Source organism: Arachis ipaensis, chromosome B4 (assembly GCF_059453495.1).
Source record: "Arachis ipaensis isolate K30076 ecotype BB chromosome B4, ASM5945349v1, whole genome shotgun sequence".
Taxonomy (NCBI): Eukaryota; Viridiplantae; Streptophyta; class Magnoliopsida; order Fabales; family Fabaceae; genus Arachis; species Arachis ipaensis.
In genome coordinates, this window is record NC_142439.1 from 121,070,677 (window position 1) to 121,131,624 (window position 60,948).

Consider the following 60,948-nt stretch of genomic DNA (forward strand, 5'->3'; position numbering starts at 1 on the left):
AACCCGTATCAGAGACATCTTGTCCAGTTACCAAACATTTTCGTTTAGCAATTTATCCTTTTTGAAAAATAAAAAATCCTTATTTTTCCTTGTGAAGTGTTTTGACTACCTCCTCATGCAATCATGCCAACCGCTGACCTTCTCCTCTTAGTCCTGAGGTGGTCCTCAAGAGTGACAGTTAGAGCCACTATGAATGCATAATCTATGTTCGCAGATACTGTGATCATGAACTTCTCACTACTAATTATCCTTCCAGGCTTGCGCGTTATCTATATAATCATGAATTCATCACTCATGGATTAGCCATAAAAAAGTACATATATATAAACACAGACGTACCTGGGCAACAACAGTGTTGGATTCAGCAATGGTAACAACCCAAGATCGTCCAAAGGAACTTGCTTTGACGAGTTTGAAGTCACACACTTGCGTGCTATTATTTGCTAAGAACACTTTCATTTTGGTCTCTCGCTGAAATAGCTTTGCTGGCTCCCGAATAAAGGTTAGATCCCTTTGTTCTGTACTTTCACCTCTGAATGCTTCCCACCCACTTCTTAAAACCTGCATTAATATCAAACAAATTAAATACACAATCACTTTGGAGTTGATTCCTTTCAAGAAATGTATAAAAATATGAGACGATTAATTATCATATCATTTTTATAACTACCATCTAATCATGTACTTATTATAAATGTGACTTTTTTAATAATAATAATAATAATAATAATAATAATAATAATAATAATAATAATAGATGGGTAAAAATATTCTTTTAAAAAAAAGTTTAATTTTTTAGGTCCATCTAATTTACTCAAAATGTTCTACCGTGCAAAAGTTCTAATCATATATAAAATAAGAGAAATGATAACAACTATCATAATTTATTATTTTTGGCTATCATAAATCAACATGTGTGGGTCTTCTTTCTTTCTTTTTTTTTTTCCTTTTTTTTTCTGCAATGAATACATTACGTATTCTATCACTACCAGAAATGTGGTGATTAGCCATGGAAAAAACCGTGGCTAAAATCAAGAAATTCCGTAGCGATTGAGCTTTAGCAACGAATACATTTCCGTGGCTAATAAGGACGACGCCTTTTCAGTTAGCCACGGTTTTCGTCTGGTTAGCCACAGTTTTATGATCCGTGGAGACATCTAAATAGCCACGGTTTTTACGTTATTGGCCACACTCTAAACCGTGGCTAAATGACAACAGTGTAACCAACAAGTATAGCTTTGCCACAATTTTTCCGTGGCTAATATTGGTAAGATGGGCTTTTTTGCCACATTTTTTCCGTGGCTAATATTGGTAAGCTGGGCTTTTTTGCCACATTTTTTCTGTGGCTAAACATTGTTGGGTTATTTAGCCACGGTTTTTCCGTGGCTAATCATAAAAGATAAATTAAAAAAAATATATATATAAAATAAAGATGTTACTTAGAACAAAATTATATTATACAAAATTAAAAAGATTAGCCATATCCATATAAGTAATATTTTTAGTAATAAAAATATGAAATTTAAGTAACAGTGTTGAAAAGCAAATATCCTGAACTAAATGAGTTTAAACTATTACAAAATCAAGTATCAGAATGTATCATTATTAGATCTCTAACGTCTTCATTGGAATACCTGCAAAAACATTCAAATAAGATTGTGTTATCTCTTAATTCATGAAAAAAAAGTCCCAAGACATTATTTAAAATAATATTTTAATGTAGTTAAAAAAAAGTAGGAATGCATACCCAATAATGCTGAGTTTTCATTTTCACAACATAAAACATCTTATTGAACTCGTCATCAATCAATATATATATTGCTAGACTTGATATCCTGGTGAACAACTTTCAATTCAATTGCTTCATGCAAGTAAATAAGCAAGCCTGTCAAAAATAAAGATAAAATAGAGAGTGATATTAATGATATTTTCTCATATTAAAACTTAATTATAGTATTATTTAACGAGACAAACGAATACTATTAGCGAGATATTGGATTGCAATCAAAACCATTTAGAGAAAAAGAACTTAAAGTAAAAATAAAAATGTGTTAGAAATTACTAAGGTCAATATTTTAAAGTAGAAAGTTGAGCTTACCAGATAACTATCGAATAAAACTTTCATGCGGACCTCCCACGTAAGTGTCCCTTGTTCCATGGCAACATGCATCCATTACTCTAAGTTACCATTATTGACATATTCATCCATTAGCAGCTTAAATATTGAAACAAACACTAAAGCAAAAATGCTATTGATAATACAAAGAAATAGATAATTAGATACTATGTACTCAGGAATTATGAGAGCACTTGCAACTTTATTCAACGTTGGTATCAGGACCTTTAACACTGTCTTCTACTTAGTTCAAATTTATCCATATTCATATAAGTTTCAATAATTACAAAGCTACAAAGCTAAATTAAAAGTTGAACAATTTAAAAGAAAACACAAACTTGCATGGAGATCCCAGCATCGACAAGAGACAAAGTTGCAGCATTGATACACGCAGATCTAGTTCCTACACAGGAATATTGGGGAAGAATTAGTGAATGGTAAAAAAAAAATAGTCTTTTAAATACAAAAAAAAAAAGTAAAGATCCAAGAGAATATTAGATAAACATAAAAAATGGCTGCATAGGGTTCCTTCCATTCTTCTTTGTAATTCAGGATTGCCTGCAAAATCTTGATTTCCGCTATTTTGGGACCTTCTTTGGTGACTTAACGCTGAATTTACTAAGGATACAGAAAAACTGAACAATAGTGTGAACCTGTGAGGGAGTTCTTCCAATTTTTCTAGTGAGTGAGTTTTACTTTGGTGCTGAGTGAAAATTACTTTTAAGTTTTCCGCCCACAATTTCACTTGTAAAAGTTCATTTGAATTTATTTCAGTCAAGTAATTGAGATTTTTAATTTAAATTAATAGTTAACTATAAAAAATATGTAAATTATAATATATACCATATTTCAAAGACGGTACATACTAATTACTGTTTCAAAAATAAACTTATGTTCATTTATGTTGGATTTTTTTTACTAAATTGATAAAAAGATAATAAAAAAATAAAAAAATAAAATTTAGGAAAACTAATGCATATTGTAAATTAGAGACAAAAAAAATGTACTCTTTTTTATCATGAATTTTATATATACTTTTAACATTCATTCTCAATTAATTAAAGCAATAAGTATGTACTCTTTTTATACTATTTCAACTAATGCATCTTTTAGTCACCAAAAAAATTAATGCATGTTCGGTTACTCAATGCTGAATTTACTAAGGATACGGAGAAACTGAACAATAGTCTGAACATGTGAGAGAGTTCTTTCGATTTTCTACTGAGTGGGCTTTACTTTGGTGCTAAGTGAAAGTTATTTTTTTCCGCCCAAAATTTTACTTGTGTATTGTAAACGTTCATTTGAATTTATTTCAATCAAGTAATTAAGATTTTTAATTTAAATTAATAGTTTTTTTTTTTTTTACTAAAGATAGAAGACTCGAACCCGCAACCTCTTAATTGAGTATGGAGAAACTATGCCATTTGAGCTATTACTCATTGGCAATTTAAATTAATAGTTAACTATAATAAAAAAATATAAAATTATAATTATATATCATATTTCAAAGACGGTACATACTAATTAGGATTATGGATTTTGACTCGAATTTAAAAAATAAACGAAAAAAAATATTAAAATTTTGTAACTATTTCAAAAATAAACTTACTTAACTTATGTCGGATATTTTTTTATTAAATTAATAAAAAAATAAAAAATAGAAAAATAAAATTTAGGAAAATTAATACATATTGTGAAGTAGGGACAAAAAAAATATACTCTTTTTATTATGAATTTTATATTTTTATCATTCATTCTCAATTAATTAGAGTTATAAGTATGTACTCTTTTTATATTATTCCAACTAATGCATATCTTATCAATTGAAAATGGCTGAGAAGGAGAGAGAAAAAATCATCGACAAACTAGATAAGTCTGCACCCTTAAAAATTAAAATTTATTATTAAAGTTTAAATTTGGAAAAAATAGGAACTGCCTATAAAATTTTTGAAAGGAATGGAAGGAAACACTAGAAGCGCATAATTTAAAAGTAGACATGTTTGATTTCGGCTACGGTGAGCATTGGGTCTGTGGTAATTGAGAGAATCCGATTCAAATTGGCCACAGACAAACAAGAACGTGGGAAACTTTCGCACAATTTAACTACGGAAAAGCAAAACGTTGCAGGTGATTACGACGATCATGAAAATTTGTCACTGCTTCTTATTCGTGAGTATTTTTCCGTGGTAAACTACCGTGTTTAGGGTAATGTATGCACAAGCTGAATATATATGTAAAGAAATCAAAGAAAACGGAGATGGAGGATGGTGTTGCCATTGGCGTCATGCAGAAAGCGGTGGCCACGAGGTGTGACGATGGGTACAAGAGGACCCTTAACACAGAAAACGACGTCGTCGTTGACGCCTGTCATTACAAGATCAACTGAATGTGGAACACAATACTCAGCGTTGATTATAGCGCTCGCAAAATTTGGTGTTGGATTTGCCATCATATCATATATAATTCAATGCTTCAAATGAAGATATATATGAATATCGATAAGTAATAATGTTGTAAAATTTAATTCATTCGTGTATGTATATATAGGGTTCGGCATTGAAGATTTTGTATGCGGATGTTTTGAACGTTCGTTAGTGACTTAAAAGAAAATCAAATAATGATAATGATGGTTAACTTTTTTAATTTGGTGGAAGTATATAGTTTGATTTTGATGATTTCAGAGCTAAAAGCCAAATGTGCCAATGAAGTGGTCAACCTTGTCGGAGGAATCTTACTTTGTGGGTAAGTAAGTATCAACTTCCCTAGGTGTCCAAGAAAATTTCGGATAGAAATAATTTTTTAATTCAATTATTTATCCTTTAAATTATTTTTTTAGTCAGTCTTTTATTCTATTAATTAAAAAAAAAACAAACATATTTAAATAAATTTAGTTTTTTATTTAAAATATAAATTTAAAAAACAGTTTAAATCAAATTAAAATCCAAAAATTCAATTTTAAATATTCAAAAAACAAGAGCTAACGAAAGGGTCGACCAGCTCACGTAAATTTTGGTTCATAAAATTTGTTAGTATCTCTGTGATTTCTTTTTTTAATGTGTTTGTGATGATAAATTTTTTTTTGTATTTATCTATTTGATTTGGGATTTATAATGTTAATGTAATTTGGATGTGTCAATACTTAATTTTAAATATCTTTATGTTATTTATTTAATTTTGGACGTATTTATGTTGTTCATTATGTTTTAGGTCTGTATATAAATTTTTTGACATAAATTTTAAATGTGTTGATAAAATATTTAGCATACATTCTTATCATTTTAGATATATTTATTTTGTTCATTTAATTTTAAATGTGTTTATGTTGTTTATTATGTTTTCAAGTTTGTATATAAACTTTTTTACATAAATTTTAGATGTGTTGCTAAAATACTTAGCATGCTTTTTTATAATTTATTTTAAAAACTTATGTGATTTTTGAAAAATCAATGCAAGAAAAGTAGTTATAAATTTTATGATCTGGTTTATGAAATTCAGTGCATTACAAATGATTATAAATTTTACGGTGATAAATAAAATAATAAATTAAATAAAATATATGATAGTGATTTCTTAAAAAAAAATAATTAATTAAAAAATTAAAATAATAAAATATTAAATTTAAAGATTGAATAAAAAATAATATTTAAAAAATGAATATAATTTTTCATAATTTTTTTTACTATGCGAATTTTTAGGAATTATTTATCAGATAATTATTTCGTGAAAAATGCAAACACTAAAAGAAATATGTTCTATTGCTACCTTTTCTTTAGTCATGCTTTAAAAATGTGGTCTTCTAAGACCATCAACTACATGCGACGATAGCATTTGTTCAAGATTTTGGTAAGTACGCCTTTTATGTTAGGAGGATGTTTTCGTAAAGATGCGTAAAATATTTTTTTTGTAAAAATATTTATGTATCGCATTATTATTGGACGCATTAATGAATCAATTATTTTTAAATTTTTTAATAAATTAGAATAAAATCGATTTTTTATAACAATAACCATAAATTTAATTGTTATTTGATCCGGTCGAATCGACCAATTTACATAACCCATTGAATCATGATTTTTTTTTGTTTTTTTAAATAAAAATCAGGGATATATTTGTCTTTTTATCAAAAAATTTAAACATGATTCGATTTAGATTGTGTAAATTGATCAGATCAAATCGGATCTAATAATTATGGTGCGGACAATTAGATTTATTATTATTGCTATAATAAATTGATTTTATTCTAGTTTATTAAAAATAAATTATTAATCAATTTAATAAAGATATCCAATAATATTATGACACATATAAATATTTTAAAAAAAAATATTTTTAATGTCTTTATCGAAATAATCTGCTTCATGTTATGCTTAAAAAGCCTGACAACCAAAAGCAATTGATATGTTTTTAAGGTTTAGCCAATTCTTTCAGGTTTAGATCATATTTTAAAAATAAACATGGTCTGATCTATTCCTTTTTTATTTTTTTTGATTTCCTAGATAAGCCTGACCTATTATTCCTTTTCAAATTCCTACTTACACCTTTACCTTTCTGAATTTATGACCAATTTTCAGAATTTATTATAGTAGTGCTTTCCTATGAAAACCATAACATGTTTGACTATTTTATGACCAAATTCTTAAATGTGTTTTATATTATTATTATTTAATTATATACTATTTACCTAATAATTTGACTTGACTCTCAATAAGAAATTTAACTATAACAATTTATACATCTCTTCTTCTTCTACTTCTCTAGATACAAATGTAAGAGTAGTATCGCACCCGGTTGTATCTAGCTTAACAAGAAATCCAGCCCGGTCAGGCGGTCACACTATATTCTTGATGACAACTTCACCAAACATTTGGCTAATATCCTCACGAAAAATGTGACTGAAATTCCTTTTTAATTTCAAATTGGTGATTAAATTAAACACTTTCAGAGAAATTTTTTTTTGGATAAAATATATATTTTTTTGACGTTTTCGAAATTTTTTAAAATTATTTTTAATATTTAATTTAATTTAATTTTGTCCTTAACGTTTAAAATTGTTTTAATTTTACACTTATGTCAAATTTTTTAAGTCAATGGTTAGTCAATTTTTTTTTTAATTTTATCTATTTTTTTTATCTAATGCTAATCTCTCTAACCTATCTTAAGAAAACGGATCCTCTCCAATGAAAAAAAAATTAATATTCTCCAATGTTTAATCTCAACCCTTAATTAAATCAACGGTCCTAATTATAATTATTATTATTTTCACTTCTATCAAATTTTACAAACCTTTAATTATTCTTCTCTTAGATTTCACATTCCACTTGCCCCATTCTCTTCTGCACCAATAACAACAATAAGAAGCTATCTCTTCTCAAATTCTTCAAAACCCCTTCTTCTTCTCTTTGATTCCACACTCCACTCGCTCCATTCTCTTCCGCAGCAGTAACAACAAGAAGAAGAAGCTTCCTTTCTCGTGTTTTTTCTCCTGCTTTAGTAGCTCTGTGGGATACTCAATCGTTGAAGGCGAATAGGAATCTTGTATCGAAATCGGAGAGTTATAATCTGAACGCTCCATCTCCTGAGGTGTGCTTGCACAACACGACGAACAAGAAGAGAGAGCTTTTGAGACCTAAAGTGGAATCCAGGGTTGGAATGTACGTATGCGGTGTAACCGCTTATGATCTCAGCCATATTGGCCATGCTCGCGTCTACGTCAACTTTGACCTTCTTTTCAGATTCTCTCTTTCTCTCTCTCTCAATCATTAAATCCCTAAATTAATAATCCTTGTTGATAATAATTGGTTTGAATTTGTGTGGTTGGTTTTGCAATTATGCAGGTACCTTAAGTATTTGGGATATGAAGTGTAATTTTACTGATGTGGATGACAAGGTGAGAAAAATTAGTTCCTTTTTCCTTTTTATTTGAATTGCCATAGTTTGGTTGTGTAAGTTTTGCATAGTAATGTGTGGTATATATAATAGTTTTCTTTGGTTGTGATTAGATACTAAAAAAGGAACACAACAGTAGATAAAAAAAATTTATTTAGTTGTGTTTGCTATCTTACAATACTTTATTCAATTCTTTTGAATTTTTTTTTACTAGTGTTTTCTTCTGAAAATGCTGTCTTTTTCTCCCAAACAAAATTATTTTTAAGATTCTATTTTTTGAATTAGGCTTTTGGTGTCACTTTAAAATAAGTAGAGGAGAAAAATGAGGTTCTGGAAAATATGTGCCGTAAGTTCTGCCTATGTGAGCAATTTTATTGTTCCTATAATATTTTATGGTTTAATATTCTAATTTATAATAAATTTCGATGACTTTACTTATTTGTAATGTTGGCCATTCAAGTAGTATCCTATTTTCATCATTTAGACCTTAATAATATTTAGTGGTGATTGAATTTTGATTATATTCTTTTGTTATGCAAAGTAGCCATTGCTTTTAATTGGTATAACAAGATTTGAGTCTGCAATTTTCAAATTCTATAGATCATTGTCAATTCTGTAGATTATTGCCAGAGAAAACGAGTTAGGCGAAGATCCAATTGGTTTGAGCGAACGCTTTTATGAAGAGTTTTGGCAAGACATGATAACACTTAATTCTCTTACTCTTTTTGTGAAAATTCTTTTGTTGAAGATGAGAAGCATGTGAAGAAATTACATCTATTTAAAATCGTAATAGGAGATTGAGTACGAATTAGTATGAGAATAAGTTTATTGTGCAAGAATTTATTGTTCAAAGTAATTATTTATTTGTATGTTCTGTACTTTGTGATATGGTATTATAAACATAGCAATTGAATTTATTGTCTTCTTAAGGGTCAAAATTGTTGTTGAGACTTTAAAATTCAACATGGTCATTATTGTATGTACAAAAGGAAGAGAAAAGAATAAGTAATCTTATGAAATAAAGAGAAAAGATTCTACACAAGTTCTAATTAATTAAAATAGTAAAATTATAATAAGAAATTCTAAGACAAATATCCCAAAAAAAAAAAAAAAAAAACAGATTCTTCTTTTCTTTTATACCATTTTATTTTGTTGTGAGATCTATTACAACTTTATTCGAATAGATCATTCAAATATTTTCTAAAATCAATAACAATCCAAGCATATCGGGCATCAAAAAGTTTTTAATAACTTGTTTAGTCTTCCGGTATGCATCCAAAATTCTAAAAAAAAAATTAATATGAAATTGTTATTAAGACAAGGAAGTAAATATATACAGTATTATTATGCTAATTTGTTTACAATAATGTAATTAATTATTTATTAAGATATTTTATAACTAAAAATTACCTTAAATTTTATGAACTTGCTTGATTGTTCACAAATGTATTTGGTTGAAGAAATACATCTAATAATTCCTATTAGATATAAATAATCATAGTAATGTTAAACACCAACAAAAAAATTTATCATGTTAAATAATATATAACTATCACTTTACAAACAATTAAAAAAACTTACCATTAATAACCTATTAAAATCATGATCATCTTCTTAAGATATTGAATCATACAACTTGACCTGTATAACAAGAAAAGGAGAACAATTTAATTATAAGAGTTAAAATAATATAAAATAAAACAGAAATAAATATTAAAAAATACAGATATTTAAAATAATTAATATTGTACTCTTATCACCTACTCTATATTTTACTACTTAATTTATAATTCTACAACTTTTGTGCCATTTTTTTTTCCAACTCACACATAGTATTATTTAATAAATTGCTAAACTACCTTGTCTTATTGTTGTTGTTGTAAAGTGTTGCTAATTTGACTCTTATTTTTATTTTTGGGCGCCTTCTAAAATTCTTCACACCATTTTTTCATTTCAAACTTTTGACTTGTAAGAGTTGAAGGTTTGTACATAGAATTGGGAGAGAAGAATTAGCATTATTGATTTCTAATCCCAAAATAGTTTGCAGATATCATCAACTTTTTTACTTAACTCCTCCACAGATTTTTTTCATAAAGATACGTGCTTTTTAGAGGCTCCTGTGACTATTCTTACTAACTTAGGACAAATTTGCTTAAACTATTGTGTGCTAGTAAGACAAGTATCTTCTTCAACGATTCTTGCATGCATATCTTTTACTAATTCACCTATTGCTCCTCTTGTCCACCTTTTCAAAATATACTGATCAGGCAGTAATTTAATGTCTTTAACATTTAAAACCTTGATTGCATGACAACACAAAATATCGAAAGTCTCAAACTATCTACAATTACATGAAATTGAACTCAAGGAAGGATCAAATATTACTTTAAACTCTTTATTCTCATTGCACAATGTAACCAGATATTCATAAACAAAGTCTTTTCATTTATTTCTCTTATGCAAGCTGCAGAATATTTGTCATACTTATCTTGAAAAAGATCAAATAATGGTAAGGTATATACTTCTAAAATCTGTTGCAATAATGGTGAACTTACCATCTTCAACCTGGGTAATTTTTGTCTGAATTGAAATTCACCTTGTAGCTATTGTATCTCTTATCATTGACAACCCTTCCAAAGTGATTGAAAAATTGAATTATGTTCAGGTTTGGTTTCATACAATTTTTAAGGTTTGTCACTACAAAAAATATGGTAAAAATGACCGTTTTTTTTTGTATTTACGGCGGTTTGAACCGCCATTATTACCAAAAATTGCAGTTTTAAAAAACGACATAATTCTGGGTGCTATTCTGGTTATTACGATGATTTTTTAAAAATCGCTACAATTTTCTAGGTTAAAACGGTGGTTTTCGGATAGGTTAAAACGACGGTTCAAACCGCCATTATTTTCAAATAAAACGGCATTTTTTGATTAGTTAAAACGACAGTTTGAACCGCCGTTATTTTCAGGATAAAAACAGCATTTTCGGTTGGTTCAAACGGCATTTTTGAACCGCCATTTTTCTCTGACAGAGTAGCATTTTAGTTGTTTAAAACGACATTTTTGAACCACCATTTTTACCGGGTCAAAACAACATTTTTTGTGGTTAAAATAGCGGTTCCTAACAATAACATTTTTATTGGTTAAAATGGCGTTTGAAACTGTCGTTTTTACCGGGTTAAAATAGCGTTTCATGTTATTTAAAATGGCAGTTATAAAGCGCTCTTTTTACCGGGTAAAAATAACATTTTTTATTGTTTAGAAATGTATTTTTACCATCGTTTTTATCGCGTTAAACAAATAATTTTTTAATTAAAATTTCACAATAACAAAAAATTATAATCCACAAACAAAATATTATATAACTCATAAACAAAATATTAAACGTAATATATGATTTTTTAGTATTAAAAATCAAAAGTAATAACTCCTATATAAATAAAGTATCAAACATAACATGTGGAATAATAATTAACATTGTTATTAAATCTACTTCTTAACTCTTTTGACAATGAAATCTCACTTTCTTGATCACCCTCAATTAACAATGTTGTTAAATCTGTGGCTGCTTCATCTAATAAACCCTTATCCTGCACAAAATTGTATCCTGTTCCAACTAGATTATCCTATACAAAAAAATAATAATTAATTTGTTGTCATAATTTGACAAAAGAAAATAAAAAAAAATATTTGATTATTATTGCTTAATTAGTTATTCACCACTTATCACAAATAATAGATTTGCTCTTTTGAGCCATGTTGAGTTTCTTGGCTTTCAGTATTCAATTGACCAATCTCTTCAAAGTTTCCAATTTCAACTCCTGAAGCACCCTATTCATTAAAATGTTTTTAACAATTATTATATGTTACTATTCACAATATTAAAGTGCACACTGGCACAAACTAATTTTTTTTTATATTTAAGTAATTAAACTTCACTTTAAAATAACTAATAATCTCACTAACATTTATAACGACACACTTAAAATTAAACTCTAGCAAATACAATGCAATATGATGTCAATTTTATATTTTGCTAATGAAAAAATTTATGTGAATTGACACGTTACACATGCATCATAGGCAAATAAAAAATCGTAATAATTCAAGAATAATATATAGTAGGGTGCTTACTAATTAATAGTCCATGCTGTATTATCACTGGCTACTTCTTCTAATTATTCCCATTGACACTTCTACCTTCTGGAATTATTCTTTGGATGCTAAAAATGTACCCATCTGCATTTGTAACCTGAGGGAAAAAAATACAATTAAATTCGTGTGTAGTTGTCTTTTACATAATTTTGAATAGTTTTAAGTATATATAATAGTATTAGTTTATTTAATCTTATCATTGACACCAAGATAGACTTTCATTGGGAATCTTTTCCTAAAAATTAAAAGTAGAAAAGATGAGAAAAAAATGGAACAAGAAACAGAAAAGCTCTACCTATAATCAAGTAGAAGAAGATTGCGAGCCTTGTCCAAAAACTAATGGCATGTGTCTGATAAATGATGTTTTATGAGTATCTGCATGTGCACACACACAAGTGGCATAATTGTCATGAACATAGATAAAATGTCTATGTTAACACACTTGAAAAATAGTTTCATTCATTTAAAATATGGGACTAGTGAACAACTCTATCGCAGTTAACACACTTGAATCATGAACGTGTTGTTGCATGAGAATGAATCTAAAACATATGCATGTGTGCCTCTCTATTATTATCCTTGACATGCGTCTTGTGTTAGGTATATATTGGACTAATGTGATCTAAATCAGTGTGTAAAAATTAAAAAACCTGTAACATACTGTTAGGATTTGGTTGAATTAGTCCCACATTGCTTAGGATAGCAAATGGAGTGGGTGACCTAGGCTATAAATATGAGGCTAAGTTCTCCATATTTTTTGCACCAGTCGGAAACACTTAAAGCTTGTATCTGACTTTTCTTTTCCTCTATATTCTTTGATTAGAGAGTGTTGTGAGGTGTAGTTAAATATTTGCTTTGAGAGTGTGGGTGTACTGGGGTGCCGGTGTTAGAGAGAAAGAAGTCTATGTGTTGTAACAATTTTCACATAGTGATATTCTCTGGTTGTCATTTGACAACGGCCGTAGTTTTTTCTCCAGTAATTGGAGTTTCCACGTTAAATTCTTGTGTTGTGATTGTGTCTATTTTATTTCTCTGTGAAAGGTATTTTCTCAAGGGGAAATGGTATATTATTCCCAACATGTGGTATCAGAGCTTCGGTTCGGTGGAATTTATTCTTAGTATGCTCTGTGGTTGCAGCCTAGTCTGAACTTCCACATCAGAAAAGAATTTTGTCCTGTGGCTTGAGGTTGATCTTTGGTTGCTGTTGTTGTTGCTGGAAGGCAGTGTGACACTGTGAGAGTGCAGTTTGGAAAGGTTCTGGCTAAGGAAAGACTTGGTATTTAAGTGTGTCCATTGTGACCCACCTCTCTTTCCTGGGACCCTTCCTAGTGCACAGTCTACAGTTGAGTTATACTATTCCAGTATACGGTTGCAACAATGTCAGGATATTCAAGTGCTGTGAAGCTTGAAATAGAGAAATTTGATGGAAGAATCAATTTTGGCTTGTGGCAAATACAAGTCAAGGATGTCTTGATACAATCAGGTTTGCACAAGGCGTTGAAGGATAAGATCTCTGGTATGAAGGATGAAGAATGGGAGGAACTAGATTTGAGAGCTGCAAGTGCTATTCGCCTGTGTTTGGCTAAGAATGTTCTTGCAAATGTGCAAGGAATGAAAACAGCCAAGGAACTTTGGGATAAACTCGAAGGGTTGTATCAGGCAAAGGGCATCTCAAATCGGTTGTTATTGAAGGAGCAGTTCCATAATCTACGCATGGATCACAATGTGAAAATCTCCGACCATCTTAGTGCTATCAATGGTATTGTCTCTGAATTAGAGGCAATTGGAGTGAAAATTGATGATGAAGATAAGGCACTGAGGCTCATATTGTCTCTTCCTTCTTCCTATGAGTATATCAAACCTATTTTAATGTATGGGAAGGAAACCCTGAATTTTGAAGAAGTTGCCAGTAAGCTCATTGCTGAAGAAAGAATAATGAAAAATGAGGGTAGCACTTCATCAGATTTGGCGCTTGTAGCTAGAAGTGACAATTATGGAAAAGGAAATCGTGGAAGGAGTGTAATATGATGGAAATGTGGAAAGCCTGGGCATGTAAAGAGAAATTGTCCAGGTAATGCGGTTTCAGAAAAAAGGCACTCAATCTGATGCTTGCAATATTGCTCTCTCTATGAGAGAAGATGATGTTCTCTAGAAGATAAGAAGTATCCTCATGGTATTGCCGCACTGCCATGGATAAGGATAAGTTGTGGCAATCGGGTCCACAATTGCACACGGGAATTGGTTGGCGTTGAGATGCAAGGTGTGTGGCGGAGTTATGTCGATGGCTGAAGAACTTCCAGGAAAAGCCAATTTGGAAGTTGCACCATGAATTTTCAGCAAGGTTTCGATCTGTACCAAGGCGAAATGCTTAGAGTGGTCTAATTCCAAGTGAGTATACTTTCATGGTGGAGTATGATAGTTCTCTGAACTATGATTGTCGGTATAGACAATGGCAGCAAAGAATTGTCGGTGTTGACTATGGAAGCTGAAGATGTGTGACTATTTCAATCAAAGTGGAGATTGTTAGGATTTGGTTGAATTAGTCCCACATTGCTTAGGATAGAAAATGGAGTGGGTGGCCTAGGCTATAAATATGAGGCTAAGTTCTCCATATTTTTTGCACCAGTCGGAAACACTTAAAGCTTATATCTGACTTTTCTTTTCCTCTATATTCTTTGATTAGAGAGTGTTGTGAGGTGTAGTTAAATATTTGCTTTGAGAGTGTGGGTGTACTGGGGTGCCGGTGTTAGAGAGAAAGAAGTCTATGTGTTGTAACAATTTTCACATAGTGATATTCTCTGGTTGTCATTTGACAACGGCTGTGGTTTTTTCTCCAGTAATTGGAGTTTCCACGTTAAATTCTTGTGTTGTGATTGTGTCTATTTTATTTCTCTGTGAAAGGTATTTTCTCAAGGGGGAATGGTGTATTATTCCCAACACATACAAGGTTACAAGATACTCTGACACAAAAAAAAAGACCAGAAAAAGTTGAAGCCCGTGTTAAAAAAAATAATTAATTATAAGGGTAGTGTGATTTTAAGTAATGAATTAAATAAGACTTATATATATAGGGGTGGGTGACCTAGTTGAAAATATGGTTAGGTAATGCTCTATGATCAACCTTTAATAGAATGATATGATATGAATGATGCAAGATGTGATGATTTATATCTAAGCACATAGTACATATGCATATACATATCAATATATAAATGGCAAGTGAATGAGAAAGACAAGATAATAATGGAGTGAATACTTTACTAAATAGAGAGAGGGTTGGATCTTCTTAGTGGAATTAGAATCTAAATTTCCAACAAGTGTTTTAAGTTCCTCAGTGAATCCAATGAATAAATTAGAGAAACAGAAGAAGTGGCAGTTGCTAAGGAGAAAATAATATAAAGTATATGCATGCATCAACACATAAGAAAAATGTATATCCTATAACATTTTTATAAAGCAAGGTTTTAAAGATAGTGGAATTCCAACGTGTCAATGCTCTCAGCTATGGAAGTACTGTTCATGATATGTAAATCATCCACCGCATGCCATGCAATGATTTATACATACATTTTCAGTGGCTTATTGGCTTATACCATCCATTACATGACATGTTTCAATTCATTCATACACCTTTCTTTTATCTGTATTCATTTATTTTTTTTCTCTTGCTTTTTTTATTCCTACCATATCTACAAATTTGTGTGTTTCAAAATTCAAATTTTGAATTGAAAAATACCATGAATTGTTTCCTCTCAATCTCACTCTCTTCCCAATTGTTTCCTCTCTTGAAGCAGCGTTGGCCAATGATGATCCCTCCACCCGGTCGATGAAGCGGTCACGCATCGTGTGGACCTCGGTTGCACCGAGGACTTCATTACCGTGATGGACGTGACTATGGCGGTGGTAGGGTTTTGCTAGTTGACAAGGCAACGACGATTATAATTTTCTTCTGCATCTCAGTGATAAACTCTATTTTTAGGGTTTATCTTGTGCTTAATTTAGTGGATTTTATCCATTATTCTCACACTTATTCATTGAATCCGCATGTTTTACATTTTTCTTCCTAATTTTGTGCTATGATTGAAAACATGCTTCTTTGACCCTAAACTTGCTAATTTTAATCCTCTCTTATTACCATTCGATGCCTTGATATGTGTGTTAAGTGATTTCAGGGTTTATAGGATAGGAATGGCTTAGAGGATGGAAAGGAAGCATGCAAAAGTGGAAGGAATACAAGAAATTGAAGGAACTGCTAAGCTGTCAAGCCTGACCTCTTCGTACTAAATCGATCATAACTTGAGCTACAGAGGTTCGAATGAGGCGGTTTTAGTTGCGTTGGAAAGCTAACATCCGGAGCTTCAAAATGATATGCAATTTACCATAGTTTCCATGCAGTTAGGCGACGCGCATGCATGGATCACGCGTAAGCGTGACATTGCGAAAGTTCAGCGACGCATATGCGTGGGCGACGCGTACGCGTGACAGAGCCACGTACTGTACGTGTCAGAAAATGCTAGGGGCGATTTCTGGGCTGTTTTTGGCCCAGTTTCAAGCCCGAAAACACTGATTAGAGACTATAGAGTGAAGGGAATCAGACAAAATAATTCATTCACATAATTTTAGGTTTTAGGTCTTAAGTTTATTTCTTCTCTAATTCAGATTTCCATGTTGTTTTAATTTAGTTTATCTTCTACGTTCTATTATTCTAATACTTTAGTTATCTATTTCCCTTTGTGATTTCCTTATTTTGCCAATTTAGTTTATGAATTCTTCATGTTAGATTCAATTTTTCTTTTAATGCAATTTGAGATATTTTATGTTTATTGCTTCTCCTTTCATTTGTTGTTATTGATTCCTTGCAATTAGTTATTTAGATTTAATATTCTCTTATTACTTTTCTATGCTTTTATTTTATGCCTTCCAAGTGTTTGATAAAATGCTTGGAAGGATGCTAGAGTAAATTTTTCTCCTCTTGACTTTGGTTGAGTAATTGGAGACTCTTGACACTACAAGAAAAAGCGTATTTATCGACGTAAAAAATCGACGGCTATCTCTCCCGTCGATAATTTTCGACGGCTTGTTGTCGATATTTTAAAAAAAAAATTAAAAATAAAATAATAAAATCGATAGTTTGGTCGTCGATTTTTTAATGATACATTAAATCTATCTTTACTATCGTCATATTGTCGACAAACTGGGGGTTGAATATACTTTGTTTCTTCTCTCTTCTATGCAAATTCTCATCATCAATCATTTATTGTTTGCTACACTTTTTAGAAAGTTTGCATACTTATTTCTACATTTGTTATAATGTATTTCTTCTTATCATTTTAATCTATTCTTTTGGATTTGAATCCTCTAAATTTTGAAATTTACTTTAGAAAGTAAAGTATAATCTATCACCATTTATTTCATAAGTGGGATCAAGAGAAAATATGAAAGAGTGGTGAGATATCTCACTTTATTTTCTAAAGTGAAAATATAAAATTTAAATGATCCAAATTCTACTCTTTTTATGAGAAATTTATTACAATTTAGGTATTGTGAGTTTTTGGTGTTGGGGATTTATGTATTACATTTTATTTAAATAGTAATTTTTATCTAATGTTTTTGCTTTTGGTGAGTGTTTAGGGACTGCAGCAAGTTATTGTGCTAAAGTGACGGTGGAAAATAGAGAGCAAGTATTTCTTAAAGAATTGAAAAGATGATAATTTTTTGCATTTTTGGTAATTCAAAGTTTTCTGTAATGATGTGATGAAGAGTATTACTTGAAAATGACAAAATGTAGGAAAAGGATAAGTGAATGAATCTCAATTAATTGTGAGATAATGAAAAGGATGTCATTAAGATAATATTTATTTTTCTATTGTATTATTTGTGATAGAATGTTGCTATACTAGATGAGAATTTTTTCTATATTAACATATAGAGGGATGTTTATATAGTAGTTTCTTTTGTACTCATTTGAGATTGATTACTTTATAAATAAAATTTAAATTTTATTTTATCTGCAAATCAAAGTAGTCAAAATCGCGTTTCAACTCGTAGAAACGCACGATTTCACGTTTCTGCATCCTCCCCCAGTCTCGGTTTTGCTTCTCGTCCAAGACCAAGCTTCTTCGTGTGGAATCGCCGTGCAAAAACGCAAAGCCACTGGAATCGCGTTTCTGCCCCGATGTTGCATTCAAGATTGAAGAGGCTCTTTTCTTGATCCTGATTAAAGCCCAGTCCAACCCAATGGTCCAATCTGAATAGAGACCATGGAAGATGGAGGAGCCCTAGCAGACAGTAAATTCCCTAATCTCTTTACCTTCCTCACTTTACAGTTTATCTCCATGGCCAAAATTTCAAAATTTTACCTTTCTCAAGTCTTTCAATCTCTGACTCTCTGCTCTGACTCTATCTCTCTATCTCTCTGAAGTTTGAATTTCGCGCGACCAAAATCCCCAATCTGGTTCTCTGGCTCTCCCTCTCTATTTTTGGAATCTGGATTGCTGCTGCTCTTCTCCTCCCTTTACTGGTAGTTCAGGTATGTTAAAACTTTTTTAATTTTTATCCTCTTCAATGTCAGTTCAATCTGTTGTTGTACTTGTTTATTATGGATTATATTGCAGGTTGAATTGTTATTGTCTATCTTTATTGGTTTCCTGATTATATTGCAGATTAATTATATTGTTCAATTTAGATTATAATTTTATACGAATTATAGCAGGTTTTCAAATTGAGGTTAATTTATCTGTTCATGTTTATTGGAAACATGTATTTCATATTACCGTACAAAAGACCTTTCATTCTTTACTTGAATTTTTTGTAAGGCATGACATATGTGAATTAAGAATTGGTTAATTTTATGTCACCGTATTGATGAAGTGTTGTTCTTGACCAAATTGGTGATGGCGAAATTTTAAAGATAAACTTCTTTCAGTTTCTATGAAAACAATTTAGTTAACAAGGGAACCATATTATTCTTCACAGCCTCTTATATATATGTTAGTAACTATCCAATTCTGAGTTAAAGTATCCTAAATTCCTAATCTTAACAGAGCCATATATGAAAGATTCAACAAAAATCCATGAGATCAGAATTTTTTAGATCCACTAAATACAGGGTCCTTTACTTCCATTTCAATAACCTAGAACTAGAATCCCCTTTTTTAAAATTAAATTAAATTAATCCTTAGATTCAAAAACTAGAAGTGTCCCTAAACAAGTAACATGGCATCATGTGAAGTGGGACTTAGCTAGTACAGCAAAATCTTTATGTTATTGTTAATTATCAATAATTCACATATTACTTGTTGAATGATGAAGGTGAAGCACTGTATATGAAGATGCTATATATGTTGAAGTTGTACTGTTGAACAATTCAAATTACTTGACAAGAAGCTTTTGACTTTAGCTTTGATTTTGATCAATGAAAACAGGACTAATAATAAGACATCATGTTAATTCAAAGCCAAGTTCTTCGAGGAAACTAGACAATAATTTCTAGAAACCATTAATCTTCTTTAGCAAACCTTATAAGCTGCAATTAGCTAGTACAACATGGACTTCTCTGTTCATAGAAAAAGAAGCTGCAATTGGCAGCGTGTACACTAATATATTATCCCTTTATCTGAAACCATTAATTTTCTTTAGCAAACTTTATAAGCTTTTTTAAAAGGTAGATATAACAAATATGATATATAAAAGAAGCAAACCTTATAAGTTATAAGTTATTAGTGCATATTCACGTGAATCTCAGTTTAAGATAATTAAAATAAATAAAATGTTCCTTATTCACTTAAAGAAAAGAAAAAGCTCAAGAAACAGAAGGAAACTTGCCTTCAGTGGAAAACAAAAAATTACATCACCATAGACTATTAACTAATATTAACCAAGCTTTCTAAAAAGTAAACACTGAAGACTTCAGGTACTAAAATACCACTCTAACAGTATAATTCTGTCTTGTTCTCTAATGTTCCTCAATGGTAGGAATATGCAATATACCACATGAAACAATGTATATTTCATCCATTTTAAATTGCCTTAAAAGAACTAGTCCGGATTTTTTTGAAGTTAAATTTAGAAAATAGTAGGAATGATTTTGAATGTGAAGTGATTACTCAATATCATTATTATGAATGTTATTACTCAATATCACTAATGTGTTCGATCTTTAATTCTTCACCATAAGCAACTATGACGGTACTAATAGTTGTGCAGCAATAAGCACTACTACACTAATGTCTTCATTATTTCACCTATATCCCAATAATTTTATAACTATCTATATCTCTGAAATATTGTGGCATTGAATATAATTCTTGAATTTTTGTTATGTTGGTATTTTTTGTTCAAATTGGATTGTTAAATTTTTGTTATTGAACTTGGATGGTTGTACTTGAAATTGAACACAATTCTGTAATTTTTGTTAAATTGTTGAATTTTTGCTATGATATTGAATTGATTCATTGAATATTTACTGTTTTCATTTTTTTCTGAACAGGAATGGCATCGACTCAAGCTAATGCAAGTGAAAATCCGACTAACATTCCAACTTCTCAGTCAGGAAGTACAGCTGGAATCGCTTGTAAAAGAAAAGTTGCTAAGAATGCTCTTGGAAGTAGAACTGATGTAGGATGGGAGCACGGGATATCTGTTGGAGAAGATGGAAAGAAGATACAATGTAAATACTGTCATAAAATTTTTTCAGGAGGAGTTTATAGATTGAAACACCACCTAGCAGGAACTCAAAAAGATGTTGGGGCTTGTACAACTGTTAGTGATGAAGTTAAGAAGCAAATGTGGGATGTTGTGAGTGGGTTGCAAGTAAATTTGATGAAGAAAACAAACATGGGTGGGGCAAGCCCAGGAGAAGCTACTAAAGAAGTTGACACTACCGGTGAAAAAAGAAAGGGAAAAGAACTAGATGACAACATATTCAAGAAAACACGCATTAGTACTCAAACAACAATCAACAATATATTTAAGAAGAATTTGAGAGAGGAAGTATGTTTAGAGATTAGTGCTTTTTTCTACAACAATGGCATCCCCTTTAATGTTTCAAGGAGCGAGGAATACAGTAGAATGTTTGAGAAAGCTATAAGATACGGACAAGGATTCAAGCCACCATCCTACCATGAATTAAGGGTGCCTCTTTTGAAGAAACACGTGGAGCTTGTTCAACAATCATTAGAGGAACATAGAGAATATTGGAAGCAGGTTGGTTGCACAATAATGACTGATGGTTGGACAGATAAAAGAAGACGGACCATCCTAAATTTTTTGGTTAATAGTCCTAAAGGGACTGCTTTTTTGAAATCCATTGATGCCTCTCACATTACTAAGACAGCTGATAAAATCTTTAAAATGATAGATGATGTGGTTGAAGAGGTTGGTGAAGAAAATGTCATCCAAGTTGTCACGACAATGCGGCTAACTACAAAGCTGCAGGAGAAATGCTAATGAAAAAGAGGAAAAAGTTATTTTGGACGCCTTGTGCAGCACATTGCATTGATTTAATGTTAGAAGACTTGGAAAAAAAAGTAACACTTCACAAGGACACAATTTATAAAGGTAGAAAGATTACTACTTACATATATGCTAGAACTGCTCTTATTGCACTACTACACATCCACACTAAGGGGAAAGATTTGGTGAGGCCGGGTATGACCCGTTTTGCAACTTCTTACCTTACTTTGGGATGTCTCAATGACAACAAAGGTTCCTTAATAAGAATGTTTCTTTCTGATCAATGGACTTCTAGTAAATTTGCAAAGACAAAAGATGGAAAGATAATTGCAAGTGTAGTGTTAGATAAGGTGTTTTGGAAGGAAGTCGTAATTTGCTTGAGGGCTGCCTACCCTCTTCTTCATGTGCTTCGTATGGTGGATTCAGAAGAAAAGCCGGCAATGGGATTTATTTATGAAGAAATGACAAGTGCAAAGAAAAAAATACGAGATGCATTTCAAGGAGTTGAGACAAGGTAAAGTGTCTAATTATTTTATTTTTTAATTAATGCATAAGAGTTGTACATAATGTTGAATGATACGTGTAAAGTGTAATTGTAAAATGTAATAACGGCAGAAGTAGAAAAGTAAAAGCCAGAGAGAGTTGAAAAATTTGAATTCTGAAAATATTGTTTATTTTGTAATTAATTTATTAATTTTTTTTATGTTTTAGTTATATACCTATTTGGGACATTATTGATGCAAGATGGGGCAACCAACTTCATAGGCCATTGCATGCTGCAGGCTATTATTTGAATCCTCAAATTCATTATAGCTCTGGTTTTAAAATTGCTTATGAGCTTAAGAAGCAGTTTTATGCTTGTATGGAAAGGATGACAGGAAATCCAGATTTAATCACTAAGATGGATGTTCAACTTGAAGATTTTAAGACTCGAAAAGAGTTTTTTGGTAGTAAAGTAGCTCAAAATGCAATTTATACTCAAACTCCAGCTCAATGGTGGGATTCTTATAGAGATCAGCATCCAGAACTCCAACAATTTGCAATTCGTGTCTTGAATTTGACATGTAGTTCATCTGGATGTGAACGTAATTGGAGCGCTTTTGAGATGGTTAGTAATTAAATATAAGTTGCATTTTAATTTTATAAATTTGGTTGTTAATTCTTCAATTCTATCTTGTTGTTTGACTAATGTCTAATATTTTTTATCTACTTTTGAAAGGTTCACACGAAAAGGAGAAACCGTTTGAAAGCTAAAACCATGAATGATGTTGTGTTTGTGATGACAAACTCAAGATTAGCAAAGAAAAAACAAACTAGAAGAAGTCTTGATTATGACTATAGTCTTGATGAGTTGGACTCTGATGAAGAGTGGATTGTTGCTGACGAAGATGGAGAAGAAGAAGATTTAGATGCTCTAATTTCAGATCCTGATTTAAATGATGGAGCAAGTGGTAATAGAGTTGTTGGTGCCTCTAAGGATCCTTTGGCAATTCCTTATCTCGATGATGATGAGTTTGAAGAACTTCTCCAAGGACCTCTTCCTCCTGCTCCTGATAATGATGAAGATGGTAATGCAGAAGTTTGTGAAACTCGTGAAGATTTTATGACTGATGAAGAATAGAATGATTATTAAATAACTTATTTAGATTTTAGTTAATTAGTTGTTAATTCTAATAGTTTGGTTGGTTTATTTGCTACTTGAATTTATTTTAGTGTCGTATGAACTTGTGAGTTGTGAATTTGTGTTTTGATTTGTGAATTTGTGTTGAATTGTGACTTTTAACTTGTTATGGTATATATATTAGTTATAATTCTATGGGTAATTTAGTTTATTTGAGATTTATTTTATTCTCTATAAAATTAATTTTTGCTATTAAATTTTTCTAAATTTTTATAATTTACGAGTCATATTTACGTTCCGTCTTACGATTCAACGAATTACGATTTTGAGTTAGCTTAACGAGTCGAGGTAAAAACTACGAGTTCACTACCTTGCTGCAAATAATATTTTTTCTTTAGTTTCTTTTTATTTTAATATTTCGTTTTATCTTTTCATATATTCAAATATTGCATATAAACCATTTTTGTTTGGTTAAATAATATCTTAAGAAATATAGAAGCTACTACAAGAGACACGCCGAATAGCGGCGGTTTTTAACCGCCGCGAAACGAAATTCCAGCGGTTCCACAAGCGTCGCCTATTAAGGGGTGGAGATTTGATTTTGCGGCAATTTTAGAAAACCGCTGGCACAACCGCTGCAAATCAGATATTTGATTTTGCGACGCTTGCAAAACCGCCGCTATTTTGGTCAGTGAATTTAAAAAAAATATGCGGCGGTTTTAAAACCGCCGCAGATTTGGGTGGGTTTTTGTTTTATAAATAAAGGTTCAAGAAGCTAATTAAGTATACAATGAGTTAACATTCAACTAAAGGAAAAAAAAATGACACTCAAAAAACACAGATATCTCTATCATGAAAATATTCAGGTCAGTAGCACACTTTAATTGCTATTAATTGTTATGAGATAGTCCGCATAATGCATCAACGAGCCCTATGAAATAGTCTGCAATATAAGCTCATAAAGTTGAATATACAAGAGGAGATCATATCACACACTATAAGACTAACAGGACAATGCATTTAGAATGAGCAATTTCACTATACATTAATAAGGAGCAAAAAGTAAGCTCTACACATTTAAATTTCATTGGCTAGCATAAAGAGGGGAAGATGCCATGGCACAAAGCATAAGTTCTGAGGATCTCTTTTCCTCCGCTCCCTTGTATCATTTGATATTCTTTTCCTAGTCCCCCCTCCCTCTAAAAAAAACATTAAAATAAAACTAAAAAAGGAGAGAGAGCCCTATGAGATCCCTTGTGCCATGGGCAAGAGAAGAATATATTGAGAATCTTGAACCAACATAAATCTTCACTTCTTCCATAATGCCATCTTCTGATCTATCATGGATTCCTGTGGCAAGCCTTTTGGTTACTTATTGAGATTTCAAACAAGTGAATCGATAAGAAAGTGGTACTAACATACTGTTTTGTTGAAGAAATCTCACTGACTACTAAAGATTAGTCAAATAGAAAAGTAAGTACAGAGAGAAACACCAAATAAGTCTTTGAGGCATCTGCTTCCTCACTTTCTTTACTCTCCTACTTCTTACAGTCTTAATACTAAATTTTACCAACAAAAAATAGGTGCTTTTCATTCCTTGCGGCCCTTGGCTTTCTTCCTAAAGTTATAATAGATGCACAATCATATGTATACTCAATCCTTAATTAAAGATAAGAATGAACTTTCACACTTTCCTTATTTGGAAGATGGAGTTTCTTTTTATGTTTTTCTTAAAAAAAAAGATAAAAAGAAACATTAAGCAATTCATTCATGGATTTGGTTGAAGTGGCAAGAAACTTTAAGGCCTTATTAAACAGGATGAAGGTAAATAATGTTTCATAAACAAACCTCCTAAATATACCACCAAGGATGAAATGGAAAATGACATGGCAATAAAATAAACTTGTTTCATCCAATAACTATGTGAAATTACTAAAAGCAATTCAATTAGGCAAACCTAGGAAGAAGAAAAGCTACCACAGGGAGGCCAGGTACAAGTAAGATCACTAACATAACTGTGTAACTCACATCCAACATCCATCAAAATAAAATCTCCCTGTTTAATCTGCCAAATATATGATAAAAATTGAACAATAAAAAATAAATACTAGGAGACAGCATTTGGTGATGATAACTAAATTAAGCTTTTGGTTATTTCCCAAATAGTGTATGACACTTGCATTCGGCCCACCACCAACGACAAGATTGAATCTGTTATGAAGTGCAATAAAGGACAAGAGAAAGCGTGCAATTAATCATTGATAAATGTGAAGGTTCTTAAACTATCAATTAAAAACACAAAAGTAATCATAAATGAAAGAAATCCTTAAGCAGTTAATTAATTCAATAGAGAGGCACTCACCCCATTCACTGTGCTCCTCTCATTCTGCATTCATATTAAACCTTTACAGCTAGCATACCTTCAAAAGGGTATGTTTTTGAATGCAGCATAGTCAACAAAAGAGATGGATAATGAGTAGTGAGTGGGAAAGAAAGAACAGCTACAACAGTCCAGTTCACTTATTCAACGTGAGCTGTAAGTATTATTTATCCAAACAAGAGCATGAAATGGTTCATAGCAGCATCTTTGAACCTCATTTTTCATAAGCATTGTTAGTCCAACAAATTTAACATCATTTCAAAACAATGTAAAAAATGAACCTACTACAAATTGGAGCTATTATTGAAAGATTCCCAGCATTCTCTACAAGTGTCCATCCATCAACAATATTAAAAAACACAGCCTGTTGTACCAAGGCAAGACAAGGAAATAAAATATTAGAATTAATACAAATATCAAAAACAAGAATTAATTTATTCAATTTTCATTGGCCCTATAATTTAATTTCCCCTTAAAACTTTTTTATTGCATTTTTTGTGAATTTTTCTTCTGGTTGGTAACAGACTAATTATTAAAGAGTGTGATTCTTAATCATATATATTTAAGTCAGGGAGGGTGGGCAAGGTGAAATGGATTATCTAATTTAAGTTGATAATACCTTAATAGCATTGTTACTACTTAATTACTAGACAATATATAGTGTACCCTTATCTTGTTGTGCAGGAAATATGCTTGCTTGTTCAGATAATGGCCACATAGACATTGCCTCCTCAAAGAAGAATTGGCCGCGCATGCTCATTGCATGACAACTATTAAATAATAAAATGGTAATAAATTTTAGTGTTGGAATTGAATGTGAGATCTCACACTTATGCTGCCTCATGGATGGCACTACATGCTCTCGATTACCTTCATAATTATATATATCATCTATGTATATATTAGGAGCTGTTAGCCTGTGATTTTTACTATTGATTCCCTTTCTATTATGATGTTATTGTTATGGATAATAAGATCGTCAGGTGCATTTTTTTTTATTAAATATAATGAGTGTGAATGAAAATATACCAATATATCTGAAAGGCATTTAACTTTAGCTCCTGCAGGCAATAGAGCTCAGAAGCAATCACAATGCAATATCGAAGTCAATCCTCCAGCTGAACATCCATATATGATAGCCTGTAGTTATAGTGATAAGTTTCACTACAGTGATAAGTTTCAGTGACTAAGTAATAAAATTAATAGAGGAAGAAGAAAAGTAGTCGTAAATCATTGATGTCTCTTACATTTCGAGCATTTTTTATTCCTTTTGTAAGTAAATCCTGCATGACAGCAGCAAAAACCTTTGCCCCTTTAAAGTGCAATTGAGTTGTCTGATTTATACACCATGATATTTTATAGTCTCATCAGAACTAAAAATAGGAAATACAATTTTCAAGTGTTTAATGCTTCTCTTGATAATTCAACTAAGAGATTCCTATTGACTATTGCAGGAAAGTTAAAATAAATATTATTCGTGCTAATTTCAACAAGGTTTCACTTTATAGCCATTACAACACCTCATTACTTTAACATTAACAGAGTTAGGAAAAAATATTGCATTAAGCATAATAGTGGATGAACCAAGCATAATCAATCTTTTGATAAACTCATAACCACACCATCAATGATACCATTCAACATATACTAATATCAAAATAAAACAGAACAATCAAACTAAAACTTTAAAAGAGAAAGAATCACACAACTGCTTATTAAATCATGAAACTTTCACTAAGGAAAACTAGCAAACAGTTTGTGTGCATATTCCATAAAAACACCAAAATGCACAAGACAATAAGTTAATACTATATCTAAGATTTTGGAAACAGAAAACAGAGTCAAGGATCGTACCGTGAGCGGGTGGGAACTGCGCGGAGGATGATGGCAGCTGCAAACTGCGTGGAGGGCGATTGCGACTGTGACTGCGCGGAAGACCATGACTACGCGAAATGAGATCTACAGCACACAAGACGACAATACATCAATGTCTGCAAGAAAGGGCAAGAGAGAGGAAAGGAGTGCAGAGGGTGCAGGGGGATGAAGAGCTCACAGCGCACAATAGGGCAGTGGGAAGGAGGCACTGACTGCAAGAGAATGGAGAGGCATAGATGAAGTAGGGCACGATGGGTGGGGTGTGGGTGGGAGGAATGAAGGGCGCAATGAGGCTGCGGCGGATGAGCTTGCAGTGCAATAGGGATTCAGAGAAGAGAGTCGCGCCAATAGATTTTCAATTCAGAGAAAACACTTGGAGAAAACACCTAGGGGTGGGTTTCAATTGATAAAAGTGTTTTGTTTAACCGTAAATTCTAGTAATTTCACTGCACACCACCGTCCAAGTGGGTAATTGCCGCAACCTTGCCACTTAGCAGCTGTCTTTTTGAACCGCTGATATTTTAACGCCGCAAACCCCCGCATCTGGCGTAGTGAGCTATAAGCCGCAATTATCATTTTATCGCCAAAATATTCATTTATTTTCTCTCCATGTCCATTTTTCATGTACATCATATTTAATAGTTTGTGTCTTCATGCTCTTATTATACAAATATTTTTTTTAAATATTTATGTTTAGATAATATCTCATCTTTTATTTATTTCTAATGATACTTGATTAATGGTTAAACCAATTTTCTTTCACAAGAGCTGTAAAAAACTTAATTTTTCATAGCATTTTAATTTATTTATTTTGTTAATTGAAAAATTTATTTAAACTGCATAAATTAATAATGGGCCAATACACCCAATATGAAATAATACATATAATTCATGTATGTAATCATATGATAGAATCATGGAAAATTATTATTGTATATGATCGATTATATTCATTGTCAAATTTCATGAAAGTTTATAAATACTGATAATCTATTTTCAGTATGTTCATAAAACAATTATTAACTTAAATAAATTTTTTCCATGCATGGCACGGGTTACTAACTAGTTTATAATAAAAATATGGTACACTTTTGATTCAATATGATGGCTTGTTCTTTTCGTGTTGACTATAACAGTTGCATTACTTTTATGTTCTCCAATTTTTATTTCGAAAAAAACAGGACTAGTAGTGGTATCTGAGAAATTGTCCACTCATAAACCATAACCATAAATCTAACAATTTTTCGAAGCACGTATCTATCTTGACCTTACTAAGTTGATACATATTGAGAAGAATTCCTTATTACATAATGACATTTAATAATGTAATAAGGACTAGTTAAAATCTAATTGAAATGAATTTGCGCTATGGTAATAACTTGGCACTTTGCCAAAGAATAGTAAAGTGACATAATTGATAATGTAAATTAATGGAATTTATTAGTCAACATGAGATGAAATATTATATATTACCTAGAAAGTTATGATCATGTCTCTTAATTGAAGAGAAAGAATGAAAAATATGTCTTTTTTCTTATTTTCATTTTGCAGAAAGAAATTAATGGAGCTATTTGTCATAGAAAGTATATATAAGCATGACTAAATAGCTCCATAAATCTAGAGTGATACCTAAATATGTTTAAAAAAGCTTAAAAGAAGTCCTTCTATTGTAGCAGAACTATTTCAGCAGTAAATTATTAGAGGTTTTGCAATGAAATCTACTTTTCTAAGAGTACAAACAAAGCTCTTTATCTACATTGCATGTGAAACAACACCATCATAGATAACAATTTCAGCATGTATAGCAGAAGAGCTAATAGAGTTTGTTTAACACTTCCAAAAAAATAGCTCCTTCATTTAACACTAACAAAATCTGTATACATGTAGTAAATTGCATTGAAGTCCTCCACTCTTTGGAGGAAAAACATGTTAGTAACTTGGGTATTTCGCTGCATGGAATTTAATCAAAGTTTTAGTTAATTTTTATTTACTCTCAGGTATCAAACCCTTTTACTATATAGTTTGGATGCAAAGTTTTTCTCCACCTTGTATATCAAGTTGCAACCATACAAATAAAGCTTCTCGTTTTTTTGCCCAACAGAAATCATTGTTAATTTAGGCCTAACATTGTATAGGTTTGTGAAGAACATTGTTGACATCCAGAAAAATTATTAGAAAAACCTTAAATTATGATATTAACTAGTTAGGCCCATATGTCATTTGCTGTCATAGGCATGGCAGATTAATCACAACGCATGAAGTTGAACATTCCAAAAGGATATATAAAAAACTACTGAGTGATAACCAAGTAAAATTGATACAAAATAAGAAAATCTTGTGTCCCAGACGGGTATTGATTTAATTTACCTATCTATCTATCATCTATGATAAATAATCTGAACTCATCATAGAAAAATTCTACTGATAGAACTATTATCATGAATACGCCAAATTCAAACAGCACAATATAGTGGTAGTGTATCTAAAACCACAAATTCAAACAGTAATTATATTAATCAATACACATTATTCAAGCAATTAAACAAATGTAGAGACACAAATGAAAAGAAATTATGAAATTATACTGAACTAATGAAGCAATTAAACACATTATTAATTTGAATAATGAGAACAAAGAGAGTGTGCATTTTCACTTCAAACAGACGCAAAGACACAAATCAAATTATAGGCAAAAGTAAAATAAAAACAAAAAGAGATGGATTAAAGTAAAGAGAATGCGCATAAGAGTTACTTGTTACAACGAATTACTACGGTGGCGTCAATGGAGTCAATGAAGGGCAAATGTGCGTGACAGCAGAAGCAACAAAGGTTGGCGACTATGACGGCGAGGGCAACAACAACTGAAACTACGACGGCAAGGGAAACAACGATTGCGTTGGCAATGGCAACACTGTTCGGTGTCTAGAGTAGCGAAGCGGATCTAATTGGCTCAGGTGTGGATTTGACCTAGTTTTGAAGCAGAGCATGGAAACAAGAAGATAGATATGCGTGTAGGACAACAGGCAGTGATCGTCGGCGATGACAAGGCCTATGACGATGGTTGTGGGTGGTTGTCAGTGGAGAAAGTTGAGATGGAGTGGATTTTCAAGGAGTGGGTTATCGGAGGCAAGGGTTCTCTCATTCTTCGATGGGTTTGCAATTTAGGAAATTAAATAAAATATTATAACAAAATTTTAGTGGCAATTAAATAATTTCCAGTATTAATTTAAAAAAATTAAAACTAAAAGTAAAAATAAATAATAATTTAGTGGCAATAATAATAATTGCCATTATAATATATAATAATAGTGTCAAATATATAATTGCCACTTAAAATTTGTTTTTAAAACTTTTTTCATGTATTTTTTAGCGGAAATAATAATAATAATTGTTATTATAATATATAGTATTAATGGCAAATATATAATGGTCATAAAAACATAACTTAAATAAAAAAAAACAGTGGCCATTATGTTATTGCCACTAAAACTCATATTTCTTGTAGTGTAAAATAAGTATCAGGAAGATTAAGATTGGATTGTGAAATAAAACCCTTATGTGTCGCATGCAAGAGGGAACCATCGGTAGTGTTGACAGAAGGTGCATTTTTTGTGGTAGACAAAGATGATGCAAAGGAGACATGTGATTAAAGTAACCATAATCAAAATACTATTTAAAATTACCTGGAGGAGTGGAAAGAGCATCAGAAGTATTACTAGAAAAGGAGAGAAGTAGCTGAAGAAGAGACTCAATGTTGGATGGAGAGACAGAAGGTGGATTGAGAGAAGTAGAGTTGGTAGATTCAGTAGCAGTAGCAGCTAGGGATGGCAAATGGGCCTAAATCTGCCGGGCCGGCCCATGTAACCTGCCAAAAAGGTGGGTTGGACTGGAAAATTGTGACCATCACACTTCGAAAGCCCGTATAACCCGCACCGCTTAAACCGTGGGCTTTGGCGGGCGGAGCGGGCGGGGGCGAGGCGGGCCTCCCGGTCGGGCCTAGCGCTTTTTTTTGCCATTGTTAGTTTTTTTTATTTTGTTTCAAAAAATTTGGTTTATGATTATGTTTCTTACATATTTATAAATATAAAGATTTCAATGTTTGTGAATTTAGGAATTATAATTTTTTTGTCTTTAGAAATTATAAATTTATTAAAATAGTTGTGAAATTATATATATTATTTAATATTTAATAGTAAAAAAAAGATATTTGGCGGGCTTGGCAGCCTAACGTTAGGCATGGCAGGGCAAGACGGGCTTTCCCGTTTGCCACCCCTAGCAGCAACAGTAGAAGTAGGCACATTCTGATTAGTGTAGTTGGGATGAGAATGATACTTGTGGTGATCTAAACATGGTGGGCGAGTAGGACAAGTAGTAATCAAGTGTCCCAAGAGCTTGCAATAATGGCAAAATAGTGTTGGACAATTGTATCTCATGTGACCTTTCTACTTGCATTTACGATATTCAATAGATGGACAGTCTGAGAAGAGGTGTCTAAAACGGTTACAATGCCAACAGAATTTATCCTTTCTGTATGTAGCAGCAAAGACATCTGATTTTTCCATAATAGTAGAAACAAAGGCGATAGAGAGAAAAAGCTGTAAAATTGGGGCAGAGATTGAGAATACGGAGTGCAAAATCGGAAAGAGCTCACCAAAAAATCTTAGAAAGGGCCTCACTGTCTGTCACATCAGCTGAGAAGGACACATGGCAATGCGTGAGAGGAGGGAGGTGGCATGCGGGTTTGGTCGGGCCAGGAAGGGACACAGGTTGAAAAGTGGGTTCGTGTGGTGTGTCTCGGCATGACACGTGGTGCTCTGCAGTGCCGTTGATCCTAGGCGTGGATCCAACAATGCTGGAGGCGTGTGAAGGGAAGTGGAACCTGAAGCGAACAACGATCTTCAGGCGGTGCGTGATGGCGCATCCGGCAGCCTCTGTTGACGATTCTGGATGTGTTGAAATCGTGACAAGACGAAAACGGTAGTAACGGCGGTGATGAACAAAAGTGTCGGGAAAGGATCGAAAAACAAAGGCAAAGAATACTGTTGAAAGAAAAAAAAACAAGGGGCTATGAAAGAATTTCCATGGAAAGAAAAACCTATGCTCTTGATACCATGTTAGAAATAAGAGACTAAACTCGAGAAAGTATGGTGTATTATTGAGTGTATGTTTAAAGGTATAATGTACAAGAGTATATATAGGTGTTAGGAGAATCAAAGTAATAAAAGTATAAAATCCTACAATAAATATACAGAGATGCTATATGAATATAACTGATATTAATTAATTTTAATTGATCCTAATTATACTATAATGCATGTGATGGCAATTTGTGAGATTAGATACAAATGGGGATGGTGAAGACACAGTGACAGAAGCTTTGAATAGGCAAAAAGATACTGTTGTCTTTGCCTTCATTGAGAGAGCAAAGTTCCCAATGAATTCTCGCACCTACATAGGCAAGAGATTTTGAGTTTTGTTGGTTTATTGGTTGAGTTTGTTACCAAGAATACAGAAGCAGTTCAAATCATAAAATATGAACAAGAGAAAACATGAATAAGAGGGTTACTAATAGTGAATCGAAAAATTAAAAATTCACCACAAAAATTATTGTTATAGATGAAGCAGATATAAATAAGAATTTAAATATAATAAATTATAAAAAAATATGTTTACAAAAAGAAAATAAATGAAAAAATAACCTAAAAATTGATATATTTGTCTCTCTATAACAAAGATGTGGTCCTTTTTTTAAATATTATAAAAAAATCTTTTTAATAATTTTTGTATTAAAGATATTTTTAATAATTAAATCTTTATTATAGTTTTTGTAATAATTTTTTCAGAAAGATTAAGGCACAAAATTCAAAAAGTGTCAAACTTGCATCGTATTCAAGTTCAATTATTTTATAAGTGATTGATAAACAACTTCAAGAGCTTAACAACCATTTTAAATAAGTAAAATACTGAGTTTCTTCTTTATGTAACTTGTTTGAATTCAAGTGACTTGTTTTTTGCAATTAATAATAAGAAGTTGATTCGTTTAGCTGACTTTTATTCACATAAGTTTTCTTCTACTCAACTTTTGATACATGATAGTCAACTTAAAAATTTTATATTGAATATGTATCTTGATGATCTATTCTCAAATATAAATGAAATTAGTAGACTATCTCCAAAATTAATGGAGACAAAAAGCATATTGTTTATTTAATATTGATGTTTCTCTTGTTGTAAATAGATTTAATTCTAACCATAACAATGGCATCATTTAAAAGAATATTTTTTACTATGAATATTATAAAGATTTGATTTCGTAATCAAATAAAAAATGAGTAGTTGAATGATTATTTAATTTGATTATATATATATATATATATATAAAAAGATATTTAGTCAAATTGATAATAAAATAATCATTTAATATTTTTAAAATATGAAAATAAGAAGAGAAGTATTTTTAAAAATAAAAAGAAAGTTAAGTATCTAACTATATTTACCAAGGTTCTGAAAACCGATTCGAACTGACAGGTCGAACCGTGAACTGCTATCAAATACAGTTTGGATAGAAGCCAAAATTGGAGGATTGAAAAACTGACATTAGACCGTCGAATTGGTTGAGAACCAGTCGGTCGAATCGAACCGTGATCCGACTGATTTTGGAAAAATTTGCAAAAATGACAGTGTTTTCCTTTTCCAACCATTACCCCTCTACTCTCCAGTTCCACAACAGGCAGAAACAGAACACGAAGCAGCACTCCCCTCTTCTCTAGTTCTCCTTCATCTCATCGTCATTGAATCCACTGGCGCAACTTCCGTCCATCTATCGGTGCAACTTTCGTCTAGCCAACGTTCAGCCACCGCTGTTTGAGTTTCGAAAATTAAAACCACTGTCGCCGGTCTCGCTTGCTGCCTCCATTGCGCAGCCACTTTCCGCCGGTGCCAGCTCTATACCACCGCGTCAACTACTGTTCCCGTCAGCTCTGCTCTGTTCTAACTTCTAGCTCTAGGTATTAATTTTTTTTATAATAATAATTGTTGAATAATTGTTGTTAGTTAATCTTGCTGTTGTTATTGACTTAATGAGTTGAATAATTATTGAAATTTGTTAAAAGACGTGATAAAGATGCTTCAATTGCATATATGCAATGGGCGTGAACAATTTTTTACTACTTTAAATAACAAAACTCCTAGTAAGCTTCTAACTTTAGGGTGTTGACGAAGGTATGTTGGGTTAGGGAGAATTGCAGAAGCAAGGTTTTGATACATCTGCAGACTCGTAGGAACATTTCTAACACTAATAACAAATTGTCACTACAACATTTTTCGTCTGAGACAACATTTAAAAAGTTTTGCCTAAATATTGAAAAAGGGTTGTCTTTGATCTATAGCAACACTTTTGGACCTAAGGCAACGTTTTTTTGGGACGTTGCATATGCGGCCGTTGCCTTAGATCAAGGCAACGCTTTTTTTTCTTCGAAAGCAACGCTTTTGAAAGTAACTCTTTAGAAGCGTTGGGTATTCTAAAACAAAGACAACGCTTGTGAGTAAACTTTAATGCAATGTTTATTAGGTGTTGTCTTTTCTACTCATTTTGCAACTAATGAAAAGCATTGCCTATTCTATTGATATAGCAACCCTTTGAAGTGTTATATATTTGACCAAGTATGGCATCACTTTAGAAGTGTTACCTCTTCTACTATTAGTATGGCATCAATCTAAAAGCGTTGCCTCTAATATTATTACTATAAATTTCAACATTCTTCTCATACTACAGTATCTACTACCTATAGCTATGATAATTTGAGCATTTTATTATAATTTGGGTACAATAAAATTAAAGATGTGAAAAAAGAGACAATCTCAACTTATTCTACTTGGATATATATTATCAAGTTAAAATATTTCAAATACATTATCATGTAACAATCTCTAATTCAATATGAAAACATCAAAACATGGAAAGATAATTAAATAAGACCTCTAAACCTCTAAACGAAATACATGGACTCAAAATAAAAAAGCTAAATATATTTGTTTCAAGTTTTATCAATTGACTTGGATATATTTTTCTCCAAATCCTAGTAGCTTGTTCCTTGTACATACCATGATAATTATATCTGCAAAACAATGGTAAGAAATTTTCAGACATAGTAAGAATAGACTATCTATCACATATATACAACAAAAAAGTATATTCTTATAACTTGAAACAAATCACAAGTAGTGACATCAAATAAAAGTACCAAAACCAACAACAGAAACATGAAGAAATAAAAAGGCTCAGTTGCAGAAATTACAGAAAAAATGTAACAATATAGAAAAACATCAAGAGAGGAGCATTTATGAACAAGAAAAAGAAGTAAATTTCGATTCTTCCAATCATTATAGAAAAATTAATATCAGAAGGAAATTATTTGGACAAAAAACGAGCACATAATCTTGACTTTGGCATACAACATAGTAACGAAAATAAACCTGGGCAAAATCTCCAGTGGTGTATTCTTGGCATAGTACATATCCATTTAACTGCAAATGGAGAAAGGCATGAATTTCAACACATTTAAATTATCAGATTGAAAAAAATAAAATAAATTTATGTAATTTAAGTCTTACACCACTAGTGAAATAGTGATCAAGAGGTCTAATTTTCTTATAGTCATTATTCAGCATGGCAAGTCACAAAAAAGTGATCAGCACTCAATAAGGATACTTGAACTTTAAGCTCTCCACATACTTCCCAATTTCATAAATCATACGCTCATAAGTCAACCCCTGCATACTTCACATGCTCGCATTAGACTCTTATATCATAATTATGCTAGACACTAGGTTGTTGAATTCATGCGTAGTGCTATCTGCTAAGCATATTCGATATTCTATTATCTGTTGCTAATATTTGAATAATTTTATTCATGCTTAGATATGTACAAATTAACAGTTCTCCTCAATGATTACGTGATTTGAGAATCAATTATGAGAATTGTGAAAACAAGTGGCACCCAAAATCTTCCACAAATGCAAAATTGGCTTTATATGTATTAAGCAATTTCAACCTAAAAGTTGTGATTTGTGAACATTTGACATTTCAACTATTTGCTATACAAGAATAACTAACCAAAAATTGATTTGAATAAATAAAAACAGAAAATATATTGCACAATTGAAGAGGTTTCTTGTTGCCAGATGTGAGTTAACCCCTGAGAATTGTGCAAATCATTATTGGAGGTGAAATTAGAGCATGCATACCTTGCCTCGCATTTTGTGGCAAGAAATAGGAATGAAGAAGAGGTGAGCTTGAAGAGAATCGGCAGTGAAGAAACGACTTTCTTTGATGTTCTTGAAGAAATAACCTTCGCTGGAATATTTCCCGGTGACCTTCCTCGGCGTGTGGAAATAGGTCTCAGGATCACCGTCAGGGTACACAAACACCCTCAACTCCTTCTCCATCTTCTCGTAGTCCAATTTGAATGCCTCCGACGAGTGGAACACTCTAGAAGAAAGCAACGTCACTCTGAGCGGCGCATCGAAATCGTGCTGTGCATCACAGAAAGAGGAGACAAAAAGGTCAAAAAATCAAAACTGTGTGTGTGTGTGTGTGTGTGTGTGTGTGTCAGAGAGAGAGAGAGAGAGAGAGAGAGAGAGAGAGAGAGAGAGAGTTGGAGCTCGAGGTTGAAGAGTAGCTGTGCGGAGATGAAGAAGCTCATGAGGGTGTAAAGGAGGTTGAAGAGTATCCTTATTGGAACAGAACATTCGGTGTTGATCAAGAGGTCTAATTTAGTTGTTCTCTCGTCAAACTAATCTTTTCTTCTGTGAAGTTCACAGTGTCACAAGCGCTTTTTTAACCCGTGCTTCATCCTCTTCCTTTTAAAAACAGACAAAGAACACACACATAAACATTTATTCAAATTCACTGTAACCCATATAATAGTGAGAAACACTAACTTTCACACACAGTATAAAATGGAGAGAAGAAGAACACATTACCCTGCATTCTCTCTACTAACATCTGAATCTGAATATGGATCTTGTAATGAGAAGACACATGATTTATGTGTCATTGTCAGAACCAGAATCTATTTCTCCAAATCCAGGGACTGATCATGCGCATTCATCTTCAGGAACAAGCTTTCCAATCATAGCAATTGCCATATTCAGATTCAAATGTTGGACAGTTAAGACAAAAGGAATTGGATTATAAGTTGGTCAGAAAGACAGCAAATAGCTCAGAAAAACAACAAATAGAAACACACAATTTCCTTTTTCTTGAAAAAATCACACACAAAAAATAGAGCAATTAGAGTAGGAAAGGAAAGATTTGAAGTGCGAACCTAATGAAATGAAACAAGTTTGGTTGCAGATCAAATGCAGAATGAAACCAGATCTTGTACTATGTAATTTTCTGGCAAAATGTAGAGAGAAGTAACCAAGACAGTGCAAAGAACAGAGAAAGAGAGGAACATGAGGTAAACTATGTTGAAAACAGAAATGAATGAAAAAATCTCAGCAGAAAAAGAAAAACTCAACTAAAAAATATACTACCTGAATTAATGCAAGCTAACAAGGCGAGAATAGGAACGCGAGAAAAACAAGGCGAAGAGAAGAACCTGACTAGCATGAAGAACCGCGAGTAGAGAGGAACATGAAGAGAGCACAAGAAGGGGAATAGTGACAGAAAGACCAAATTAATTATAATTAAAATAAACAATTCATGAAGCAAGGCTTAATTTCAATTTGCTCAACAAAACAACTGAGTAAGAAATACCTAGTGATAGAAAGACCAAATTAGACACAGCCCTTTAGCATACATACAACAAAACCTAAACACAAAGAAAGCACTAAAAATTTACAAAACACAGCTCCTATTTAGTTTCTGGTTTTCTCTTTTTGTTTTAACCTTTAGTTTCTTTTAGTGTTTTAGAAGCTTCAAAGGCCAATAAGTATGCAAGCTTGAACTATGTTTGGTACTAATGAGCATGACAGTGATGCAACTCCTTATTATTCCTAAAATAATGTAGAGGTTTTCTAGAATAAAAATTATATACAAAATAAAATACCTGAAGATTACCATCTGCACTGCCTCCTTGTTCCATTTTGATAATGGCTTGCTGCAATTCTACCTTCCTTTCCTAATATGCATAAAAAATAGTTAAAGCGATGTAGTGAAATGTCATATTTGCAGAGAAATATGGACAAGACATGTCAATTAACCCTACCTTTAACTATTTGCCAAATAATAATGCAAATTTCTAATTACCTATATATCATGAAATTTAGCTTCTTCAACAATCAATTTGGATGTTATTTCTGCTACAATGTTGGTACTTCTCCTCATATTTCTTGCTTACCAACTCTGCCTGCAAAATAGCAGCAATTGAGAGTTTATTCTTCCAATATCTTAAACTTAAAATTAAATCACATATTTAAAGACAAAAGGAACATTTATGAAGAGGCCTACTCCTTGTAAGTTCCCATCACTTCCAATTCTAAATCCTTGGTATTCTTGGCAGCCACAACACTGTCCCCGGTGGCCACGAACACGGCTGCACAACTCAAAACAGAACCAGAAAGAGCGGCATCAGCCTCCAACAACTCCGGTGAGCTTCCTCAACGACAATGGTGGCAGGAGCATCGGCGGTGCTAACCGAGGCTTCACCTCCTCCGCGCGCTCTTTCTTCTCCGTCCGTGGCTATGGTTCGCGCGCCCTTCCGTTCGCAGTTCTGTTTCCGACGCGGTTCAAGGACGATCGGCGGCGACGACCAGATCTCCAGCGACGACAAGAGGATGCACGACGGTGCCTTCTCCCTCCCAGTCCTGGCTTGCGCTTGTCACTCTCTCCCATGGCTCCCTCCGCGAACGCTCTCTCTCTCTCCACGGTTCGACAACGACGCGACGGCGCAGTGAGGCCCAGCGCGCCGGCGCGGTCTTCTTCTCCGCTCTCCTCTGCTTTCCCCAGATCTCTCTCTCTCCAGTGATGGTGGTGCGGCGGCAAGATGCAGCACGGTCCCTCCTCCCTTCTCCCTCGGACTCCCCCGTTCTTCTTTCTTCGTTTCTAATTGTTGGAGTTAGGGTTTCTAATTGAAAATAGGGCTTGCAATTTCGTTTTGAACTCTTAAAGATTTGAATCAGTAAATCAGTAAATAATATATAAATTATAAAGATGTATTTTGTGTTAAGTTAAAAAAAGGAAAAAGTATTTTTTGTTAAAATATTTGGAGAAAAGGTCAAAATTTTAGAGAAAAAATTTTAATTTATTTTTGGCAACATTTATAATGAGAAGTTTATTAAAAATTTAAGAATAACACTTATAAAGTGTAATATATAAATATTATAAATATTGCTTATTTAATTTACAAAAGCAACACTTTTTATTTGTACTTTTAATTGATCAAAAGGAACATTTATGGTCTGTTGTTAAAAAAGAGTTGCAAGAACTTTATTTTTATGTAACAAATATTAAGTGTTGTCTTTAATTAGTTTAGACAACACTTTTTGAGTGTTATTTGCAATATATGTTGCAATAGCTAAGAAATGTTGTAGTGCATGTGAACATTATTTTTTGATAAAATTATGAAAGAATAGGAAAAGAATAGATGAAAAAATTTTATTAATTGTTGATTGATTGAATTGTACTGAAGTGTGTTGTAAACTATGAGGGTAAAACTAAATATATATAGAACATTGTCCTATGAAAGATAAAAGCAAATAAAGATAAGATAAGAACAAATAAAGATAAGATAAGAACAACTAAAGATAAGATAAAGATAAGATAATAAAGACTAAAATTGTAATTGAATTTATGTATTCTATTTGGCTGAATTTGTGGCCACGAGACTTCTTTATTGTTGTCATGGGCTAAGGTAGAAGAGTAGTTTAATACGCCCCCGCAAGCTGGTGGATAGAAGATGTCAATAATCCACAGCTTGGATAAGTTTCAATGAAATTGTTAAGGAAAACGCGTTTGACGTGGTGATGCGGAGGAAGATGCGTGTGGCGGAGCTTGAGCTGCCGGCGGCAAAAAGATAAAAGGAGATGCTGTGCTTGAGAAGCGATATTCAAAAAATACGTGCGGCGGAGCTTGAGCTGCCGGTGGCAAAAATATAAAAGGAGATGCTGTGCTTGAGCAGCGATCTTCAAAAAAATGTGCTTGAGCAGCGATCTTCAAAAAAATGCGTGCGGCGGAGTTTGAGCTGCCGGCGGCAAAAATATAAAAGGAGATGCTGTGCTTGAGCAACGATCTTCAAAAAAATGCGTGCAGTGGAGCTTGAGCTGCCGGCAGCAAAAAAATATAAAAGGAGATGCTGTGCTTGAGCAGCAATTAAAATTATAATTGAATTTGTGGATTCTGATGGGCTGAATTTGTGGGCCATGAGACTTCTTCAAAAGAAAAATGAAAAAATAAAAATAATAGGCGCGTAGAGCGCAATAAGATTGATCTTTAGAGGGCGCGTATGGCGCAATAAGAGTGGTCTTCAAAGGGCGCGTAGAGCGCGATAAGTGTGCAGATGGAACTGCTTGAAGAAAGGAGGCGCAGACGGAATTGCTGGTAAAGAACCGGAATAACAAAAAATGTGGTAGGATTTTCACTTAGATGCATGTAACTAAATCTATGATTATTGATTGTGGGAGGAGGTTGAAAAAGAAGCATGGTGATTTTTCAACGAAAAGATGATAACTTATATATCCTCTTCAAGGAGGATACCATGACTCTGATACCATGATAAAATTGTGAAAGAATAGGAAAAGAAGAGATGAAGAAATTTTATTGATTGTTGATTGATTGAATTGTACTGAAGTGTGTTGTAAACTATGAGGGTAAAACTAAATATATATAGAACATTGTCCTATGAAAGATAAAAGCAAATAAAGATAAGATAAGAACAACTAAAGATAAGATAAAGATAAGATAATAAAGACTAAAATTGTAATTGAATTTATGTATTCTATTTGGCTGAATTTGTGGCCACGAGACTTCTTTATTGTTGTCATGGGCTAAGGTAGAAGAGTAGTTTAATACGCCCCCGCAAGCTGGTGGATAGAAGATGTCAATAATCCACAGTTTGGATAAGTTTCGATGAAATTGTTGAGGAAAACGCGTCTGACGTGGTGACGCGGAGGAAGATGCGTGTGGCGGAGCTTGAGCTGCCGGCGGCAAAAAGATAAAAGGAGATGCTGTGCTTGAGAAGCGATATTCAAAAAATACGTGCGGCGGAGCTTGAGCTGCCAGTGGCAAAAATATAAAAGGAGATGCTGTGCTTGAGCAGCGATCTTCAAAAAAATGCATGCGGCGGAGCTTGAGCTGCCGGTGGCAAAAATATAAAAGGAGATGCTGTGCTTGAGCAGCGATATTCAAAAAATGCGTGCGGTGGAGCTTGAGCTGCCGGCGACAAAAATATAAAAGGAGATGTTGTGCTTGAGCAGCGATCTTCAAAAAAATGCGTGCGGCAGAGTTTGAGCTGCCGGCGGCAAAAATATAAAAGGAGATGCTGTGCTTGAGCAACGATCTTCAAAAAAATGCGTGCAGCGGAGCTTGAGCTGCCGGTAGCAAAAAAATATAAAAGGAGATGCTGTGCTTGAGCAGCAATTAAAATTATAATTGAATTTGTGGATTCTGATGGGCTGAATTTGTGGGCCATGAGACTTCTTCAAAAGAAAAATGAAAAAATAAAAATAATAGGCGCGTAGAGCGCAATAAGATTGATCTTTAGAGGGCGCGTATGGCGCAATAAGAGTGGTCTTCAAAGGGCGCGTAGAGCGCGATAAGTGTGCAGATGGAACTGCTTGAAGAAAGGAGGCGCAGACGGAATTGCTGGTAAAGAACCGGAATAACCAAAACTGTGGTAGGATTTTCACTTGGATGCATGTAACTAAATCTATGATTATTGATTGTGGGAGGAGGTTGAAAAAGAAGCATGGTGATTTTTCAACGAAAAGATGATAACTTATATATCCTCCTCAAGGAGGATACCATGATTCTGATACCATGATAAAATTGTGAAAGAATAGGAAAAGAATAGATGTAGAAATTTTATTGATTGTTGATTGATTGAATTGTACTGAAGTGTGTTATAAACTATGAGGGTAAAACTAAATATATATAGAACATTGTCTTATGAAAGATAAAAGCAAATAAAGATAAGATAAGAACAACTAAAGATAAGATAAAGATAAGATAATAAAGACTAAAATTGTAATTGAATTTATGTATTCTATTGGGCTGAATTTGTGGCTACGAGACTTCTTTATTGTTGTCATAGGCTAAGGTAGAAGAGTAGTTTAATATTTTTCTTTTGTTCTTTTTTCATTTTATCTTCTAGTTTTTGTTGGTCAAAGTAAGCAAATGACTTACCTTAGGCATGTAAATATTTCCATTTGGATGTTCAAGATATTGGGTCTTACTATTTTTTCTGATTGTTCTTGTATTTTGATACTTTTGTTTGTGCTTTTATATTTGTCATATTATATTTTGCATTGCCTGTGGCATATAAATAAAAAATCCTAACAGTGAGTCGATCCAATTTGAGTTGTTTAACCATAGTTAACATCACGCTTGCTACTTTCTTCTAAGATTTTGTTTCATTGCAATTTTACCTTCATGAGCATATGAATTCCGGCAACTAGTATCAATCTAATTTGTGGTTCATATAAAAAGATCGTCCAAAGATCAATCCTGACGAAGCTGAGTGCTCGAACCGAGGAGAAGATAGTGAAGAGACAAGTTGTGCTCCACTGGACTTTGCTAGCATAATCAGCAAGAAATCATTGGAAGGTAAATTGAGAAGAGAGGGTGACCTAAAAATGATATCCATTCTTACAGCAATTCCAATCCTAAGAAATAGAGTTCACACATGGAGACTCAATTACCATTGGAGTGAAAAGGAAAAGAGGACTCTTCACAGGGATCAAAGTTGAGAGTCCCTCTAAACAGGGACTTGCAATAACCAATAAAATCATGCCATGTGGTAAGTTAATAAAAAAAATAAAAAATATATTAAATATATATATTAAATATTTATATATCTATTTAATTAATTATTTATATTAGGGTAAAGTATACTTTTTGTCCCTAAAGTTTAATAAAAGTTTCAAAAATACCCCTAAGTTTTATTTTGTTTCAATTTTGTCCCAGAAGTTTTCGATTTGCATCAAATATACCCTTGACGGCTAAATTTTTAAAAAAATTTAAGATCAATCTAACAATAATACATGAAAATTATGCTTGATTTGTTTGTATTGAGGGTTGTTCTTATGAAATTGTTGTTAAATTGGTCTTAAATTTTTTGAAAAATTAACCGTCAAGAGTATATTTGATGCAAATAAAAAACTTTTGGGACAAAATTGAAACAAAATAAAAGTTAGGGGTATTTTTGAAACTTTTGTAAAACTTTAGGGACAAAAAATATACTTTACCCTTTATATTAATTATTTAATAATTAATTATATTAAATTATAATTAATATAAATAATTATGTTAAATCAATATCAAATATTATTTATATTGTTATATTAAATCATAATTAATTAAATTTATTTTACATAAAAAATAAATTTAATTTTTATATATTATAAAATAATTTTTAATTAAATTATTTATTTTTATTTATAAAATTTAAAATACTAATCAAATTTAAGTTATTTATTTTAATATTTTATAATATTGAATTATTTTAAATTTATAAATTTAAATAATATTATTATAAAAAAATAATAATTATATTAATTTTAATTACTTTAATTAATTAATTAAGTAGGACCACAATTAGTACTATGAAGAATCAAGAGAGTTCAAAATTCCTATCATATTGTGTAGCTAAGAGTTTTTTTCTGGTTATCCTAGTAAAGTTTTGATTCAAGTATGGTAAATAATAGTAACTTTTTTTAATGGACAATAATTAACTAAAAAAAAATGCTATTTTGTACAATAAAATTTAGTCTTTCGTCAGTCTTTAATATTATTTAATTATTTTTTAATTAAAATATATTCCTAACTTTTAGATACACATTTATAACTAAAATTAATTTAAATTTTAAAAACTAAAATTTCTCTAACTTCCTATCCACTTCATAGTTAGTTATTGTTTCCTTCTTTTAGATTTTTTCTCTCTGTAACACGATTTTTTTCTTTCTTCTATTCTTCTATCTTATTCTTTGCTTCTTTCGTGGCCGTAATTTATTTTTCAATTGTAACAAATCTAAAATTATTAACTTATACAAAAAATGTTTTTAAAATGTATCCAAAATCATAAATCTAAAATTTAAATTTAAACATTAAAAAATAATTATAACACATCTAAAATTATGAAGTGATACACAAAATATTTCTAAAACACATTTAAAATTATAAATAAAAAATTTAAACTCTTGCCGCAGCCGTAATTACAGATATAACAGTGTTGACAATTTGAAGATTGTGATTCTTTAAGTTCTTCAATTTTACTGAATTTATATTTTTAAAAGTATATTTAAATGATAATTTATTAATAATTAAAAATAATAAAACTGAAACAGAAATTTTAAATTTTAAAATTTTAATTTTAATTTTATTTAGTTTGTATTTTATATGTGTATTCAATTTTAAAAAGATACTAAATTTATTTAAATGTGTTTATTTTATTTTTTTAAATTATTATAATAAAAAATTAAAAATTATATAATTTAAAAAAAATACGTAGTTGAATTGTTAACTAATTGATTAGTGATTATGGGACTCTTTGGTATATTTTTTTTTTGGGCGGTGTCATTTATTATTCTGCAAGAAGCGGAAACTTTTTTGTTAATATAAAGCACAATGGTTCAAGAATTGGTTATCCACATATGCATATTTTATTTATTATTTTATTATAAAACAATTATTTCGATTAAATTAGGATTGAATTGGTTAAATTAATAAAATAATAAATTAATAATTAAAACGATTTAATCACAGATTAAATTTCGAGAACCTTGAAATTATTTAAAAATAATTTACATAATTTTAAGCCCAAAAAATTAGATTAATAGCATCCAAATCAAATCCAAACACGCAATTGTTGTAATTGGTCATCGTTATAAAATAAAGAATAATCTTATCCAACACGGTACGTTGACTATTGAATTCGGAATCTTCTAGGCCCAACAAATTCACATTACAATTAATTATTAATTATACTTAATAAGAAAAGATTATTCAATACGCTACATATATGTTTCTGCATTCATCATGGCAAATCCGCCACCACCACCGTTTCCGACGATCGCAATCGTTGACCCTCAGTACTGTGCACCATATCCAGTCGCACTTATAATAAAGAGAGAGAGGACTTTTACGGAGAAATACACGGTCACAGACATAAACGGCAACTCGTTTTTACGGCCAAGACACCTTCCCTGACTCTGCGCGAGCACCGTTTCTTGCGCGATGCTTATGGAAACCCTATTCTCTGTCTTCGCAGAACGGTAATTGCTTCAACCAATTCCATTTCTTTTTTCGGATCTACCATGTCTATATATTTTTTCCCCTTTTTTTGTTTTAATTTTATGGAACGATAAGTCAAACCAAATTTCATTTAATCTGTTCTCTCTTTTTCAGTAAAATTTGAACCTTTAAAATTTTATTTTTTAGTTTAGAGAATAAAATATACTTTTTTTATATATTTTTTTTGTTTTATTTATAAAATAAATTATAAAAATTATATTTTATTCACTCAAATAAAAGCAAAAATTTAAAATATTCAAATCCTTTTTCTAATATTCTCGATGATATTAGTTGAAGTAAGAGCATCGATCTCTGTTTTTTTTATTTGAAACCGCTTTGTTGTCAATATAAATTTCTTTTGTTACTTTAATTCGAACTATGTAACGATATTTAGGGAAGGAAAAACATGGATCCAAATCCTCAGTTCTTTCACATGCAAAGTTTAATTTATTTTATTTGGTTGTTGAATTTCGCTATGCCACAGCCTTAGTGACTTACTTTTGTGTGTGTTTTTTAATTTTTTTTATGATTTTTATAAACATGAAATAATCAATAAATTTGAATTTAAGGTTTTATATTATTAGGTTGAAATTATGAGATTAATCTTAATGTTTTAATTGTGTAAAATATTTTATATAATTATCTAATTATATCTCTTTTTTTAAAAGATTATTCATGCCGTTAATATAAAATAATTATTTTTATTAATATAACTTTGCAGGTTAGATGTACATATAGAATTATTTTATATTTACGATATATCAAAATTAAATTCTTAAATTATTTGTTTTTTTTGCTTAATAATTTAATAAAGTATCTTTTTCAAATATTCGGAGTGAATATTAATATTGATCTTAACATTTTTAATCCTACTTGGATCTTAAATATTTCAAAATCACAATGTTATCTTTACTTTTAATCCTGTTAAAAATATTATAAAAGTCTTCTCAAACTCTTTTTTTCTTAAATTTAGTAGAAATAGTTATATATTAAAAATTGGTTATCAAATTATATATATATATATATATATATATATATATATATATATACATTAAAAATAAATTATATATATTTAAGTATATTGTAATTAATTTAGTGATTAATTTTTAATGTATATATGTATTATTTTTGTTAAATAAATATAGGAACTTAATAATACTGTAAGGTGAGAAGAAGAACATAATATTTTTAATTTTTTTGAGTTACTTTTTTATGTTTTAATTTATTTTATTATTTTAACAAATTTTTAAATATATTCACAATAATAATATTATAGAAGTTTGTCATAAACAAAATTAATTGTATATATCATCACTTTTATTAGTAATTATTTGTACGATATATAAAAGAAAAAGAATATTGTAGACAACATTAATATTTATAAATATTAAGAATGAAAATAATTTTATCTTTGAAGTTTTAAAAAAGACAACTCATGAGATGGAAAGGTGTATTTTATATATATGAACTTATGAAGTATTTATGTGCTCAGATGATAACATATACGTACGTGATATTTAGATTTGGAGAAATATTTGGTGAATAATTTATTTTTATAATTAAGTTTAATTAAATATTTTTTATGTTTATTTTTAATTAGGATTTTATTTATTAATATTTAAGTTATTAAACTAATTTAGTTGAATTTAATTTTAAAAATCACTTCATGTAACATCATTATTAAATTTTTATTAATTACTATTAGTTAGTTAACCACCTAAGTGTATATAATGATAACAGTAATGATAATTTTAACAAGACTCCAAAATAAAATATAATTTTAACCAAAGTTGAAATTAAACTTCAAATTAAGTAGCTAACAGTTTTAATTTGTTGTTGGATCCACCAGCTATTGGGAACAGATAAGTGGAAAGCATTTAGAGGTGGAAGTACAAGCGAAAGGGATCTAATCTTCACTCGGGAGCGATCATCATGGTTCCAGCTAAGAACAAAATTGAATGTGTTCTTGGCAAATAACACATCAGGAGTTTGTGACTTCAAGATCAAAGCAAGTTTCTCTGAACGATCTTGGGTTGTTTACATCGCCGAATCTGACATGGTTGCTGCCCAGGTAGGTTTATTTTTTCGACACATAATTATTCATTTGTTTTAACTCACGGTTTAATTTTTTTTTTTTAAAAATGACTTATCGATTTTTTTTAGTTAACAAAAAACAGAAGTAAAGTAGTAAAGCTATTGAGAAAATATTATGTTATTAATAAAACTACTTTATGAAAGAAAGAAATTTATACTCAATACTCTTAAGAGGTTTATTTCGTTTAGAAGAATTTACCTAAAAAATCAATATTTTGTCAATGTAAAAATTATTTTTTATAAACAATAATTTTATCCTTTTATTTTTCAATAAACAAGTTCCCAACGACATATATAATATCTTATATATCCTATAAGGTAACTTTGATATTTTACTTAAAAAGAAATTGTTGTTGTGAAATAAATAATTAAAGAAGAGAAAATAAATATAAAATAAAAAAATATAAATAGAAGGTTCTATTATATTAGCAGTATAAAAAAAATGAGGATTATTGTTATTGCTGTGTGTAAATTGTATCTGATGATGTCTTCTATTTATATATGTAAGATGCTTTCATTTTTAACTCTCATTAATTTTGAATTCATCTTTGAAAAAGTGATTCCTTCAATGTTAAGAAAGTTAGCCGCCCAAGTCATAAGTGATAATCTATATTATCATATTTATCACAACATTCTCCTTGGATGACCATGGAGGATTATGCCTCATTAAAACCTTAGTAAAAAAATCAATAGAAAAAAAACTTTAGTAAAGGAAAAAAGGTACAATATCTTTTGTGATCGAAACTGCTTCATTAAAAATCTTGTCAAGAAAAATCCAATGAAAAAAACATGACCAAGAAAAAAAGAGTACACTCTCTTCCTCATGTCGACATTATTTAATATCTCGAAATCGGCGCATCCCAATCTGATTTCAAAGAGGATTTTGGAAGTGATTTAGTAAATAAATTTTTCAGATTATTGCTTGAACGGATCTGTTGGATATCAATTGTTCCTTGATTTTGAAGATCATGAGTGAAGAAGAATTTAGGAGAATATGCTTTGTTCTGTCACCTTTGATATATCCACCCTTAAGTTGAGCAATGCATATTGTATTATCTTCAAACAGAACAGTTGAGCTATCTTATGATCAATCAGTCCACATGATAACAGAATATATTGGATCAAACTTCTAAGTCAAAAACACTCGCGACTAGCTTCATGTATCGCTAGTATTTCAGCATGATTAGAGGATGTTGTTGCAATTATCTGTTTCGTGGACCTCTATGATATAGCTGTACCACCATAGATCTTCATTTGTGTGAATCAGACAAGTATCCAACATCTGTATAGCCAACCAATTGTGACTTAGATTCATAAGGATAAAACAAACACATATCAGCCATTTCATGAAGATATCGAAAGATTTGTTTGATTCTATTCCAATATCTTCTGGTTGGAGAGGAACTATACCTTGTTAATAAATTCACCGCAAATGATATATCCGGTCGTGTATTATTAACAAGATACATTAGTATCCCAATGACACTGAGATATGGTATTTTAAGACCAAGGATAAAGATCTAACGATCGTTGGAGTACTTAAGGGATGTGACTTATCCATATAAAATCTCTTCAAGCTCTTTTCTGTGTATGTTGTTTGATGAATAAAGATCCCATTTTTTGTATGATCGATCTGCATGCCAAGAAAAAATTTAGTCTTTCCAAAATCTTTTATTTCAAACTCTTCTTTTAGAGTTTTTATAATTGTTGAAATCTCTTTAGAAGTTCCAATGATATTTAAATCATCAATGTACACAGCAATTATAAAGAATCCAGATGTAGATTTCTTTATACATGGACAGATATCATCATCCATTTTTGTTCAGATACTCAGTAAGACGATTATACCACATTTGTCCAGATTGCTTTAGACCATATAAAGATCTTTACAATTTGACTGAGTATAACCCTTTGTGAATATTCATTGGATGGTTTAGATATCTTTAATCCTTCGAAAACTTTCATATAGATATCACGATCTAATGATTCGTATAAGTAGGCTGTTACCACATCCATTAAATTCATATGTAGTTTATTGCATGCGAATAAATTGACCAAATAACGCAATGTTATTGCATCCGCTAAAGGGAAATATATTTTTTCATAATCTATACCGTGCCTTTGTGAAAAACCTTATGTCACAAGTCGAGTTTTGTAGCGTACAACTTCATTTTTCTCATAAATATCTATCTGTATCCAACAGGGTTTATATCTTTTGGTGTATGGACTACAGGTCTAAAAACTTCACGTTTTGCAAGTGAGTTTAATTCAGCCTTTATAGCTTTTTTTCATTTTGGCCAATCATTTCGTTGTTGATATTCTTCGACTGTTCTTGGCTCAAAATCCTTACTTTCATGGATAATATTACTCACACATTATATGCAAATATTTCATTGATAATTATCTTATTTCTATCCCATTTTTTTCCTGTAAAGACATAATTTATCGAGATCTCGTCATTTTCACAATTTTTAGGTACATGAACATCTTCTGGCATCAAAACTATATTAGAATTTTGGACAACTGCAAGTATCTTAACAATGTCTTTATCTTATTCAACAGGAATAGTATTTATCTCTTTTTCTTTTTCGAGAATTTTTGTCTTTGGAACTGACAGACCTACCACACTTCTGACGTGAATTTGTTTCGATGGCTATTTGTTTGGCTGGAACATCAATTCGGATTGGAGCGTTTTCAGCTGGTATATAGGATTTAGTAATCCTTTTTGTATTAAAAAATGCATCAGATAATTCATTTGCTATTCTTTGCAGATGTATAATCTTTTAAACTTCTAGTTCTAACGTCCTGATCGAGAATCTAAATGCATCAAGTATGATGTATTTCAATTAAGTTCCTTTTTAGGAAGCTTATTCTCTCCTCCTAATGTTGAAATTTTTAATTCATCAAAATGACAATGTGCAAATCAGACTTTAAATACATATTCAATTTGTATCTCAAGATACTTTATTATAGATGGAAAATCATATCCAACATATATCCCCAATTTTCTTTGGGGTCCCATTTTGATGCGAGAAGGTGGTGTAATGGGAATATATATCGCACACCTAAATATTCTTAAATGGAAAATATTTGACTACTGGCTAAAAGCTAATTGCATAGGAGAGAACTGATGGTAATTTGTTGGCCTCAAACGAATAAGTGTTGCGGCATGTAAAATAGCATGCCCCAAGTCGAGGTTGGGAGATTTGTTCGCATAAGTAATGGTCTAGCAATTAATTTGAGGCATTTAATAAGTGATTCTGCTAATCCTTTTTGTGTGTGAACATGAGCTACTGGATGTTCAATGCTTATTTCGTTAGCTATATAATAAGCGTCAAAAGCTTGGGAAGTAAATTTACCAACATTATCAAGATGAATTATTTTGATTGGATTTTCAGAAAACTGTGCTTTTAATCGAATAATTTGAGCAAGTAATCTCGCAAACACCACGTTGCGAGAAGACAATAAGCACCTATGTGACCATCTCGAAGATGCGTCTATTAGGACCATAAAATATCTAAAAGATCCACATGGTGGATGAATAGGTCCACATATATCACCTTGAATCCTTTCTAGAAATTCAGGAGACTCAACTCCAATCTTTATTGGTGATGGCCTTATAATTAGCTTTCCTTGAAAACATGCAGCACAACAAAATTCACTAGATTTAAGAATCTTCTAATTCTTTAGTGAATGTTCATGGAAATTTTCAATAATTCTCCAAATTATGGTTGTTCCTAGATGATCCAATCGATTATGCCCAATGATAAATTCATTTGGACTAGTAAACTTCGGGTTTACAATGGCATGTGATTCAATTGCACTAATTTTGTATAATATAACCCAGATGAAAGTGAGGATAACTTTTCTAATATAACTTTTTTATTTGAATCATGAGTTGTGATACATAAGTACTCATGATTTTTCTTATTCATTGTTTCAATATGATATCTATTTTGCCGAATATCTTTAAAACTTAACAAGTTTCTTAGAGACTTAATAGATAATAGTACATTATTTATTATGAAATTTGTTCCTCCGAAAAACAAAATTATAGCTCTTCTAGAGTCTTCTATCACATTGTCTGAGCTAATGATAGTATTAACATATTCTTCTTTTGGTACAAGATGTGTAAAATATATATACTTTTGAGAATAGTATGTGAACTTGCACTATTCGTAAGGCAAACATTTTCACTATATGTCTTTGCTATTTACCTCAAAGACAAATAATATCAATAAATTGAGTAAAAGTATATGCGCAGTGAAATTATTTTCTTGATTGTTTTTATAAGAAGTACTGTACATAATATCATATACTAAAGTTTTTATTATTATTATTTTAGAACTTGACATATTTAGTAATTTTGAAATTCATTAACATAATATTTTATTAAACATTATTTATATACATCATACTTGAAATTCAAATGCATAGAAAATAAAATTTAACAAGAAATTTCTTTCATTATTTATTTACACGAGTACTTAACAAACTCACATATTAAACTTTTCCATTATTGATCAAATGGCCAATATTTCTTTCAGGATCCTCAAAGAAATCAGATGCTTCATAATGAGTGGTGTAATTTTTAGCAGCATCATTTAAAACAAAATTTGTCTCATTTCCTTTGTCGTTCTTTTTCAAAGATGCTTGATAAAGATCAACTAGGTGCTTCGGGGTATGACAGGTACGCGACCAATGGCCCTTTCTACCACAACGGAAACATTTATCCTCTGTTGATTTATTTTACCTATTATTTCTTTCTTTATCCCACTTTTGGTGAGATCCTTTCTTGTGAACATAATTTTTCTTGTTTCCATAATTTTTTTTTTACTAAACCTTGCCATTTACCTCTTTTAGGATAATGATTTGCCGCATTTGCTTTAGGAAATGGGGCGGCGCTAGCTGGGCGTGCTTCATGATTTTTTAAGAGTAATTCATTATTATGTTCAGCAACAAGAAGGTAAGAAATTAGCTTAGCATATTTTTTAAATTCTTTTTCTCGTTACTGTTGCTGCAGGAGCACATTCAAGGCATGGAAGATCGAGAAAGTTTTCTCTAACATGTCATTATCAGTTATCTTTTCTCCACATAATTTTATTCGTGAGGTAATTCGAAACATTGCTGAATTATATTTATTTATAGATTTAAAATCTTGTAGATGCAAGTGCGTCCAGTCATATCGGGCTTGAGGAAATATCACTGTCTTTTGATGATTATACCTTTCTTCCTTCCTACAGATCTATGAAAAAATGTTGAAGAAAGGTATAATCATCTAAAGACAGTGATACTTCTTCAGACCTGATATGACTGGATGCACTTGCATCTACAGGATTTTAAATCCATAAATGAATATAATTTAGCGATGTTCCGAATTACCTCACGAATAAAATTATGTTGAAAAAAGATAACTGATAATGACATGTTAGAGAAAAATTTCTCGATCTTCCATCCTCGAATGTACTCCTGCAGCAGCAGTATCGAGAAAAAGAATTTAAAAAATATTCTAAGCTATTTTCTTACCTTCTTGTTGCTGAGCGTAATAATGAATTACTCTTAAAAAATCATGAAGCGCGCCCAACTGGCGCCACCCCATTTCCTAAAACAAATGCGTCAAATCATTACCCTAAAAGAGGTAAATGACAAGGTTTTGTAACAAAAAAATTATGGAAGAAAGAAAAATTATGTTTACAAGAAAGGATCTTACCAGAAGTGGGATAAAAAAAGAAATAATAGGTAAAATAAATCAACAAAAGATAAATATTTCCGTTGTGGTAGAAAGGGTTATTGGTCACGTACTTGTCGTACCCCGAGGCACCTAGTTGATCTTTATCAAGCATTCTTGAAAAAGGACGACAAAGGAAATAAGACGAATTTTGTTTTAAAGGATGCTGATCAAAATTACACCACTCATTATGAAGTATAAATATTGGTCATTTGATTAATAATGAAAAAATTTGAATTTGGGTTCAGTACTTATGTAAATAAACAATGTAAAAAAAAACACTTAAGTTTTATTCCCTATGTATTTAAATTCTAAGTGTGATGTATATAAATAATGTTTAATAATGTTTATGAATTTCAAAATCACTAAATAAGTGAAGTTCTAAAATAATAATAATAATAAAATTTTAGTATATGATAGTATGTACAGTAATTCTTAAAAAAAAACGATTTCAATCAAGAAAATAATTTTACGGCCCATATACTTTTACTCATTTTATTATTATTATTATTATTATTATTATTATTATTATTATTATTATTTGTCTTTGAAGAAAATAACAAGGACATATAGTGAAGATGTTTGCCTTGCGGATAGTGCAAGTTCGCATACCATTCTCAAAAGTAATATATATTTTACACATCTTGTACCAAAAAAAGAATATGTTAATACTATTATTGGCTTAGACAATGTGATAGAAGGCTCCGGAAGAGTTATAATTTTGTTTTTCGGAGGAACAAAATTCATAATAAATAATGCACTATTGTCTACTAAGTCTCTAAAGAACTTGTTAAGTTTTAAAGATATTCACCAAAATGGATATCATATTAAAACGATGAATGAGGAAAATCATGAATATTTATGTATCACAATTCATGATTCAAATAAAAAGTTTATATTAGGAAAAGTTATCCTCATTTTCATCTGGGTTATATTATACAAAATTATTGTAATTGAATCACATGCCATTGTAAACCCGAAATTTACTAGCCCAAATGAATTTATAATTTGGCATGATCGATTGGGTCATTCGGGAACAACCATGATGTGGAAAATAATTGAAAACTTCCATGGACATTCACTAAAGAACCAGAAGATTCTTAAATCTAGTGAATTTTGTTGTGCTACATGTTCTCAAGGAAAGCTTATTTTAAAGCCATCACCAGTAAAGATTGAATTTGAGTCCCCTAAATTTCTAGAAAGGATTCAAGGTGATATATGTGGACCTATTCATCCACCATGTGGATCTTTTAAGTATTTTATAGTTTTAATAAACGCATCTTTGAAATGGTCACATGCGTGCTTGTTGTCTTCTCGCAACCTGGCGTTTGCGAGATTACTTGCTCAAATTATTCGATTAAAAGCACAGTTTCCAGAAAATCCAATCAAAGTAATTCGCCTTGATAATGCTGGTGAATTTACTTTCCAAGTCTTTGATGCTTATTGTATGGCTAACGAAATAAGCGTTGAATATCCAGTAGCTCATGTTCACACACAAAATGAGTTAGTAGAATCACTTATTAAATGCCTTCAATTAATTGCTAGACCCTTACTTATGAGAAAAAATCTCCCAACCTCTGCTTGAGGGCATGCTATTTTGCATGTTGCAGCACTTATTCATTTGACGCCAACAAGTTACCATCAATTCTCTCCTATGCAATTAGCTTTTGGCCAGCAGCCAAATGTTTCCCATTCAAGAATATTCAGGTGTGCGATATATGTTCCTATTGCACCACATTCTCGCACTCAAAATGGGACCCCAAAGAAAATTGGAGATATATGTTGGATATGATTCTCCATCTATAATGAGGTATCTTGAGATACAAACTGGAGATGTATTTAAAGCCCGATTCGCAGATTGTCATTTTGATGAATCAAAATTTTCAACATTAGGGAGAGAGAATAAGCTTCCTGAAAAGGAGCTTAATTGGAATGCATCATTCTTGATGCATTTAGATTCTCGATTAGGGTAATGTGAACTAGAAGTTCAAAAGATTATACATTTGCAAAGAATAGCAAATTAATTGTCTGATACATTTTCTGATACGAAAAGGATAACTAAATCCTATATACTAATTGAAAATGCTCCAATTCGAATTGATGTCCCAACCAGACAACTGGCCACTAAAACAAATTCACATTAGAAGCGTGGTAGGCCTATCGGTTTCAAAGACAAAATTCCTCGAAAAAGAAAAGAAGTAAATACTATTCTTGTTGAAAAATATAAAGACATAGTAAAGACACTTGTAGTTGTCTAAAATTCTAATATAAAGACACTTGTAGTCGTCCAAAATTCTGATATAGTTTTGACGCCAGAAGACGTTCAGGTACCTGAAAATTGTGAAAATGACGAGATCTCGATAAATTATGTCTTTACAAGAGAAAAATGGGACCGAAATAAGATAATTGTCGATGAAATATTTGCATATAATCTGGCATTACGTATCATGCATGAAAGTAAGGATCTTGAGCCAAGAACAGTCAAAGAATGTCGATAAAGGAATGATTGGAAAAAATAAGAGGAAGCTATGAAGGCTGAATTAGACTCACTTGAAAAACATGAAGTCTTTGGACCTGTAATATGTACACCAGAAGATGTAAAACTTGTTAGATACAGATGGGTATTTGTGAGAAAACCAAATAAGAAAAATGAAGTTGTACACTACAAGACTCGACTTGTGGCACAAGATTTTTGACAAGGACCTGGTATAGATTATGAAGAAACATATTCTCTTGTAGTGGATGCAATAACATTGAGATATTTGGTCAGTTTATCCACATACTATAAACTACATATGCATTTAATGGATGTGGCAACAACCTACTTATACCGATCATTAGATCATAATATCTATATGAAAGTCCCTGAAAGATTAAAGATACTAAATCATCCAATGAATATTCGTAGGGGTTATACTCAGTTAAATTGCAAAGATCTTTATATGGTCTAAAGTGATATGGACAAATGTGGTATAATCGTCTTACTGATTATCTGGCCAAAAATGGATTTAAGAATGATGATATTTGCCCATGTGTTTTCATAAAGAAATATGCATCTAGATTCATTATAATTGCTGTGTATGTTGATGATTCAAATATCATCGGAACCCCTGAAGAGATTCCAACAATGATAAAATTTCTAAAAGAAGAGTTTGAGATGAAAGATCTCGGAAAGACTAAATTTTGTCTCGGCCTGCAGATCGAGCATACAAAAAATGGAATCTTTATTCATCAGACAACATATACAGAAAAGATCTTGAAGAGATTTTATATGGATAAGTCGCATCCATTAAGTATTCCAATGATCGCAAGGTCTTTGGATATGGAAAAGGATTAATTCCGTCCTAAAGAAGAAAATGAAGATATCCTTGGTCCTGAAGTACCAAATCTTATTGTCATTGGAGCGCTAATGTATCTTGCTAATAATACATGACTCGATTTATCATTTGCCGTGAACTTACTAGCAAGGTATAGTTCTTCTCCAACCAGAAGACATTGGAATGGAATCAAACAAATCTTTTGATATCTTCATGGAATGATTGACATGAGATTGTTTTATCCATATGGATCCAAGTCACAATTAGTTGGCTATGCAGATGTAGGATACTTGTCTGATCCACACAAAGAGAGATCTCAAACAGGATACCTGTTCACATATGGTGGTACCACTATATCATGGAGGTCCACGAAACAAACGATTGCAACAACATCCTCTAATCATGCTAAAATACTAGCGATACATGAAGCAAGTCACGAGTGTTTTTGGCTCAGGAGTTTGATCCAATATATTCTGTCATCATGTGGACTGATTGGTCATAAGATAGCTCCAACTGTTCTGTTTGAAGATAATACAACATACATTGCTCAACTTCAAGGTGATATATCAAAGATGATAGAACAAAGCATATTTCTCCCAAATTCTTCTTCAATCATGACCTTCAAAATCAAGGAACAATTGATGTCCAACAGATCCGCTCAAGCGATAATCTGGCAGATTTATTTACAAAGTCACTTTCAAAAACCTCATTTGAAAGATTGGTACATCAGATTGGGATGTGCTAATTTTGAGATATAAAATAATGTTGGCAAGAGGGGGAGGTTGTACTCTTTTTTCTTTAGTCAGGTTTTTTCCCATTAGATTTTTTATTGACAATGTCTTAATGAGGCAGTCCCAATCACAAAAGATATTGTATTCTTTTTCCTTCATTAAAGTTTTTTTCATTAGATTTTTCTTGAGTAATAAGATTTTAATGAGGCATAATCCTAAATGGATATCCAATGGGGAGTATTGTGATATGGATATGAATGTGGATGCCCATTCAATTAATGATGTGATGATTTTGATTTATTATATGGGCGGCTAAATTTTCCTATGAAAGAATGAAGCTCCCAAGTTAAACTGAACTTAAATGAAGTTGAAAAAGTAAACATTGTGCATGTATAAATAGTGAGAAGGTGTCCGACAATACATGTACAACAAAATACTTTTTTCTTTTATATATATAATATAAACTCTCTCTTTCTTTATTTCTCTGAGTATAAGCTGCAACATATATAATATTAGTAAATATATATGAATTACTTTTATTATAGTAAGATAATAATATTAGTAAACTTTAATACTAGAATCTTCAATTTATATTTTTTATTTTATATTATTTTTTTTCTTTATTTATTTATTTTACAACCAGCAGTAATATATGAATTGTTATCATCGTAGATAAAGAAGAAATTCGGTGGTATATTTAGAAGAGAGAAGTTCATCGTCACCGTGTCGTCCAATGTTGACTATGCGTTCATAGTGGCCTTAATTATCACCTTTGATAGCGATAACAGCTAATCAAGCCTACTCATGTGTTTTTAGTTTCTTTCTTTCTTATTTTTTTTTTGTGTTATAAGATTTTTTATTAGGTTTTACCAACAGTAATGGTTAGGATTTTTGTTCATAAATGTATGATAAATATATTTAGAATTTAAATTATGTTTTTTTTTATAAAAACAGTTTTAGTTAATAATTGGTTATCAATTTTTTACTAAAGAATTTAATTTATTATTATTTTTTGTCAGATGAATTTAATAGTTCTAATAACTCTAAGCATTTTTATGTTACCAGAAAACATTAGAGAAAAATAACAAAAAAGAAAGCAACATAATAACATCTGTCAGAAAAAAATAATCGTATTATGTGCACATTAAAATCAGTCACTAAAATTAGTTATTAGTATAGAATATATGTTGGAATATAAAATATATTTTAAAAATGAATTAAACAATACATGTATTTATACATAAATAAGTAATAATTAATTTTAGTGATTCATTTTAATGTACAAAAAGCATTAAAAAAAAACCCTACTACTCAGTAGATAATTAAATTCTTTGTCATAGGCACCTGAAGCTTTTCTCAAGGCTCCAACCACTCAACATAATCATCAATATCGCTCCTCTCCCCTCTCTTCGCAATCAAATCCGCAGGTAAGTTAGCTTCACGCCTAACTAAACTGAAATGAACTTCCCAGTTTAAAACAAATAGCTCTTTTCCTAATAATGTCTCAATCTTCGCTAGTCCCCAGCCGACGATGGTAAGAATTGGAGTAACAGAAAGTCTCAGGGACCAGCAAATATATAAAAACATAACCATCATTCAGCTAGCAAGTATTTTTATACCATCATAATACAGAAAGCCTCACGCGCGTTGTTGAAAAGATACGATACGATGACACAAACGGATCTCTCTCACGCTCTTCTCCAAGGCACTAGGTGGATATCTCAGTTTCTAGCCTCTTCAACGATAGTTAGCATGGTTCTGCACTCGCAGTTCTATTGACAAAGGTTATGAAGCTTCACCTCTTTAAGATCGCGGCTCCTCTACTTGACTTGTCCGATTTTCAAATCATCGGTGCCGCTGTATTTTGCACTCTTCCAAGAGGAGAATGAAGGTCTCGATTAATGGAGGATGTGACGCACTCATCGGTTGCTGACTTTCTTACTCTGGAATAGAAATTCTCTTCTCTGTCGCTCATTCCTTCTCAACTGCAAAACAACTCAGAATTTCACTCTCTCACTCCATGTCAATGGTGGAATCAGTTTTAGAAGAACAGAATATTGAAGTGAGCAGTTTCTCCCTCTTCTAATTTCATGATTTTTGTAATGGTTTTCATATTGCATCAATGAACACAATGATGATTATGATTATGAATTTCTGAGCTCGCAAAGCATGCTATTTATGATTTTCATAATAAAGTTTAAATTGAATGTACAGAATCCAAATTATACATTATTCGATTTTGATTTTCATAATGCAATAATGCACAGTTGACACAAACCAACTGTTTGATGAAATGACTAAGACAGAAAATATAAAAAATATTAGTGTTTGTTGTTTGTTGTTTTGATTTTTCAGTGTAATTTGAGTTATATACTGTTGTTTTCTTTCTATTTTTTAGTGTAAGACACCATGTTGAAGCATCAAACATACTGAAAATTTACATCCATTGAACCATAAGCCAGAATTTCTATATTAAAAATGAGGCATGTAATTATGATTTATACATTAACCCTCATACAGTGTTTCACCTAGTTTGGCCTCCTAACAACATAATAATTTATTAATTTGTATGAAATAAGCATAGAAATAAATAAGGAAAATAGATAATAAGACAAGATGCATGCTCAATGAAGCTGATCTAACCTTAGCTGCTAAGAACCCGAAGTAGAAGTAGAAGCATCAAATTTGTAACTATTTTTAACAATTCAATGAATGTGCAAATTGGTAGCAACTTCTCTCTCTGTTTTGCTTTGTGTTACTTTTTCTTCTTCTTCTTCTATTCACACCTCACTAGTTTTCTCCACTTGTTGGCACAAATATTTTTCAATGTAATTATTATATTATTGAATTTTCCCAAATTATGAAATTCAAATCTTCAGAACCAGGCAGATTTGGTCATGAAGGAATATTTGTTAGCAGATAATTCCGTGTGCATACATTCAAATCTTCACCTTTTTTAAGTTCTAGTGTCATTTGTTAAAACAATTGCCATGATATCCATCCTCACGCATTGTATTCTCTATGTATCCAAATTCAAGAAAAGTAAATCATGCTATTGCATTCTCTGTTCCTTTTACCATTGTGGCACTTGATGCCCATCCTACAAGGCTACAAGCTAGGCTAAGAAAGTTGATATTTCTT

The 60,948-nt window shown here is 31.4% G+C and overlaps 4 protein-coding genes across 26 annotated transcripts; 2 read left to right on the forward strand and 2 right to left on the reverse strand.

Annotated features, from left to right (window-relative positions):
* Positions 1–113: 113 nt before the first annotated feature.
* Positions 114–4,568, reverse strand: LOC148568998 (uncharacterized). Its single transcript, XM_088484854.1, has 7 exons — positions 4,370–4,568; positions 2,455–2,519; positions 2,188–2,356; positions 1,828–1,885; positions 1,619–1,634; positions 340–561; positions 114–269 (listed from the first exon to the last, which is right to left on the reverse strand). Exons 1-7 carry the CDS (start codon positions 4,566–4,568, stop codon positions 114–116), a joined length of 885 nt encoding a protein of 294 aa, XP_088340980.1.
* A 17,077-nt stretch (positions 4,569–21,645) lies between these two features.
* Positions 21,646–23,231, forward strand: LOC107616286 (uncharacterized). Its single transcript, XM_088485819.1, has 3 exons — positions 21,646–22,124; positions 22,322–22,718; positions 22,830–23,231. Exons 1-3 carry the CDS (start codon positions 21,661–21,663, stop codon positions 23,229–23,231), a joined length of 1,263 nt encoding a protein of 420 aa, XP_088341945.1. The 5' UTR covers positions 21,646–21,660.
* Positions 23,232–35,335: 12,104 nt separating this feature from the next.
* On the reverse strand, positions 35,336–39,579 carry LOC110271176 (putative glycosyltransferase At5g03795). 23 transcript variants are annotated; one of them, XR_002361586.2, is made up of 9 exons: positions 38,942–39,578; positions 38,741–38,840; positions 38,541–38,612; positions 37,815–38,090; positions 37,471–37,611; positions 36,733–37,347; positions 36,100–36,258; positions 35,962–36,012; positions 35,336–35,603 (listed from the first exon to the last, which is right to left on the reverse strand). XR_002361586.2 is itself a non-coding variant. In XM_088485918.1 (9 exons), exons 7-9 carry the CDS (start codon positions 36,931–36,933, stop codon positions 35,533–35,535), a joined length of 318 nt encoding a protein of 105 aa, XP_088342044.1. In that variant the 5' UTR covers positions 36,934–37,347; positions 37,471–37,611; positions 37,815–37,885; positions 38,026–38,094; positions 38,541–38,612; positions 38,741–38,840; positions 38,942–39,577; the 3' UTR covers positions 35,336–35,532. The 23 variants fall into 23 exon arrangements, 19 of the variants coding, with proteins under 19 accessions (XP_088342044.1, XP_088342040.1, XP_088342039.1 ...); XM_088485918.1 differs by lacking the exon at positions 36,100–36,258 and having other exon boundaries at positions 36,738–37,347; positions 37,815–37,885; positions 38,026–38,094; positions 38,942–39,577; XR_015881413.1 differs by having other exon boundaries at positions 37,471–38,094.
* Positions 39,580–45,580: 6,001 nt separating this feature from the next.
* Positions 45,581–60,056, forward strand: LOC107639635 (protein LURP-one-related 15). The gene is given in 5 exon segments (XM_088485303.1): positions 45,581–45,821; positions 45,824–45,918; positions 47,787–48,008; positions 59,148–59,234; positions 59,326–60,056. Coding segments are annotated over 5 exon segments (606 nt in total). The 5' UTR covers positions 45,581–45,682; the 3' UTR covers positions 59,389–60,056.
* The last annotated feature ends 892 nt before the right edge of the window (positions 60,057–60,948 follow it).

Bases quoted from the DNA above. Each gene is read 5' to 3' on its own strand.
- LOC107616286 (XM_088485819.1), top strand. From the start codon at position 21,661: ATGTTAGAAGACTTGGAAAAAAAAGTAACACTTCACAAGGACACAATT. The intron at 22,125-22,321 runs GTAAAGTGTCTA...TTTATGTTTTAG, and splicing joins TTTCAAGGAGTTGAGACAAG to TTATATACCTATTTGGGACA. The intron at 22,719-22,829 runs GTTAGTAATTAA...TACTTTTGAAAG, and splicing joins ATTGGAGCGCTTTTGAGATG to GTTCACACGAAAAGGAGAAA.
- LOC110271176 (XM_088485914.1), bottom strand. From the start codon at position 36,933: ATGGAGAAGGAGTTGAGGGTGTTTGTGTACCCTGACGGTGATCCTGAG. The intron at 36,013-36,737 runs GCAAGGTATGCA...CTCCATTTGCAG, and splicing joins TTCTTGCCACAAAATGCGAG to TTAAATGGATATGTACTATG. The intron at 35,604-35,961 runs GTTTATTTTCGT...ATTGTTTTGCAG, and splicing joins CCACTGGAGATTTTGCCCAG to ATATAATTATCATGGTATGT.
- LOC148568998 (XM_088484854.1), bottom strand. From the start codon at position 4,568: ATGATGGCAAATCCAACACCAAATTTTGCGAGCGCTATAATCAACGCT. The intron at 2,520-4,369 runs GTTTTCTTTGAT...ATTCCTGTGTAG, and splicing joins CAACACCATCCTCCATCTCC to GAACTAGATCTGCGTGTATC. The intron at 1,886-2,187 runs GTAACTTAGAGT...TATTTTTGACAG, and splicing joins GGATGAATATGTCAATAATG to GCTTGCTTATTTACTTGCAT.